Source organism: Triticum urartu, chromosome 7A, assembly GCF_056163025.1.
Source record: "Triticum urartu cultivar PI428250 chromosome 7A, HENAU_Tu73, whole genome shotgun sequence".
Taxonomy (NCBI): Eukaryota; Viridiplantae; Streptophyta; class Magnoliopsida; order Poales; family Poaceae; genus Triticum; species Triticum urartu.
The window spans coordinates 46,009,688-46,063,257 of record NC_141879.1 but is presented as its reverse complement, the minus strand read 5'-3'; the positions used below and the strand labels follow the sequence as shown (position 1 = coordinate 46,063,257).

The following is a 53,570-nucleotide window of genomic DNA, read 5'->3' as shown; positions in this document are numbered from 1 at the left end:
AATACCCGGTAACTTAGTAGTGTAGCATTTTAAAAGTTCGTTCACCTTTTTGCTTATCTTATTTTGCTTTTTAACACATTTTTTATTTTTTTTCTTACAGCACTGATTGTGGTTTCTTCGCGTTCAAGATCTTGGAGTTCTGGGATGGTAAAAATATCTCGACAATAACTAAGGAGCAGATCTCGGCGCTGAGGAAGATATTGACAAGCATGTGGCTGGACCATCCTCTTAACAAATGCACGCAATGGCGCTATCACTTGTTCAATAAGGAGTAATTGATGTGAGAAATTTGCACCAATATAAGTTTTATGTTTAAGAACGATGATAGTTTTATACATTTTTTTCTGGGCTGATTACTATCTTTTTTATACATTTTTTGCTGATAATTATGATAGTAAATGCTGATAACATACTATAACAGGTGCTGATAACTTTCTTTTTCATTGCGTCATAACATTTTGCTCACAAACAAAGAACGATAACTAATCTCATTCTCATTTGTGAAAATCCCCATTACATTCTGGACGATAACTTACATGTTTCAGTGCTGATAACTTTTCATTACATGGTGTCTTGACACCGTTTTACACAATAAAATGGGTAAAATTGATAAGTAAAATCTCTAACTTGCAGTTCAATGCCCATCTAACTTGCATTTCTCAGTGCGGGATGGGTGAGGTACATTTGCGTTTATCATGATCTGTCAACCCGCAAACTCTACACTTCCTCTCTTTTTTTGGCTTTGCAATGTCAAATGGGTGCTGGAATCTTTTCTCTCGGACGCCGGGTCTAGTATCACTCTTGTGTTTGATGATTGGGATCCCTTGGCATGTGAGCTCTGGAACTGGAAAATATTGCCAGACACATGCGTGACAGGAATGCTTCCTTGATGCGCTACTGGGACACCTTCAGTGGCACTAGTCCCTGGTGGTGAACAAAACATTTGTGCTTCTTTTCCCTCATCTTTTTCCTTTCTTGCTTTCTTTAGATGCCTCTTTTTTAGTGCATCCATGTCGTCTCTGAAAGCATTAACATGTTTCCTTGCCAATGCCATCCCTTCATCAGTAGTGCAAGCGTCTTTTGCTTGTTCCTTGAAATCATTCAGAATAGATGTATATCTCATGATATTTTTTCCTTCCTCTGTCATACCCTTCTTAACTGTTGGCTATTGGTAATCAGGCTGAACAAGATCCTCTTCTGGATCCCATGTCCACCTATCCAGGATATACCTCCTTGGTATCTCGTAGACTCCAATCTGTTCCATTACTCGTAGTATGTCTGCGCATAATAGCCCATCGCGATCAAACTTGCAGCAAGTGCATGAGTATACCCCTTCATCCTTGTTCGCCTGCACATGGTAGTCCCTATCCCCATACTTTGGTAGTATGCCTCGGAGCGACCACATCCTGAAGGTTCCATCTTGCAAAGTGTCGCATCCGTAAGCAGTCTTTAGCTTCATCTCTACCTGGAACTTGGAGAACAGATTTTGTGTGTATATCCCTCGCATCTGTAACTCGATTGGGTTCAACGAATACATGTCTGCCTCTTTGTAAATTGTGTCCACTTTCTCTTTCACCACAGCCACCATTACTTTCTCCTGGATTGCAGTGTATTGAGTTGCGAATTCAATCAATGAGTTGTTGGGGTTCACGTACTTCTTGAGCACAACATTGAATCCCTTGCTCCTTGCAGTTGTCTGCAAGAATGGAAAGAAATGCTTCATATAGTACACTGGGGCCCAACATTTCCTATTTTCCCACAGCCATTGAAAATGTTCGTTTTCGATCTGGCCATATTCATCCATCATTGCCCACCATTTGTTTTCAAACTCTTCCTCTATGATACACAAAACATGAGACAATTACAACATCATACACAATCATTGGTAATTAAAGTACAAGTATGCTGGTAACTTTTCTTAGTTGTTAGATGGTAACTTTATTGAACAGTTTTTCCAGATCTGGTAACTTTTCTAAACCACAGGTTGGTATCAACATATGTAACTGCCCCCTAGTAATATAGCCAACAAGATCATGGTAACTTGTGTAGACCCACACATGGTAACTTGTGCATCACATATATTCATATGGCTTCTCAAGTTTGCTGCATGGTAATTAAAATGCGTCAATAGATTAGGTACGTATCAGTCAAGCTGTTGTCGACACAGTCTTTGAACGCTCTGTTTAGTGGTTTGTCATCAGCCATAAGTTTTCCAAGTTTCTCCTGCGCCTTCTTCATTATATGCCAGCGGCAATTTCTGTGTATTATGTTCAAGAAGACCTCGTCGATCGCACTCCTCATTGCAAAGTCCTGGTCTGTGATGATGTTTTTAGCGGCAACACCACCCATTGCATGGAGGAATGTGTTAAACAGCCACACAAAGTTTTCCTTTTATTCCTTTCGAACGAAGCCACATCCAAACTGGATGGATTGACCATGGTTATTAATTCCAATGAATGGTGCACATGGCATCTTGTACATGTATGTCGTGTATGTCATGTCAAACGACAAACAGTCATTATACTTTGCATATGCCCTGCGTGATGCGCCATCTATCCAAAACAAGTTCTCAACCCTGTCCTCATCATCAAGTTTGATTCTCCAGTAGAAATATGAATCTTTGGCCCTCATCTCTTGGAAGTATGTAATTGTGCTCCCAACGTCCTTGTGGCGGTGCTCTAAGCAGAACTTAGCTCGTTGATTAGCAATGTCTTGTGTCGTGTAGGGTACGTCTTTAGCGCTTCTGTAGAACCATGACATCAGCTGCATTTGCCTCGCAGTCTCAACGTTGCATCCGTGCAGAACCCTCAAGAAGTCCTGCTCCTCCTTCAGAATGTATCGATGTGATGATAAGAATTTTGTTAGGGAAGACTTTTTGATCAGGGGGTGATTGTGGGTGTCCTCGAAACGGTCAACAGTCCACCATGCATCATCGTGGGATAGGTACATGTGCGCTTCACATTCAGTCCTAACAACTTTCTTTTTTCCTCTTCTTGACAATGCTGGCTGGGTTTTCCACATCTTGCAGCTCATCCCTTTCCTTGCGTCGTTTGCCATATTTTGTACAAACTAGTAGCACCCTGCTTATAGTTCCATCAACCCTCTCTTTCTTGAATTACTGCCTAATTGCAAAGCCAGTCCTGCGCGCGTAGGTGCTGTAGTGGTCACGTGCGCTCTCCAGGGTGTCAAATTTTGTCCCTTGCAAAGGTGGCTTAGGTGTGGAATATGCCTCCATGTTGCTGCCTTCCATATCAGCATCGATCCCAGCAGATTCTGGAGTTGCTGGTTCGCTTATTGTCTGGTCTCCAAGGCTCCCAGCTCCTGTGCTTGCATTTGTTCCAGCACTATGTGCACTTGTTCCACCACTGGGCAAGCTGTTGTTTGCGCTGATTGCCCGAGCACCTGCAATTTGGCCTGGTAGATTTAGTGGAATATTACATGATAAATAACAGTTTTCCATCATGGTAGTTTTCTGAAGATTCAGTGAATGTATCTTTCTTTTCTGCCTAAACAACCCTGGTAATTTGCATACTCTGAACCTGATATTATGAGTGCACCAATGCTGGTAATTTACAAACCCACTTCAACAATAAAGCATTCTTTTCTGCCTAAAAAAACCCTGGTAATTTGCATCCTATGGACATGGTAATATGTGTGCACCAATGTTGGTAAGTTTCAAACCCACTTCAATAGTAAAGTATTCTTTATGCCTAAAAAACCCTGATAATTTGCATTTTTGGACCTGGTAATATGTGTGCACCAATGCTGGTAAATTTCAAACCCACTTCAATAGTAAAGTATAAGACTGGGTTTTTCATTCCATGATGATATGTAAACAGTAATGTTGGTAATTTTACCTGTCCCCATAATGTTTGGGTATGCTGAATTGCTGCTTGTTGTGCGCGCTGCATCGCCTTCTTCATGCATTCTACCCCCTCCTCCATCCTCTGCATTATCTCCTCTACTAGCATCCATTTATCTACTCCTGCTTGATTTGTTTTTACGTTTGCACGTTAGTACACATTTACACGTATTCGCTCTTTTTTTGAAACTCATTGTTTTGTTTTACTCTTTACACAGGTGTTTGAAGGCAAGAATCGCAGGGGTGATTGGGAAGAACACTAAACAGGACAATTTACAGTACAACATGAGCATCTCCATTAAAAGGCAACACTTTTCTTTATCCAATGTTAGTACTTAGCTAAAGTGGATGATAACTTTTTCTATGTACAGATTGATAACTTGTTTACTTCATGCAGTATAACATTCTTGTAGACTGAAAAATGAACCTTTTTTGCAATGCATCTTCCATTGTATGAGAGAATGGATTTTGTGGTCAATAAAGGGTCCTCTCTCCTTTATTTGTCTTTATTTTTCCATGGTAGAACACAAAATCTGTGTTCAGTGTAGCAGGGGAATGTGGTATTTTTTGGGGTACTCTATTTTGTTGCATAAAGTTGGTAACAAAAACTACGGGGGGCTGGTAATTTTGTAATTAGTTGATTGGTAAGTCACTGCAGTAGGCAAAATTATGAGAGAAGTCTGCTTATTCTGTTTTTTAGAGGTGAAAGGATGGTAATTTTTGCACAGATTGGGAGGGGGTGGGGTGGCAGTGGGGTAAGTCTTTGTATTAAGCAGAATTTTTTGGAGATTTTGGATGAGTCTTTGATTCTTACCAGGGTGAGGTGATGTTGCCTGGTGATTTCTTCGCCGTATCCCTGGTAATTTCCACCGCTTCCCTGATGGTCTGCTCTTGTTTGATCCAGATCTGGAGGAGGGGTAGGTCTTTGGTGTTGATTTTGAGCAGCTGTGTAGGGGGGAGGGGCGGGTGGGTGGTGGGGAGGGGCGTGTGGGCGGTGGGGAGGGTGAGAGAGGGTATACTTGCGTGGGAGGTAAGGGGGTGGGGGAAAGTAACGATCTGGAAAGTGCGTCGTGAGGGGATGTCATTTTCTGTTGGGCCTTGTACAGCAATCGGCCTGATTAGCTAGCTGGGTGGTCGGCCTGGTTAGCTAGCGGGGTGGTCGACCTGGTTAGCTGGCGGGTGATCGACAGATAAGATAAATTTTCTATCGGGCACACTGTTATCAAATATCGCTGTCCAACAAAAATAAAATGAAAAAGCATTTGGTGCATTCCCCGTCCTTTGACTGCTCGCAGCTGATCGTGAGAGATCACCTTATTTATTGTCCGAAAGAAGAAAAAAAGGAAATGCACGTAGTACTTATATATTGTCCACTACTCGCTCTGTAACTTATAATAAAAAAAAGGTAGTAGTAAAATATAAACACACTGTTGTACCTCAATAATGCTAAACATACAAAGAGTTACACGCAATTACATGCTGACTAGAATTTTTTCCATCTACTAACCAATCACAAACTTGCCCCCCCCCTCCCCTGATTTTCAGGGAAGGGTGGGCCGCCTCCCCACCTATTGACCAATCAAATTCACACTTTTTGTAAAACCTTGTAACTCGTTTGTACGTGTAGCATTACTCGTTGTACTTGCATCTCACGGTTAACAAAATTAAAATGAAGAAGCATTTAGGTGCATTTCCTACGTCCCTAGGAACATCTCCAACAAGAACTCTAAAAACGGCTGCAAACGTTCGACGGAGTTGTTCGGATGCTGCAAGCCATACAACGGTGACCCGTATTTGTTCGTGGACGTGTTCGCGTGACCGTTTTCCTGCAAACCGGAAGCAAGCTACGCGGGCTTTGCTGGGGAGTATGAACCTCCGCCATGTTGGATTCCGACACCCCTGGCCCAAACCGAGACAGAGCCCGCGCATATGGAGCGGTCTGCACTGTTTTTGCACCAAAACCCTCCTTCCCTCACCCTCTCCGCTCCGATCACCGCCGCACTCTTCACTTCCGCCGCTGCCGTTTGATGATCCAACCAACCCAACAAAAGAGCCACCCAAAAAAAGTTATAAGGGTGTTCTGAGGAAAGAAGTGGGAGGAGGAGATGGGTGGCGGCCAAGATGGTGAAGAGGTTCGAGTGCATTTTTGGCGAGGAAGGAGGAGGCATGTGTCAAGCGTTCCGACGTGAAGGAGCAACAGAAGGCAAGGTTTAACATCTTGATGTCTGTCACCGAGAAAAAGATCAATTTAGAAAAGAAGAAGACCAAACTCAAAGAGAGGAGGGTTGAGCTCGCAGCTGTTTCGAAGGATACCAAAATATTGACAGTGAAGATGGACGAGTTGGATGACATGCCTCGATGATCGTGGGCCCATCCGTGTCAAGATGTTGAAACGCTTGGTGACCGAGAAGAAGGCTAATGGTGAGGAGGAGCCGGCTATAGAGTGAGTGAGAAGGCTCGGGCAACCGGTCTGGCAAGGGAAAATGCCTTTTTTTGCACGGGCCGCCGGACTGAAACTTTTGTGATCGAGCACATGTAAAAACTGTGAACATCTGTCTTATTTTCGTTATGATCTATGCATTTGAAATGAAATCGATCAGACCTAGATGATTGTTTAGGGGATGCAGTTAAATGACCGGCTCCCGCATCTGTGTTCATGGACAGGTCCAAACAACTTCATAGACAAATATTATGTCTGTTTTAGAGAACGGCGTTGGAGATGCCCTTGGGTGCTGAATCCACCAAGTCTCGACGGCACAGGGTACAAAAAGCAGTGTAATTGCAAATATCACAGTAACCTAGCGATGCAGCGCCATCTCCCTACCTGCCATGCCTAGTTTGCCTTTGAGAACTATCGACAGCAGTTGAGCCAGAAAGTTTAAGACGCTGGACACATGTAGAGAATGTAGTAGTATTTCAAACAATGGAAACAAAGAACATTGGCAAATGGCATGCATGCACACATGCGGGGTGGCGATTAAGCAGATAGGAGTACTGCATGATAGCTAGGTCCATGTGGTATGTGGACTCATGATGGATCACTGGCCCGATAGATAGATAGCGAGGAGGAAGATAGAAGAGGTCGCCGCACCGCCAGGGCCGGCCGGAGCTGTTGCGTCGTGTGCGCGGCGCGTGCAGCGGCCATGGGCACTTGGGTAGGGCACACACGGACAGATAGATTGACACGGAGTGCACCACCGAAAGCCTTGATTTGCTACGGAGAGTCACACACCCTTGTCGTCCCAACTCCCATGCCGACTGGATTGACCCTTTCTTCTCATCTTCTCATCCGTGATCATGGCGCCTGAGTGTGAGCCCCCCGCTTCCTCCTGCGTGCCAATTTCATTGAACAACCTGTCGAACATTAGAGTAAAATTCCATGTTCCAACTCAACCCTGATGTGGCTGATTCAATCTCTGGAAGCTCACCAATGATGACCTTTACTCAGCGGTGGCAGCTTACAAGTTTTGTTCCATGGTTTAGTTGACACGAACATGCAACAGTGGGTGTGGAAGATTTGGGCTCTCCAAATGCAATTTTTTTGCTTGGCTTGTTATCAACAGTAGGATTTGGATGACTGACAGGCTCCAGCGCCGAGGATGGCCTAAGTGGCAACTGCAATACTTGCCTTTTATGCATGCAAGTTCAAGAGTCAGCGGCCCATCTCCTTTTCCAATGTCACTACACCATTAGGGTCTGGGGAATGATCAAATCTTGGCTCGGCCTACTTGATGTGCACCCACCAGCCTGGGTAGCTCTGGACTCGTTGAAGGATTGGTGGAACCTAATTGCTTCCAACATGTCGCAATCCCGGCGAGCGATGATGTCTCTCAGTATGCTTATCTCGTGGAAAATTTGGAAGGAAAGGAATGCTCGAGTCTTCCGCTACACCGTGGTGCCTGTAGGGGTTCTTGTTGCTAGAATTAAAGAGGAGTCAAAGTTGTGGTGTCTTGCGAGAGCAATTTTTTTGAGTAATGTGATGCCGCGAGAGTAATGTGCTGTAATTTGGCCTATGGTCAAAACTCTAAACCTCCTTATTCAATGAAAGTGGCAACTCTTTTGCCCAGTTTAAAAAAAGAATAAAATATATCAAAAGAAAAACATAATTTTAGCCAACAAATTATCGATCAATTAGAAATGGAATTTGATTGTAAAGGAAAATATGAAATATATCAAGAAAAATGTAAGTTTTCATTAGAATTTTATTGTGCAGTTAGAAATATAACCAGGTATTTTGAAGAAAGAAATCAGGAAAAGTATCAAAATAAGAACATAACTTTAGCTATGAAATTACCAAGTAATTAGTAGTGGAACCAACATTTTGAATGAAAATATCAAAAGAAAACATAAGCTTTTAACTAACAGATTTTTTTTGTGGTGTTATCTAACAGATTATTGAGCAATTAGAAATGGAGCGAGACACTCTGAAGCAGTTTTCCTTTTCGAATTCAAAGATCGATGGTGTCCACGCAGGACTAAATAACGGCAGTACTCCCTTCGTTCATAATGGTTGGTATTCTAGATATTGATAGTTTTATCTATAAAATTGGTCGAAATTTGCTAAGTTTGACTTTGGAACGGAGGGAATATTAACAACCAGGTGTATATTGAACTGGAAAAAAATGGAGTAGAAAAGCAGGTAGTACAGAATCTGCATTGTTTCACCACATTGTACATGTGATAAGCAATTCAAACTATTTAAAAAAGAATGTGCGTTGTTTCATCCACCCACAAGGCCACAACCTTGGACGACGAGAAAGGATATGCCTCGCAAACCAAAAGCGGTGGCCGGCTGCTATCTTTGAGGCGCACCATTACTGCTATCTCTGGGTGCTAATTAAGCACGGTACGGTACTATTAGCACCATTATTGAGGGCAATGAAGGGGTGCTAACTATAGTGACCTTTACGCTGCTAACGGAGGAGCAGGCGACGAATCAATGGCCGGGCCGTGCCTCTTCGTCGTAGCTAGACTGGGCGCAATGTTCGGCCGCTCATTTGCCGGAACAGAATTGTGGGTGGGCGATGGCGATGGCTCCAATGGATACTACATGCAATGCAACACATGGCTCGCCGCCCACCGACGTCCAACCAACCTGTCCGTCCGTGAGCAAAGATGGATCGATCTATCGACGTACCTCGGGCAGCATTCTTTTTTTTTTTGAAACGGAGGCAAAAGCTTTGCCTCATGAATTAATTAAGTAGAGAATAGAGTTTTTACTTTACAACACACACCCTTTACGCGACATGGCAATTACTCTCGCAAAATAAAAGACCCTAACTTCTTTGCCCCGGCAGTGACCCAAAGGCTTGCCTCGGCCACAATGGAGTTGAGCAGAATTGGCGGAGGAGCGCTCTTGTGCCGAAATACTCTTGCGTTTCTCTCGTTCCAGATTACCCATGACACAAGCATGGTAATCGACGCCTTGGCCTTCCTGTCTGTAGTGCCGACGTCGCATGTACTCACCCACCAGCTCTCAACTGAGTCCATCAAGTGCCATGAGGTCGTGTCCATGTCGTCAATGCTGAATCTGTGAATGACCAACCTCCAGAGCCTCAGAGAGTAGCGGCACTTGAAGAGGAGATGTGGCCCACATTCCTGCACGCCCTTGCACAATGGACAAGGACCGCAATTTGGCCACCCTCGCTTGGCCAACCGGTCGGCAGTCCAAATTCTGTCCTGAAGCGCAAGCCAAGCAAAAAACTTCACTTTCGGTGGCGCCCAGGCCTTCCAAACCATATGGTCCATGGGGGAAAGAACCAGGCCCAAAAATTGTGCCTTGTAAGCAGAGGCCGCCGTGTACTGGCCAGAGGCCGAGTGCTTCCACGAGATGTCATCATTGGTAAGCTCATCAAGCTGGACCTCATCCAGGAGCATCCAGAGGGAGAACAACTGTCTAATATGCTCGGCGGACACAACTGCGGATGGAGGTTTGATCCTAAGGATCCAAGCGTTGTTCCTGAGGGCCTCCCGCACCTTCCAATTCTTTCGTGACGAGGCCTCGAAGATGAGTGGAGCAATGTCCTTGGGTTTGCGGCCAAGAAGCCAAGGAGAATCCCAGAAAGGCATTCGCGCACCATTTCCCACAATGATGGTGGTAGAAGCATAGAAGAAGTTGAGGTCTTCGGCGTCGCATGGGTTCCCATGCCCCACCCAGAGCTTAGAAGGCTCCTTCCATTCAAACCATGGCCAACGCAAACGCAAGGCACGTGCGAACTTCTCCGTGTTGAGCACCCCAAGCCCACCGTAATCATGTGGCCGAGCTACCGTTTCCCAATTCACCTTGCACTTGGCCCCGGTCGTCTTGTCCGAGCCGGCCCAAAGGAACGCCCTCTCTAGCTTGTCGATGGTGCGTAGAATGCTTGGCGGAATGACAAGAGGTGTAATGAAGTAGACCACTTGGGACGCGAGAACCGACTTGACAAGAGCCGCACGCCCAATGGTGGTGATGTTCTGGCCCTCGTATGTTGTCATCTTGCTTGCCACTTTATCCACCAAGAATTGTAGGTCAACCAACTTCAGCTTCCAGACAGAGAGAGGGAGCCCCAAGTATCGTAGAGGGAAAGACGCCCTCACAGCCGGCAACCCTTGTGTGATGTGCTCTAGGTCAATGTGATTGCACCGAATGGGAACCACTGAACTCTTACGGAAGTTGGTGCAAAGGCCCGTGACCTCCCCAAAGCCTCTCAGGATAGCTGCGAGGTTGTCAATATCCCGTTTGATCGGGGCCATGAACACCGCCGCGTCGTCCGCGTAGAGAGATGTCTGTACCATAGCACCCCTCCCTCTGATCTTATGTAGCATCCCCTTCCTAGTGGCCACATCAAGGATTCGTTGCGGAGGGTCAATAGCGATGACAAAGAGGAGAGGGGAAATGGGGTCCCCTTGGCGTAGCCCACAGCCGTGCTTGATGGGGGTGCCGGCCACCCCATTCAGCAGAACCCTCGAGGAGGAGGAACACCACAAAGCCGCAATCCAATCTCTAAATTTACTTGGGAGCCCCCTCACCCGGCCGCAGCCTCACCCGGCACCCCTCGCCACGTGCTGCTCGTCGGCGATCCCAGGAGCTTCTGACACCGCCAGCCTCGCCCCCCCTGTCGCCAACAATAGTCCTCCCCCCTTCGCCGTGGTCCACAAGGAATGAAGCCCGGTCTGTCGCGCTTCTGCAGACAAAGCCAAGCCAGCCAATGCTCGAGCTCTGCTCCCCCACAATGCTGCTGCTGCCATTGGCTTCGCCTGCCAGGCCGCCAGGGTTCGAGGCCTCTCCCACTCCGCCGCTGGTGTCCAGCGGTCCTCTGCGGCGCACCCCATCTCCGGTGCAGAGGAGGAGGGCTGATGCTGCTACCTGTGCGGTGGGGCTTCAGTGCCTCGCACCGTTGTTCGAAGACCGTGAGGAGTCCATTCTTCCTGCTCCTGCGGCGACCCCTCCTCGGGCCCCTGCTGCTCGCCGCAAGACGATGGCCGGGGTTACCATCTCCAGGGTTGGGGGCACCCTGTCCATCCACAAGACACGGCCGGCCAGTCGTGCCAAAGCCAACGCCGCGCTGGCTTCTCGTGCGGCCGAGTTCCTCGTCTGCCGCTCTCTGGGCATCATCAAGGATGGTGAGGACGTCACCTCGGCAGCTCTTGATGCCTTTGCCGAGCGTTTCAAGGAGGAGCTTTCGCCGGAGGTGATCGCAGACATGCGCAGGCTCTTCAAGTTGGATGAAAGCAACGCCCAGGCTGTTGAAGATGCCCTCCTGGTGCATGGTGGAGGAGGAGCGCTGGACCTGGAGAGGCCCGGTGAGGAGGCAGCGCTACAGCAGACGGCCAACTGAGCTGCAGTTCAGGACCTGAGGGAGTACTGTGATCAATGATAGTACAACATGTTAAAACTCCAGGGAAAATTAGTGGTGGAGTTAAGTCTATGTTCAGGGGTATCCTCGTTGTGTGTTTTGGCACAGAACCATGTATCAGCTACGTGTGTCCAAGGGTTGTGTGTGTTCTGGCACTGGGAATTGTTGGCCCTTGTGCTTTTCTGTATTATGTGTGGGCTGCGGCTCCTCTATTAGCAAATGTGTTTGCTGCTGCTCGTTCAACCACTGTCTGCACTGGGGCGATTGATGTGCTTGCTCATCAGTGGCCTTGCTTCAGGGATTCCTTGGTTTCATCATGTTAGCACAACCGATAAATTTTCTGAGCTGGAATGTTCGGGGCCTCAACTGCCCGGACCGTCGGTCCACGGTCAATGCCACCATCGCCTCCTCCTCTTGTCATGTGGTCTGCCTTCAAGAAACGAAACTCGACAATATCAACCAATTCACGGCCGCCTTCTTAGGGGGTCATCGGTTGCGTAGCTTTGCGCAACGACCGGCGAACGGTACCAGAGGGGGGATCCTGCTGCTCTGGGATGATCTCCTAGTTGAGATATCCAACATCACTACCACAACTTTCTGCATCTCCGCCATGGTCCGTGTTCGCGAATCGGGGGCAATATTTAAAGTAACATCCGTCTATGGTCCTACTGACCCCGCCCTCAAAGACGCTTTCTTTGCCGAGCTCCTTGGACAGAAACCGCCGGTGGGGGTGTCTTGGCTAGCCTGTGGGGACTTCAACCAAATTTATCGGGCGAGGGATAAAAACAAGAGGAATGTGAACCGCAGTAGGATCAACCGTTTCCGGGCAGCGCTCGATAGCTGCGAGCTCAAAGAGATCCATCTTCAGAATAGGAGGTTCACCTGGAGCAACGAGAGGCAAAACCCAACGCTGAGCAAGCTTGACTCCTTCTTCTGCAACGCCGAGTGGGACACAACCTTCAACATGCATGTGCTCCACGCCCTCTCCTCGTCCCTCTCCGATCACTGTCCGCTTTTGCTCGCCGATGATAAGGGGCCTAGGCGGCCTAAGACTTTCAAGTTCGAAAACTTCTGGGTCTCCATGCCCGGTTTCAGCGAGGTAGTCCAAAAGGCATGGGATGAGCATGTTGATCACACTGAGCCCTACATCATCCTCTTCCACAAGCTCAAGAAAACGGCTCTTCGTCTGTCGCAATGGAGCAGAGGTCTCTTCTCTCGAGCCAAGGTCCATCTCCAGGCTGCCCTTCTGGTGATTCTTCACCTTGACATTGCACAGGAAGGCAGGCAATTAAACACCGAGGAGCTTGACCTTCGGGCTAGGCTTAAGCGGAGGGTAATAAGCTTGGCCGTGCTTGACAAGGCACGCAAGAAGCAGTGTGCTCGCATCTCAAACATCAAAGAGGGTGATGCTAACACCAAATTCTTTCATAGACGGGTCAATGCGCGAAGGAGGAAAAATCATATCCACAGAATCATGAATGATCATGGATGGGTGACCGAGCACGAAGCAAAGGAGAAGATATTCCATGAGCACTTCACGCATGCAACGAGAAGAGGGGATAGGAGTACCAAGGACTTCAACTGGGAGGAGCTTAACTTGGAGAAACATAAGTTTCAAGGGCTTGACTACCCCTTTACCGAGAAGGAGGTAATTGAGGCGATCAACGACATGCCTAGTGACAAGGCTCCCGGGCCGGATGGTTTCACGGGTGCTTTCTTCAAGAAGTGTTGGGACACCATTAGGCATGATTTCATGAGGGCGATCGACCGTTTCGACTCCCTCCACTCAACAAATCTGCATTGGCTCAATTCCGCAAACATTGTGCTCCTACCGAAGAAGGAAGGGGCGGAGAGGGTCGTCGACTATAGACCCATTAGCCTCATCCACGCTTTTGCCAAGATAATTGCAAAAGTGCTCTCCATCAGGCTTGCCCCGCACATGTCCACTCTCATCTCCAACGTCCAGAGAGCTTTCATCAAAACGCGGAGTATCCATGATAACTTCATGTATGTCCGTAACCTTGCTCAGCGTCTTCATAAGTGCAAGACTCCTTCCCTTCTGTTCAAGCTTGATATGCGGGCAGCATTCGGTGCATGCGATGAAAGATAGATGGATCGGGTGCTAAGCTTGATGGAAGAGCGTACAAGGAGCTTTGCGCTCCATCCCACTTTCGACGTTATTGTATAAACTCAGTCCAAACACTACAACGACTGTAGAAATCGAGCACGTGACGCCACTCTGTCCAAAGCCCAAAGCGCTGGCTAAAACATTTCTAATAGGAAAGGTAGTACTATTCGGGTTGCTCGGGTCTCTCCAACAAGACAATGCCAGAAATGTGTGGCATTCTTTTCCTTCAGAACATGCAAGACTTGCGTGCTGTTGTATTAAGAATAAGCAGCCAAGGTGTTTTTATTCTTCCAGAAATGTGCGACACTGATGATAGCATAAAGACTTAGGGGCGGCTAATTACTCGATCACTTTCTGTTCACCTTGGACCGTGGTATAGTACGTACCTTGGACCGTAGTACCTAGTACGTACGTACGTTGGAAGTGGGGGTTTGCCTGGCGATGTCATCGTCGGTCATGGGTGCACTAGTTAATGGCACCCGAATAGGTTGGTTAACTAGGGTTTGGTGGCCTGGGTCCGGCCGGCCCGACTCTGACCTTATTAACACAGGGAGGGCCTCGTCCGGAAGTACACTGTGCTCCAAGTAGCTGCCCTACACAGCACGACGTGTCAATCACTTGTACCCTTACACTACACAGCTCAACGTGTCAATCACTTGTACTGATAAATTGCACGAGGAGGCACGTACAGGACCTCACTCCACTCCCCCACTGCATTGCATTGCATGAACCACACGAGCCCACGACCATGAGTACGTAGGCCTGCAGAGCTTCCTTCGTCACCAAAATGAATGAACATCACTTGTCCTTCAAAAAATTGGGTGGGCATTGAGTTGTCGATGTAGACGTCACTGCTTGAAAAGCGGTGGATCTTGCATCTTCAGTTCCTGCAGGAAGCACATTAATTTTCTGTACTCCAAATGGTGCTGCTTTTCAAGTTTGTTTCTACTCCGATCATTGATGTGTTTCATCGACAAAAAGAAGACCATGATTTTTTTTTCTTTCAAGAAAACTCCCATTTGTTTATCTTCAATCGTGCCAGTACAACGAACATAAAAAATAATAAAAATTACATCTAGATTCGTAGACCACCTAGCGACGACTACAAGCACTAAAGCAAGCCGAAGGCGCGCCGCCGTCATCGCCCCTCAATCGTTGGAGTTGGGCACAACTTATTGTAGTAGACAGTCGGAAAGTCCTCGTGCTAAGACCCCATAAGACCAGCGCACCACAACAGCAACTGCCGTCGATGAAGAATAACATAGATATGAAGGATCCAACCCAGAGATACACGAACGTAGACGAATAACGACAAGATCCAAGCAAATCGATCAAACATAGATCCACCGAAGACACACCTCCACACACCCACCAACGATGCTAGACGCACCGCCAGAACGAGAGCTAGACAAGGAGACCTTTATTCCATTTTCAGGGAGCCGTCGCCATCTCGCCTTCCTGAACAAGACACAAACCTTAACAAAACGGAAAGAAACAATTAAAATCGGAGCCATGTCGCCGGCCCTTGTCAGGGTCCACCGCGCGGGTCGAGTAATATAACAAAGTTTAGTTTGTGGTTACTGAACTATCAAATCTACTACTCTGTCACTGAACTCTCTGGTCCAAGCGACGAATAAGATGGTCGGAGAGAGTAAGTTTGTTTCCGTTCGAGAAAGTGGAATCCAGTTAGTTACTCCGAAGGAGAGTGCTACACAAGTACTACTGGTAATATGATACGCAAAAGAAAAGAAAAACAAGTACTGGTAATATTTTAGAGAGATGAAAGTACCTTTTAATGCTACTGCCGCGATGCCACAAACAGCCCAAAATGTTACCCTCACATCGCAACAGCAATAGTTGGTACAATCGGATGGTTAGTTCAGGACGTACTCCAGTTAATAGACGATGGTTGTTATGGGGGTTAATCCTGACAGGTTAACGGCAGTCCGTGCTTGTCTTCATCTATGAGACGACGACTATTGGTTTCTGGTCTAAATACAGGAGCCCACCGGAACCTAACTGTGTGGTCACTGAAACTAGATATTTATAGGGCGACAGCGACCTACTGTCTCCTAGTTTATACTCCACATAACATATGCTCAGGACCTAGACCCCTTTAGTTAGCAACACAAATATTTTTCTTTTAGAAAATACTCTTTAGTTAGAACCACGCATAATAATTACTCCCTCCGATCAATAACAAGTGTCGTGGTTTTAGTTCAGAGTAGTATTTTTCTCATAAGGGGCAATGACAAATGCAGAGAAGGTGGCCATTTCTTCACCCAACTCTCTGTTCATCCTGTCATGTTTCTTTCTAAAGAAGCTGGCAGGGAAAAGGAAAGTTTGACAACAGAGCATTGTACTATATGCTCAAGTCCTACCAAATGCAGATTCTGCTCTCACCAGTACTTATTATACACTAGGATGATCTTTTTTTTTGGAAAAGGATAGGATGATCTGTAGTGGACCACTAAACAAGAAGTTTTGAATGGAAAGGGCACACTTTGATTCTAAAATTATACAAAGGTAACCAACCGGCGGTTTATGTTAGTACGGCGTTCACCGTCATGTCTCGTTAATTGCGGTTTGAAAAAGAGCCACATCACCTTCATTGCTTAGAATAGGGGCTGCTTACCGCACCGGATATGCACGCGCCTCACTCAAGGGTGGATATCTTGTAAACATCTAAGCGCGATTTCGCAGTCACGAGAATGGGCAGCAGAGGACATTGGGTGCATTAAGACGCCATTTCGCAGTCATAAGAATGGGCAAACAACATTAGGTACAGCAAACACAATGTTCAATGGAATGTATATCTCGGTACAGGCCTTTCCGAATCATCTGATGGATCACTCAATGGGCAATGTCACATTCACAAGTAAGCACAAAAACACACCCTCTAGTGATTTGAACAATCTAATAGCCAATCGTCTCTTGGCTTAGCTAACATCTGTGAGTTGTCACTGGACAGATAAGAGAAGATTTCTTTACCTTCCATCAGGAGAATAGCTTGCTAAAACAATGGAGATCTGGTAAGGTCCTTGCACTTTGACAAGGTAAAGCAGAACTAGGGTTTACATACTTTTGCCATCAATCCATTTTTATTTCTGGGGGGGGGGGGGGGGGGGGGGGGGGGGGGCGGGGGCCCTTCTTCTTTGTTGCTAAGTTAAGGTCTTGACTGGACACATTCCTATAATTGACCACAAAGAAACATAGTTCCAACAAGGTGCGGTCTTTTTTCCTGTGCTGTACTTTTTACTTGTTGAAGATTCGTTGGTGATATATTTTCTCTTCTGCCCTCACAGTTGCAGATAAAAAGAACTTCTCTTAGCTGGCATTCCTCTCAAAGTTAATGTACAGCCAATCCACACGTTTTGTCTATTTAAGCATTTGTCGTGGTAAGCAGTTGGTGTGATGTGCAAGTTTATCAACTTCAGCAAGTGCATTATGTACAGGGTACACAATAAACAGGAGCAACAACAGCAAAGGGGCGAAAACGGACCGTACACATGCCTCGCTTGGGAATGGCTAGCAATTGAACAATGGGCCCTGGTTATTTGCAGCACTAAGCTAGATTAATTGGGGGCCTGTTGAGAGCAGTGCGAGGCTACGACGAGACAGAGACATAATGAGCTCAACTAGCTTGCAGTACCAACTCTGCATTATTTTCAGGCAACATACGATGTAGTTACGGTGTAACAAGACCATTTGCTCCCAAACCTGGACCACCAGTCCTTAATGACCACATAGTCCATTGATAAATCAAATGATTTCATCGTGAAATAATATTCATATTCATTAAACCAGCCATGGATAAATATCTAGAAATGATACACATATTTGGGGCTCAAATTCAGTTCATGTCAATAGTTTTTATACTCCACCTTCCAACTATTACTATCCTAATTATTGCTTGGTATGTCCTTGCCACTTTGCAAAAGTTCAAATGGTAACAATTAAAATGAAGCTGGTTTTGAAGGAAGAAGAACGATGGCATGGACTTTCTTCATTTCCATATAATTTAACTAATCAGCATAAAAGAAAGATCCACAGAGCTGAGACTAGCAGTTTACAACAAAAGTCATTAGACAGAAAAAGAAAAAGCTAGACCTCATAGATGACACAGGCCCAACAAAATAACCTATATACAATACATGCTAGGGATCGTCTGTCCTTTAATCCTCCTCCTCCGGCTTCACAAAGAATTCGATAAAAGCAATCCGGCTTGGCTGTTGAGCCCCTCCAGCAAAATTATGGTAGGATTGCGTACCTAGCCTTGCAACTGAAACCAGGTGCTGGATTTTGAGCATCCCTCCCCTCCCAATCGTTACTTTACTCCCACGATTCTCCTTCAAGACACTACTTGGAACATTCGAGGTAGTGGCACGAAGAAACTTGTACTTATACCTTGCAGAGAACTGTATGGTCAGCACAAAGAAGCATGCTGTAGATTTTAGGCGCAAGAGTTTTACCTGTAGGACAGTTCTTGGTCACACTGGAATGCAATTAGAAGATCCGTATTTGCATAGTAGGAGAATTCAATCTGCCAAATGGATTAAGTGGCATTTAGATATGGACACCAATGGAAGCTATCTGAATTGCAGACAGAAATTCATGACACACCTCCAAGTCACCATGCCCTTCGCCTTTAAATATTACTGAAGGGGGGTCTGGATGAAACTGAATCTGAATGCTGGAGCCTGGCCACTCAAGGTCATCAATTGATTCTTTCAGGATGGCAGACTGTCATTTGAAGAGGTGAATCATTAGTTTTGAGGTACTAAAAGTATGAACTCATAGCAGGGAATACTGCCACAAAAGATGGAGAAAGTATTGCAGGTACCTTAACAGTAAAAGTGACTGGAGTATTCCCTGCATGCTCAAAATGGTAATCCCAAGCGACAGTATCAGGAATTCTGGTTCTGATTTCTGCATGTATACATGCATCTGGAGACCCCACTGACCTGCGCTTGTGTTACCAGAATATAAAGCATGAGCAAAATGATAAAATCTACACACAGGATAAAACGATTGGCTTGCTTTCATTGAAGTTCAGAAGAGGGATAGATATAGCTCTGCTTGTAGCAGTTACAGAACCAGACACCTACTGAATCGTGCATTGTGGGCTAGTATAGGCTAGGACAAGTCACGGAGTAACTGAACGTGACAAGCTAACGTAACAGTACAGCACTGAATGAATGTATACACTGACACAAAAGTCCCACGAGAACTGCCTGGTAGTCAACCTTTTTATTTGTTTCACATTACTTACATCCATATCCAGAATTAACTTACTTTGAGCTGAACATGAAGCTTGAATGTTTATTTGTTGTCCTCATCAAGGTTAGATAATAAAGAAGAGGGTAGAGTCAATCCAAAGTATGGACAAATAGCTACTCCCTCCGTCCCATAATGTAAGACGTTTTTGTAAACTATGTTAGCTTTCAAAAACGTCTTACATTGTGGGACGGAGTAGTATTTAGTATTATCCAGCACAGTAAGTCATTAGATCAACTTTCCAAAGATCATAAATCATAAATGCAATTTATCCACCACGACTATGCAAATGTCTAGTGAGTTACATGATCAATTGACAGTACTATATAGTAAGTACGAACAAAGAGATCCGTGTAGACAGAGAAGATACATACCTGAGGAGAAGCTGCATGTCGGGGCCAGGGTACCGGATCTCGACGGGGGAGGCGAACCCGGGGACGGTAAACATGTTGAGGCAGTCGACAAGGAGCCCCAGGCTGAGGCCGAACCGTGGACGACCCTCTGCACCATAGTCGTACTCGGCAAACAGCTGCAACGGCCAATCCCCACTGAAAATTCAGCGGCCGGGATCGGGGAGGAAAAAACGCAAACACCTGGCGGGCACGAACCTCGCTCTTGAGGTAGACCTTGGCCTGGAGGCAGCCGCTCTCCTCCACGTTGACCACGATGCCGTGCTGCGACAGCTCCACCACCGCGCCCTGCACGACGAGGCAAGGCGGCTCTTAGACGCGGCCAGCGTGCGGAGGAGAGGAGAGGGGGGCGGCTGCTGACCTGATGCTTGTTCCAGCGGACGCAGGAGAGGGCGTCGACCATGCCATGGACGCAGTCCACCACGCAGACCAGGTCCGGCGCCTCGTCGCCCTGCCCGGACGTCGTCGACGAGCTCATCCCCGCAGCTCCGCTCCTCGCCGCCGCCGCCGCCGGATTCTGTTCTCCCGCCCTCTTTTTTCCCTTTTTTCTTTTTGCTGCCCCTTCAGCTGGCCCATTCCTAGCGGTTCAGGCCTTGGGTGCTAAAAGGGCTCTTCAATGGGCCTATCCATAAATATTTACCCTTAAACCGTCGTGGCCCGACCCAGTTACCACATAGTATCGCCAAGGTGACGCCATCCAGATGTCACGTGTTTTTCTAATTTTGTCTATACTATCAAAAATACCAATACATATATTATGAAAATAATAATTTAATATTTTTATGAAAATGTTCATTCCGTATTTAAAAAATGCAAATGCAGTGTACAAAAGTATTTGATATACTTTTAATAAATGTTCAAATATTTCAAAAATATGTAAGTGACATTTTCTGAAAAGGGTTATACAATGTAAGAAAAATATTCTTGTAATTCATAGAATATATATGCTAAATTTATAAAATGCTAACACATCTGAAAAAACATTTCTGTGACATTTTTTCAAAAAATATTATCCAATATAAAAACATGTTTGCATAGTCCAAAAGAATATATCGTATCATACAAAAATTATTCAAAGTTCATTTCAAACAATATACTAGACATATACTCCCTCCGTCCCATAATGTAAGATATTTTTTGACACTACACTAGAGTAAAAAAACGTCTTATATTATGGGACGGAGGGAGTACAAAACAATGTACAATATGCATGAAAACATATATTTCAAAATAATACTAATCATGTATTTGAAAATATTAAATGAGTGCAACAAAATGTTCCTCTTGTATATGGAAATTGTATAATGTGTATAAAAATGCAGACATGTGTTGCAGAGAAATGAAGAAAGAACAAAGAAAACCAAAGACAAGTTGAACAGCTAAAAATAAAATAAAGACAAGAAAACGTGTGGAACAAACAAAGCAGAAAAAGACAGGCTTTTTTTTAGAAATCTCGCCACTTTATTGGTTCAAGATAATATTAGCCGGTCCACAACCCCAGCCGCAAGAGGCTCGCTGTAAGGGTTTAGTCCGGTGGATTCTATCTAACGCTCGTGAGCGTCCAAACGACGGGGCTTCGCTGAAGGCGCTCCGAGTAGAGTTGGCCCGTGTAGGCGTCGCTGGTTTTTCTGTTTCTATTTGTTTCTGTTTTCAAATATTTGTTCTGAAATTAAAACACAGATCTGAATTCCAAACAAATTCTTTTTCAGCATATATCACAAAAATGTTCACGTAAATTCAAATATTGTTCAATGCATATCAAAACATTTTCAATTTGAACTTTGAAATTGATGAAGATATATAAAAAATCTATAAAGATCTGGAATTAAATAATCACCTTTTCAATAATTGTTCAGGTTTTAAAGTTTTGTTTGAATTTCGAAATTTATTCATGTTTCCAAACATTATTAAAATATTTTAAGGAAAATCGTTCAGTTTTGTTCCAAGAATTGTTGGAAATTTTGGAGAAAAAAACAGATCTATCGCTGTACATTTTACTTTAACATTGGCGCTGTAATTAGGTCCTACTCAGTAGCTTTTTTATTTTTGAACTAGGGTGTAGTCGGTAGCTAGCTCATGTGGTTGGCATCCCTGCTACTCAGCATGAGGTCAGGTCAAGAACTCCATCGCGTGCGTTTTGTTTTTCATGTTATTTTTTTCGCTTGTTCCTTGGTCAGAGAAATGGAAGCTCGCGAGCACCCAATAGGAGCTCTCGTTTAATGCAACCTCGCCTCAAGCAATGCACAGAATGGGACCGTAGGCCTTGAGTTTTTCGGTTTTTTTTCCTTTCAGTTTGTCTCTTTTTTTACTTTCTTCTTTTACTTTTGCATAGTCTTCAATATTCTAAATCCGTATATTACGGAAAACGCTTTACATAAAAATTAAAAATTTTAGTAAAGTATTTGAAAAATGACAAATGTGTATAGGAAAATTGTTTCTCATGTATACAAAAAATATATACAATATTTACGTAAATGTAGTTCATGTAGTTAAAAATGTTAATCAATCATTTAAAAAAGTAATGAAGTACTGGAAAAATATTAATCAAGCATTTGGAAAATATAGAATGTGTGATGAAGAAATGCTTCTCATATATATGAAAAATGTGTAATGAAGAAATACAAAGCATATACAAGGTGTCTAAAGAAATGTTGATCATGTATTTAATAAATGTTAAAGAAGTATAAGAAAATGTTTCTGATCTATACGAAAAATGTACAGAGTATGTTGAATAAAAGTAGACATCAAAAAATATACTCCCTCTGTCCCATAATATAAGACATCTTATGAGACTATTTATAATAGTGCCAAAAAAAGTTTTTACATTATGGGATAGAGGGAGTATATTTTGAAATCTAGTTCTATGTTTAAAAAATGTTAAACATGTATATTAAAATGTAACTAATGTATAAAAAATATACATTGTGTGCTAAAACATTTATGCCACTAGAAAATATTTGTCCTGCATTGTGTGCTAAAGCATGTATTTAAGAAAACTATAATTCACGTACTTAAACAATGTTCAACTTCTACCCTAACAATGTTTCACGTGTACACCAATGTACATTATATATTAAAAAAGGTGACAAGTCGTAGAAAAACCCTGATGTAAACCGACAAAGATACAAAAGCGATGGAAACCAAATTGTGCAAACCAAAGAAAAAAAATGGAAAAGAGTGCAAACAATGAAAACCAAGTAAGATACCAAAAAATGGAGAAACTCGTTAAAAACCAGAGTGAAAAAATAAACTAAGAAACGATACAAAGCAGTTGAAAATAAAGAAAAATGACGAAGAACTGTGGAAAAGAGCTGGAAATGGGCAGGTCTAAGGAAATCGATAAAGAAACAAAAAAACAGAAAAAGAAAAAGAAAAAGATCAAAGAAACATGCAGTGAATGTAAATGGGCCGGCCTATTACTGTACGGCCACGAAAAATGTTCAGGAAAGACGAGAGCTAATCTCATATAAGAGAGATATAGCTCTCACGCGGTGTAAGCGAGATATAAATCTGGCTCAATTTTGCGCCCAGGGCTATTCCTCGGACGCCCAAACGACACGAGAACTATATCTCGCCCATAGCGAGATCAGCATCCGTTGCAGCTTGGTTTTCCCACACATAGGCCCGCCTCACTTAGCTTGTTTTTTCCTTTCGACATGTTTCATTCGAAAACTATTGTAGCTTGCGGGAGGTTTCGATCATTGTATGTGTTTTGGTCCGGTTTTCTTCAGCTTTTTTCGTTGTCTATTTATTTTTTTGTTTTCCTTTCGGGGTTGTTTAGTTTCCTGATTTGTTTTCTCTTCTTTTCTTTGCTTTTTCTGGTTTATTTCTTTCTTTTTCGGTGTTCATGTTTTTTTCCATCTCGCATCTTTGTTTTATTTTGGTATTGTTTGTTTCTTTCTAGGTTTCACTTGGTTTTTTATTTTTCTTTCTTGTAATCTTTTATTCTTTTTCCGTCGGTTTTGTATCTTTCTTTCTTTATTTCCATCGTCTTTCATTGCTTCTTTATACACTTTTGACATTCTTCATTACATGATCAACATTTTTTATGTATATTGTATTTGTTTGTACATATTATTTGTATACATGAGAATTATTTTTCCTATTCACATTTAAAATTTTCAAAATGCTTGAATTTTTTTTTGAAATACCTGATTAACATGTTTAGATGCTTAAAAATTCTTGATCAAACATTTTCAGGAAAACTGTGTATTTACTTGTATACATTTTTCATTTACATGAAAAACATTTTCTCTATACAGATTTCAAAATTTTCACATGCTTAATTTAAATAGTTAGAATATTTGGAATAATAAACAAATGAAAAAATATAAAACAAAAAACGTTGAATAAAAAAGAAAAAACGAGGCTGTGAGACGGTTCGTTCTCGCGTTCGACCAGGCCAGGCTGCCCTAGTCCTCGCTACAAGCGAGACATAGGGACCTCCCCTGCGGGCATTAGATCTGGCCCATCTACAGGGCGGGGAGCCCATGTTTTTCTTTTCGTTTCTTCCTGTTTGCTTTTCCTTTTTATTCATTTTCTTCTTTAAAACATTTTCAAGAGTTCATGAATTTGAAAACAGTTCTCGATTAAAAATGTTTTAAATTCAAAAAAATGTTCACAAAGAGGATGGGGCGCGCGAGGGGGTATCTAGTTGCCTACACATGGAATAGGATCCCCGTAATTTCTGAAATCACTAATTGAGGAATACTCCTGTAAGATCAACCCCACCTCCTCATGTTGTGACAAGTGGCACGCTGTACGTGCGCCACTTGTCACCACTTGGGAGTTTTTCCTTTTTTCGTAGATGCGTTTATTCAAAAAGTATTGTCTCTTAAACCATGCGTCCAAATCTCGAACCATTTTCACCGTTGGATTACTCGCGTCGAGATCTTTGAAACTAGATCCCATGTTAATAGGTTTCGATGAACATTTTTTAAACAAAAAAAACTGGACGAAAAATCGGACAAAAAAACCGAACCGGAAGCACGGTTTTAATTTCTTTCTGAAAGACGCACGGCCGTGCCTCTCGCAGAAACAAAACCGTGCCTCTCGCGGAAGAAAAAAATATTTTTTTGTTTTTCTAAGAGGCATGGCCGTGCATCTCTCGAAAGCACAACAGTGCCTCTTGCTGAAGTAAAACGAAAAAAATAGAAAACATATTTTTTTTGTTTCCGAGAGGCACGGCCATGCCTCTCGCGAAAAAAAACAGAAAACATTTTTTTTTTCGTTTTCGAGAGGGACGGCCGTGCCTCTCGTGAAAGCAAAAACGTGCCACTCGCTGAAGCAAAACCATGCCTTTCACGGAAAAAACATGTTTTTTCGCAAAAACATTTTGTCCAAAAGCTAAGACAAAACGATGGGAAACCAAAAAACCAAAAAAACTGCTTTAAAAGCCGAAAACACATGCGGAAAAATATATAAAAAAATCCGGAGAAAGCGCCCAGAGCGCGACACGTGGCGGCAGCTAGGAGCGCGCCAAGTGGCGCTGTCAGCCCACCCACATGTGATCGTTGCGAGGCTCCTAAAGGAGCGCTCGTCAACTAGTTGCTCCCCGCAATTTCTCGTCTCTTGGGAGAGCTATAGAAGCCTCGCCTCTAGAGCGGGCCTTGTTTATATTTAGTGGGCCGGAATGCTAAAACAGTTTTAGAAAGGTTCTATAGCCAGGTTTGGACCGGTTTTCTTCTTTCTTTTTTTTATTCTCTGTGTTTGCTTTGAACAGTTTTCTCTCTCAGTTTTTACATGTTTTTATTATTCTGGTTTCTGCATTTCTGTTATGCTTTTTCTTTAGGTTTTTTTAACACATGTCTATCTTTTCAATAAATATTGTACATTTTTCGTATACATCAGAAAATTTTGTATACATGTTTAATTCTTTTATGTACATACTAACAATTTTCAAATATTTTTTTAATTATGTGTTAATTGTTTTTGAAATGCACGTTAAACTATTTTTTCAACTATGTGAACGTTTGTTAATTACTCCCTCCATTTTCAAAATATAGTGCGCCTGCGCTTTCCGAGGTCGAATTTTGACCATAAATTTAACGAACGAGACCGACTGCGACAGGAGGAAAAATTACATGATTAAAAACTTCTTTCAAATACGAATTCACTGATATAACTTTTGCTCCCGCCGCAATCGGTCTTGATAGTTAAATTTACGGTCAAAGTTGAAGCACGAGGATAGAGAAAACACTACATTGTGGAATGAAGGGAGTATTATATAGTTGTGAGATATTTATAGAATATCAGTTGTATAATAAAACATAAAGCATTTTTTCATGAATAATTACATGTAGTGGACCTCTCTCCTTTCATCACTACTAGGAAAACCCTAATCAGTAGCGCTGGTTTTTAAGCTACCAGTAGCGCGGGCACCAGCGCTACTGCTACGGCGCTACAGCTATTTTGTAGCAGTAGCGCTTGTTTAAACCAGCGCTACTGCTATCTGTATGTAGCAGTAGCGCGCCTCTGTCCATCGCTACTGCTAATACTAGTAGCGTGGGCTTCAAAAAAACGCTACTGGTAAGCAGCGCTGCTACTACTCCAATACCCCACGCTACTGCTAGTATTTTCTTTTTTTATATTGTTGTATTCGTATTTTTACAGTTTTTATACAGTTACAACATACACATACACTGGAACTATATGAAAAGGAATGTCTCATCATCATCATCAAAGTGGTACAACATAGTCTCATCATATCAACATAGTCTCAACACAAATGATGTCGATCTCATCATCTCGAAATAGTGATACAAGTTAATGATCACATGTCTCTTACATTGTCACCGTAGACACATGTTTCATCATCTACCTAAACTAAGACATAAACGATAAGAGCGATCATGATGATCAAAAGCGGTATGATGTAGTAGTTTTTGCGGCGGCGCTGGTTCTGAATCCCCTGTTGTGCTATGAATCTCAAATAATTAGCTTCGGCTTCCGCTCTGCTATCAAACCCTTTCTGGCTTCCGCCGGAGAAGCCAGAGACTTGGGCCTGACACTCTGGCCACTCATCATACACACCCGGAACATGCCCTACATACACGACATACCACTTCCTCGCCATCGTTGATCTATATACCTGTCAGAGATGCACATATATATACCATGAAGCGAATTCAACAAAACAGTTATGAAATAGAAGCAACATATATAGTAAAAATAGTTAACAAATTTCATCGTACTGAAAGTAATTAACTAGAGCGCGGCACCATACATCTAATAGTTTCGTCGTACTGAGAGATTCGAAGTTTCGTCGTACATAAAGTAACAAGTAACTAAACAGACACATTGTTTTTAAGCAGTGCACTCTTCCCATCTATCCATATCCGGAAGGGTGTCACCAAGCTTAGTGAAAGGCCTCATGTCCTGACGCTGTAGGGCAATGCGGGTTCGGACGTCAGCTCGCGATATTGGGCCGCCGTAGAACATCCCATTCTCTTCGAGGACATCTTTGACGATGATGGACACAATTTCCTGTTGGGTCCGGTAGAAATCATTTCAAAGTCGATTATCTGGCACGGCTCCAAAGGCTTCGACCCATCTCTGGATATGGGTATGGGATGAAGATTTCATGCAAAGTGATTGCACATCTCTTCTGTACTCCATCATTAGATGGATGGCGTAGAATCCATCATTCTCACTTCTTGTTGGTTGCTGGATGCAACAGAAGTCAGTCTTGTAGCTGAAACAAAGCCCGGCCTTATTTGTTTTTTTTGCATTGGACGTAGCCACCCCGCATGCTGAAGCCAGTATAGCTCTGTCCAGAACATACTTAATGTGTGTGTAATCTTTCTTCTGTATGTTCTTCGACGGGTCCAAATATAGAGCGCGGGAGTAACGCGGGTAAAGAACAATGAGAACGGCACGACACCCTCCGCTGCGCAAAATACACGATCAAGTTTAGCCTCCATGCGTGCAAAGTAACTATTGAAATGCACGAAAGGATGTATGTGTGCTATCCGCGGATGTCTTACCTGGGATGATAAGGTAGGAGAATCGTTTCTTTGTCCTTATTGCTGACCAAGAATTCTTCGATGTACTGACTTGCATATTGACGGTTGGCGTCGTTGATTGACAAGAAGCCCTCATGCATGTAGTATGGGCCCGTGACCGCAAGACCGGTGACTTGCTCTCTCTGACGATGTAGTTCATGTGCAGCGCATACAGGCGGACGAAGGTAAAATCGAGTGTCCTCATTTGAAACATCTGGAAGATGTAATCAAACCTCAGGAAGAAGAGGTCCGCGGGGCATGTGTGGACATACATCTTGCAACTGCTCGGCACATGAACCGTATAAAGTGGGTATCCTGAATCATCCGAGGCGAGGAGGCTTCTCTCTGTCGAAAGCACATGGTCATGAAGTCTCCTGAGATCCCCTTCTATGGCAGCTAGTGCATTCGCCGGTACCATTGGTTGTCCCACGACATGGATTAATGGCGCGTGTTTCATCGGTACACGGTCAACCTTGGTCGAAGGCGGCTGGCTGCTAGAACCAACATTGCCAGCTTCATTGGATTTTCTCGCCGCCGGTCTCTTCCTCTGCTTCTTCTTGGGCTCAGGTGGTGGTAGGTCTGTTAGACCCTCCTTGAGCACCACCCCTAGTGTTGTCGGGCTCAGCTTATTAGTTCTTTTTTCTTTTTTTTCATTTCATTTTGCAAAACTTCCTTTCTTTTTCTTTTTCTTTTTCTTCTTATTTTTCTTTTTCTTTCATTTGCACTTTTCTTTTTCTTATCTTTCTTTTGCACTTTCCTTCCTTTAATTTGGTCTGTCGTTAGAGCAATACCACTGTTACCCTCCGAATAATAATTAGTATAATATATATTACATGATTTGACCGCTAACATCGGTATACAAAAAAGACACACACAAACTTTGGGGATTAGTTTGTCAGCTTGGGCGACGATGACGCTTTAGACTGATATTCTTCCCTCTTTTGTTCATTGTCGAATAATTGAGCCCATGGTCGTGAATTTTCCTTCTCCAAGGATTACGATCTTTCGTAGGTAATGTAGTCTTCATTCTTCTTTTGACATATGTTTCGTCGTCATCAGCATCATCTTCCCTCATCGGATCACCATACTGGTCATAGTCTTCCTCGTTGGCGACTCCATCCATTCCGGCGATGCTCCTTTTGCTTCTCCTCACGACAACACGACTGGGATTGATCGGATCAGTTATAAAGAAACATTGTGTCACGTGTTTAGCGTGTACCCATGGCTCATTTTTGGCGATGGCGTTGACGGTGCCGCTATCATTGTAGTCGGGAATACACATGGTAGTGAAATGTTGGTTTTCTCTGTGTACATTTTTAGCCCATCTGACACGGAACATCGTCGCGCTATGCAATCCAGAGTAGTTAAGCTCCCATATCTCTTCGACCCTTCCATAATATCTTTCAATTACATTCCCGGTCATGGCTTCCATCGTCACCCCTGAGTTTTGGTCATCACTGTTTATATTTTTCTTCTCCGTGTAGAACATGTATCCGTTGATATCATATGCTTGATAAGTCGCGAGGTTGGTCGAGGGGCCATGTGCTAAGGTGTATATGAGTGTTCCATTCGGGCAACCCTCTTCCGGGGGATTAGCCAGAACTCGCTCTTTGATCCAACGCACGAAAATGGAGTTGTGCTCTCTAATAACTTCAGCGTCCGTCCTGTGCACCCCACGGTCACGGTATTTCTTTGCGATGGTCTCTTTGTGCAGTGTCACGAAATCTTCTAGCACATCTAGGTGTTGTAGCACTACTAAGTTTTCCCTGTCAATGTCGTTTTGTCGGCCCGAGCGTAACACATTCAAATCCCTATGACCGTTGGTGTGACCTTCGCCTTCGAGCCTTCCACAGTGCTTGTTGACGGGCAAGCCAACAACACGGTCTTTGGTCAGATAACTCTCACAGAAAGAGATGCACTCTTTGGTCAGATATCCCTGGGCTATGCTTCCATCTGGACGGGACATGTTACGAATGAATCCTTTGATGACCCCATTCATCCTCTCGAACGGCATCATGCTATGCAGGAATGTCAGCCCTAGGTCGATGATGTCGTCCACGATATGGACACATAGATGCACCATGACATCAAAGAACACGGGCGCGAAGTACATCTCTAGCTCATTCAATATGACAACGATCTCTTCTTGTAGCCTATGGAGTTGCTTCACACTGATCGACTTTCGAGAGATAGCATCAAAAAAGTGGCATAGGTCAGTAAGTGTCTCACGCACATGTGTGTCCATAATCCGTCTAAGTGCAACCGGGAGTAACTGCGTCATCATCACATGACAGTCCTGAGACTTCATCCCACTGAACCTTTTTTTCTTAGTGTCCAGATATCTGCTTATCTTCCCACAGTATCCGGAACTAACTTTGATTCCAGCAAGGCACTTGAACAATTGATCGACCTCCTTCGGATCTAAGGTGAAGCAAGAGGGGGGGCAATATTGTTCTTCCTTCTTGTTTAATTTTTTTGCCCCTATCTTCCGTCTCCGTCTCCGTCTCGGTCTCCTTTGATGACCTTTTACCGGGCATTTGGAGATCTTTCCTGATTTTCAAAAATTCCAAGTCTTTTCTTGCCTTCGGCCCATCCTTGGTCCTCTCCGGCATGTTCATCAATGTTCCAACCAAACTCTCAAGGATATTTTTTGTGATATGCATTTGATCAAGGCTATGAGGCGTGTCGAGTATGGGCCAGTATTCCAAGTCCCAGAAAACAGATCTCGTCTTCCATACCTTCAGCAGGGGCTCCGACGCCTTTTTCTTCGTCTTTCCCGGCGAGGGGCACTCTTTCCAGTTCTTCAATAACTCATATATTTCTGCACCGCTACGCTTACGTGGAGGACCTCGATGCTCAGCCTTACCATTGAATAGATCTCCACGCTTTCTCCATGAGTCATCCTTCTCGAGCCATCTTCGATGCCCCATGTACAAGATTTTCAAAGACCCGCCATCTTTCGATAGCTGCAGAGAAGTTGTATCATCCATGCACCTCGTGCATCCGCAATATCTGTGGCACACCTGGCCGGAGAGATAGCCGTGACCGAGATAGTCCTGCACCGTCGTGATCAGCGCGGCTCTCATGTAGAAATACTCTCCTTTGCTTGCATCCCATGTCTTGGCCGACGTTGTCCATAAGGTCTGTAACTCCTCTTTCAGTAACCCGAGATACAGATTTATATCATTTCCCGGTTGTCTCGGCCCTTGAATAAGCATAGACATGTGTATGTATTTTTCCTTCATGCACAACCAGGGGGGAGGTTGTATATCCATACAAACACAGGCCATGTGCTATGATTGGTGTTCTGGTTGCCAAATGGATTCATCCCATCACTACCAGCGCCAAGCACGATGTTCCTTAGATCATTTGCGAAAAAATCAAATTCAGCATTTAATGCTCTCCACTGGCTAGCATCTACGAGGTGTCTCAGCTTCGGCTCATCTCCGTCATCTGGCTTCACCCTCTCCGCGTGCCAGCGCATAAGCTTTTCTTCCTTAGGATCTACGAAATACCACTATAGACGCGGAGTGATCGGAAAGTACCATACAACTTTCTGTGGAGCTTTCTTTTCGGCCTTTTTATATCGTGAAGCATTGCACTTTGGACAGATGGTTTTTTCAGCGTGCTCGTTCCGATATATGATGCAATCATTGATGCATGCATGATATCTAATCTGTGGCAGATCAAGAGGGCACACGATTTTCTTTGCCTCATTGACACTAGTAGGACACAGGCTTCCCGCGGGAAGAACCTTCTTTAGGTACTTCAGAAGCTCATCCAGGCTTGTATCTGTCCATTTGTTTTTTGCCTTCATCTTTAGAAGTTCTAGTGTGAAACTCAAGCGGGTCACCTCGGGATTATTGCAACCATCATACAAAGGAGTCATCGAGTCACCTCCAGTTGCGCCAGTTTGGCCTCCTCTCTAGAAGCAGCTCTGTCGCTAGTCGTCTTCTTGCGAAGCAGGTCTCGAACATGCGGGTCCCGCATGGCTGAACTTAGTAGCGACGAAGAAGGTGGCGTGTCCGCGTCTTCTCCGCCTTGAACTGCCTCTTCGCCATCATTTCCGAGGCCGTCTTCCTCTTCGGGCACATAATCGGTCATATCTTCGTCTGGTGGCCCCATGTCGTTATTTCCTGCCCCGTCGACGTCCTCATCATCATCATCATCACTTATCCACCGAGTATGGCCATGCATGAAACCATGCATGAGCAGGTGCGCCTTGAATTTACCACCCACAAAGGGGTCGAGCCTGACTCTTCCTTTGCATTTTCGACACGAACATAAAACATCCTTCAGTCTTTTTTCATACATGTCATCCACAGCGGATTGCCAGTATCTTTCCACCTTCCTTCCATTGACCTTCATGATCACCTGCGCGCGAAGCAAATATTTTAAACACGTATATATGCATGCATGGATCAAATTCATACAAAAATTCGGCATGACCTTCCCTAAATATAGGACATATTGAGTTTGCATGCCCGAAATTCGCCGAAATGGAATTGAATAGACATTTCGGCAAAACATAGGCAACTCATGTCACTCACATGCCACACACAATTCGTTATATTCATATCGCACATAGTTTCGGTCCTAATCGCAAACACACATATTTCCATTCTTGCACAACTCTTTTTTTGCTCACCAATTTGTCGAGAGGAATATCGAGAACCTTCTTATAATTAGCTAGTAGCTCTAGATAGAGCTATGAGAGGGAGGAGGGAGGGCATTAATGGAGGGGTGGTGGAGGGGCAAAGAAGAGAAGGGGAGAAGGGGCAAAAGAAAGGAAGAGGAAGGAGGGAGGGCATTAATGGAGGGGGTGGTGGAGGGGCAAAGAAGAGAAGGGGAGAAGGGGCAAAAACAAGTAAGAGAAAGGAGGGAGGACATTAATGGAGGGGGAGAGGAGGGGCAAAGAAGAGGGGGAAGCATTGAAAGACAAGCAAGTGCAAGAGGGAGGGGGAGAAAGAAAGGGGGAGGAAGAAGAGGGAGGGGGGGAAGGTGGCAGATATTTTGGCTGGCGACCATAGCAGTAGCGCTGGGCACCAAAGCGCGCTACTGCTATATGTGCCAGCCAAAATATCTATTGGTACATAAAACTAGCTATAGCGCTTGCCCAAAAAACACGCTACTGCTAAAAGATTGCACATAGAAGACGTAGCAGTAGCGCGGCGCTACTGCTATTTTCTTAACAGTAGCGCTTGTTAGGGTACCAACGCTGCTACTATTTTTTGGCCGGGGGGTGTGGTGTAGCGAACTTATCAGTAGCGTGCCTTCTAGAAACCAACGCTGCTGCTAAGTTCTACCAGTAGCGCGTTTTGTAACACACGCTACTGCTAATTATCAGTAGCGTGGGCTCCAAAAAGCACGCTACTGGTAAACTTCTATGTATAAGCCTTTTCCTAGTAGTGCATGGTTACTATTAAGGTGTTTTTTTCGTGCATGACTATATGATGAGGTGGCATGCTTCCATATTAGATAAATAACTTAGTGGGAATCAACTTTAGCTATATAGTAAGGGTGCACCTGTAGGCACGTCTCAGTAAAAATATCTATATTTTCATAAAATTAACATATGTGAATTTTAGTGGAATGTGCACCAGTACAAAATTGAGTCAGTATGTTACAAAAATTTAAGTTGTGCTTAACATGAGTCAAAAAAATATAATTGCACTCTAATTCTAAAAACTTCCCATTTCAAAAAATAACATGGTATACTTCTCAGTTCTCACACAGAAAAAATATATAAAAGAATCTTCAACCTTTCGCATTACATCTTAGAGTAGTATTTGTTTCATTCAAATACCGCTCTAACAAACTACACTTTGGTCTAATTAATTGCTTGAGAAACATAAATACAAGATCAATACATGAATTATGTATCCATATTCCTAGCACGACAACACATTGATATTGCTCTCGACATGGTCTGTATTAGCGTCACAACTTTGTGTGCTTACTTCAAGTCATGCTCGGGTGTGCATGCTTCAAGCAAGCTCTGGTTCAAGCTAACCATATTGTCCTCTCTTGCTTCTATCAATTGCGGTCCTCCCTACATGCTTAGCAAGCCCTGAAGCCCTCTTCTCCACCCAAACAGTCTGCCTAAAAGAGCTCATTGATTAGTGTCATAATAAAAAATGATGCAAATTGATGAAAGCTATCAAGGCAATAAAGCTTCTAGACAAAGGGTCAATACTAGGAATATGTTACAAAGAAGAAGAAAGCTGTTAAAGTTGTGTCGAATATTATTGTACAAGTTAGGTTATAATTGGACTTGGTTTTGGACTGTGTGTAGACAGGGTAGGAGTTGTGTCCTAATATGACACCTGTATCCTAGGCCTCTCATATATAGCGGGGATAGACACACGATGTAACCTATGCCAACATAATAGCACGGACACACGGGGGGAGCCGGCGGCGTGTGCCGGCGCCCGGGCGGCCGGGGTGCGGTATTGTAGCGGTGTCATGGGGAGGAGCGCCCATAGTCATGCCCCGGGGATGTAGCCATATCGGTGAACCTCGTTAACAAATCTTGGTGTCGTGCTTGATCCTCGATAGAAAGACGGAGCGCCTCGGATTTATTCTAACAAGTGGTATCATGAGCAAGATTCGATTTGAGGTTGCGGTTGTTGATCTAGAGGTGGTGCAGAATTCGTCAAGATGGATCGTCGTCGGTGGATGCTTGGCAGAGGAAATTCTACACTGGATGAGAAGCAATCGGAAACAGGCGGAGAGGGTGTTTGGATACTCTCTAGTCATGTGACTAGTAGTAGTCAGACTAAAAGTTTTTAGTTAGGCCCTGTTTGGAAGGTGACTACTACTAGTCAGCATTAAATGTCTCAGTATTAAATTCTTCTCTCTCCCTTCCATTTATCTCTCTTCTCTCCCTTATGCAACAGCAACTACCGCTATACTCCCGTGCAAGGAAGGAAAGCAGCAAAGTCCTGTTCCTTTTCTCCCTCACGCCATGCAATAGCAGCTCTCAATACCTTTTTTTTCTCTCCTCACGCAAGCAACACAAGCACCAGACTATCCCTCACGAAATTGTCCCATAAGGAAATCAAAACTGTCCACACATAAGAAAACTAAAATTGTCCCATAACGTTACATGTTGGAAACGAAATAAATAACATCAGAAATTTCTCAATGCCTGTTGAACAAACCATCAGCAATCGTATCTCTCACTCGATTCATATCCACTGAATCTAGCTCCATTTCTTCACCCCTAGTGTTACGACGCCTCCTCCTCCTTGTTTCCTCAAGGAGAGGTTGATAACTCTCATCATTGTCACACCTATCGAATTCCTTGTCCGCCAAATGACTTTCACGAATAAAATTGTGCAAGGCCATGCATGCCACAATAATTTTTGTTTGCTTGCGTAGAGGATAACTTGGTACTTTGAAAAGAATCCTCCACTTATTTTTCAAGACTCCAAAACAACGCTCAATGACATTGCGTAGTCTAGAATGAGTATAATTGAAGTGCTCCTTTTTACCTCTCGGCATGGTGCCTTGATGGAACTCTTGAAAATGATACTTTTGGCCCCTATACGGTGCAAGATAACCCTGTTTGTTGGGGTAGCCCGAGTCAACAAGATAAAATTTCCCTGTTCATGGCAATGCATTTTAGCAAATGTCAATGTAAGGCATAAAACTATTGTACTGAGTATCAAGTTTCGTACCTGAAGGTGGATGTGGAAACTTGTGATCAAACCGGCTAAGAGCATCCTTGAATGGCCTCATATCATGGACCGATCCAGGCCACCCCGCAAGCACAAAAGTGAATCTCATGTCGAAGTCACACACAGCCATAACATTCTGACTATAGTAACCATGTCTGCTTAAATACTGTGGAACCTTGTTTGGTGGCACCACAACCGGCACATGAGTCCCATCTATTGCTCCAATGCAATCATTGAACCATGGGTACCACTGAGCACCTCTTAACCTTTCATGGACAACTCTAAATTCAGGATCTCGTGGCTTAATGATGTCAATGGAAAGCTTAACCATACATTCCAAAACTTTGTTAAACTTTCTACTGACTGTCTCCATGGACCTGATAAACCGATTCTCAGCATGTCTAACAGATTGGGGAGATCCAACTATATATAAAAAGAGAGCTAAACTCTCAACTGATGACATTTTCTTGGTTGACTTCAGTCCATAAGACTCCATTAGCAGATTATGTAGTTTATCAAACACCGGTGGGTACATCCTAAACATTTTCTAGCAATCTGTTCTGTTTCCTAGAGTTCTCACTACCCATTCATATCCAGACTCTTTAGCTTTTAAAATTCTCCTTTCCCCTTTAACCATGAAACGATCCATGTAGTACATACCAAACATGTGGGCGACCATACCTAGTTTGTTGAGCCTCTGCCGCCTCAACTGAAGTAGTGCTAGCACTCTATTGGTCCTTGTATATTCTTCTTCCTCATCACTAGAGTCATCATCTTCATCAGTCCTGTCCTCATCACTAGACTCATCATCTTGGTCTATACTGTCCTCATCACTAGATTCATCCTCATTCTGCAAGAAAAGCACAAACAAATAGAAATCATGAAGTCTACAGACATAATGAACATATCATCAACACATGCAAATACACAGATCGGTAGATAATAATTTGTCCAGAAACATAATGATTAAGGCCACATTAGTCCACAAATCATGTCATCCACGACTCAAGACACAAGAGGACACACATGACTCAAGACACAAGAGGACACACATGACTCAAGACACAAGACTAGCTGACACAGATCATTCTGCCTTCATATCTCGCCATCTGCTGCATACATGTTCTTTGCCCTGCACCATCTCTTCAACCATATCAACCTAGCTTCAGGGGTCTTCATGTTCTGGAAGACAATTCTGTTGTGTTTCTCCTTGAATAAATCACAAGCAACAAAGTACTCAACTGACTCTTCTGATGCTCCACACTCAATGGCAAGGTTCTGACAGTTTTTTACTGACTGAGCACGTTCCTCACTTCTCCTAACCTTTTCATTGCCTTGGTTCACAAGAGCCTGCAAAATAGAGTCTGTTTTCTCACTTTCCTTCTCCAACTTAGTTTCAATGTCCTTCATATATTTTACAAATGGACCCCGAGTTTTGCCTTGAGTACGAGGCATGTTGTCTAAAGTTTTGCTTCTCTTTGAAGGACTACTAGCTGTACTCCTTAACTCTGAGTGGCTCCCTCTCTTTTGAGTGTTGGTACTCATAGGGCTGGACACAAAGCCTTCATTGCCATCCAGGTCATCATCATTATTTAACTCCAAACAATCTTCTGTCCCAGGAACATAAGCAGATGAACCATCCACAGCGACCTCATGAAATATCTCATGTAACAGGGGCATATACTCAGGGTTACCATTTCTAAATTTCTTGAGATTTGGTCTGTCCTGAAAAGAAATAATAGAAAGAAATCAGCATATATATCTTCTGTCATTGGAACATAAGCAAAAATGAACACTTGAAGGAGAGGGAGCAAGAATATAAGCAAAAATACCTTGATTTCTTTCTCCCACCAATCTGCAGTTGCCGTCACTTCGCCATCTAAGCCGCGGCCGCAGCCGGTTTGCTGCTGCAACCATACCCAATCATTGTACAAGCCCTTCAAGTTAGTTATTTTGTTCTTGAATTCCCTGCCTGGATGCCACAGCTTTGCCCTTTCCCAATATTTCTCCCTCATATTCTTGTACGCCTGAGGGCTCCAAACTCTACCAGCGTAATTGCCAGCATCTATTTCCTCACAAGCTATTTCACATAAAGTCAATGTATTTCTGTCTGTCCAGTTAGCCTTGCTTTTTGGCCTCTATTAAAAAAATGTATGAGAAAACAGAACAAGTACTATTTCAGATACTGTACTATTTTTGATAAATATGACAGAACAAGTAGCATGAACAAGTATTTTCTTTCATTTGTCCAAACTGAACACCTTGCTGTAGTTTCTACTTTCTACTTTCCACTTAACAAGCTGTAGTTTCTACTTTCTACTTTCCACTTAACATACATTCATTCAAGCAAACACAACAATTGGACAAATATTGTACCTGGATATGCTGGTTCAGCATGCTGTCGTCTTCCTCTGCCTGAACATCTTCTTCAGCTGGTTCATCTTCTTCCTCAACATCTTCTACCATGATCGGTGCTGCCTGCCGCTGCCTGCCGCTGCCTGAGCGACTTGAACCGGCACCACCTCGTCCCGACGTCGCGACGACCTGCTTGGCACGACGATCTGGGGCCCTCACTGGGGGGAGACCTTGGCGAGGTGGACGACCCTGCCGCTGCGCCACACTGTCCGATCTGGTCCGCTGGAGGGGCACACCATGGCCGGCCGCACACCCGGGATGAAAAAGGTGCGTGTACATGCCCATGTTGGGGTAGGAGGCGGCGACGGCGGAGTTGCCGTTGAGGTCGATGTTCTCCAACCCGATGGGAGCGCGGAGCCCCCCGGCCACCGAGCCGCGGCCGAGCCCCCCTGCCACCAAGCCGCGGCCGGCGGATCCCCGGAGACGAGGGGGCGTCATCCCCCACCCGTCCTCGTCGATGTGGTGCACCGCAGCACCGGAAGACGCCGTCTGCGAGAAGAAATCGAAGGGGAGTTCGCCGTCGCCGTCCATGGTACGGACGCGGGAGCGCGGCGCGGCGGAGGGCTGCGGGCGCGGCGGGAGTACGGACGCGGGAGCGGCGCGGCGGAGTGCTGCCGCGGCGGCGGAGTGCGGCGGCGGCGGTGGAAAGGGAAGCGGCGGAGTGGAAAGGGGAGCGGCTGCCCCCTGCCTGCGTGCGAAGGGGATGGGGCGGCAGATGCGTCACCCGCAACAGGATGGACCCGCCAATTAATTAGAGGAGAGACTTTAGTCACTTTTAGTTGGGGATGGGGTGACTAGAGACTAAACTAGTTTTAGTCATCCATTAGTCAGGGGTGTTTGGAGGTTTACTGACTAAAAGTGACTACTACTAGTCTCTAGTCTCTAGTCACTAGTGATCCAAACACCCTCGGAGTCTTGGCAAGATGTGTATTGCAGCCGACGCGTGTTTTGTGCGGGTTTTTCGGCGAAATCGATTCTGTCCGATCGAGACGCGTGCAAGCAGCGCAAGGCGAGGCGGCTGGTCAGATCGGACCAAGTGGCTGCAGCCGATTGATTCAGCAGATTGTATCCACGCGGCAGCCAAATTGTGCAGCATCGGGACTCGGTAGTCTTGCAAGATCGAAAGCAGCGGCGATGCAGAGACGCTGGCGAGTCAAGGCAGACGTGAGCGGTGGCAACCCAGGCAGGCGCAACGCAGGAGCGGCCCAGGCGAGCAGCTGGCAGTAGCGCGTGCGGCTCAAGCTGATGGGTTACGGCCCATGTACGCTGGTGGGCGGATTGCATGCATGTATGGAGGGGCTGCAACGGGGCCGTGAAGTGCAAGCGAGGGCCTCATGGGATGCTTGTGCCTGCATGCGTGGCTGATGCCGTTAGTGCAATGGCGTGAGAGATTTGTTAAGGAAAAAGAATCGGTTCTGGAAGGTATTGCAGTGTGATGGAACATGGGATCTGCTGGTTACTAGCATGTTAATCTCACGCGTGGAAAAAAACAGAACAAGAAAATTAGTCAAGAAGTCACTAGGTGCTACAGGTGTGGATGACATTGTTGCGCACGTACACAAGAGACTACACGGACTACTTTTGGGTTCTTTGCTTTGTACGCTATGGAGATGGCGACATGGCATTATTGATGTTGTTCCACTAGCAGTTAAATGGGAACCGAAGATAGCGACGTGCTTATAAGGTTTGGAGGAGTCTGGAGTGCGTCGTGACAGGAACATGCATACACAGGGCGTCAAGCAATGCACGGAGATGTGCGGGCGGACACGATGCAGGGTGGAGCATGGTTGCAGTCGGATAATTTCGGCTGGATCGGACTGGACTATCTGACGGACCGACATGGATGTTGGTTAAAGCAGAAGACGGCGGTGATTTCAGCGACGACGACATAGGAGCGTGATGCTGATGGTGGCCGACTTCTGGGGCGTGGAAACACGTGGTGCAGGCCTGAGGGCTTGTGCGTCTTGACAGACTATGGCGCATGATTGATTCAAGACGGTGCACATGAGAGCTTGGAGTCGACAGGGCGCGGGAGGGTGGCACGTACAACCACCATGGAGTCATGTTGAAGGTGGAGCTGGAGTCAGACGGATGACTTGCTGATGGAGGGGCTACGGCGTAAGAATTCAGATAGTCGAAGCCTATTTCAGCGGTATAGCGAGAGACACGTGGATCAGACTGGGCGCCAATGGTCTGATGGAGGCGTGATACTCGACATCGGTCGGTGATGATCGATGGTTCTCTGCAGTGGGAGTTGAGACAGTGGCGGCTAGCTACCCGGGAGACTCGACCAGGACAGCAGAGACTCGACGCGATGATAGCGGCGAGGCGTGCGATAAGCACGGGACACAACGACAGGCCAAGGCACTGGTGGTCAGACATGTGGTCAGACAAATTGTGCAGGGGGTGCTGAAGCAGTGTTGACGAGTACCAGATTCGAGTTGGTGACTGGGTCTATCGGTGCCGGTTGATTGACAAGAGTTGATCATAGTGAATCTGAGAAAGTGGCGGAGAGTCTGAAATTGTCAAAATCCGAGAGAGTACATGACCGTATATTCTGTGGTGTTCGGTACACATGGCAAAGTGCGGATGACAAGTACAGAAGGAGGCGGAGTGCTATAGTTGTGGGACATGCTAGAGACTATCCGGGAAAAGGATGAGACAACTGTGAATTTGACTCAGGGTGACACAGGGCGACGGTGAAATTCCTTCAAGTTTCAGACAGACGGTCAAGAAAGAGCGGTGATGTTGAGTTCAGGTAACTCTTATTTTTGGCGTTCAATACGTGAGTTGTTCATTTTCATGCAGACAGTGGTCGGTGTGTGATGGTGTTGAACGGATTCTTCGGAAGTTGGGAGCACAAAGTAGAGTATTGAGGAACTTAATTTTGCTCGAGTATTGACTGTGAAGAAGACAAGAAGGGACTACAGTTGTAGGTGGAGTCATATGGAGTCTGGGAGTAGCAGCGGTGCTCATGGTGTATCTCAAGTCCAATGTACATGGAGGTTTGACGTACGGACGAATTCAAGGTGGTGGAGAATATTCGCCAAGGTGGAGTTTGTTAAAGTTGTGTCGAATATTATTGTACAAGTTAGGTTATAATTGGACTTGGTTTTGGACTGTGTGTAGACAGGGTAGGAGTTGTGTCCTAATATGACACCTGTATCCTAGGCCTCTCATATATAGCGGGGGTAGACACACGATGTAACCTATGCCAACATAATAGCACGGGCACGCGGGGGGAGCCGGCGGCGTGTGCCGGCGCCCGGGCGGCCGGGGTGCGGTATTGTAGCGGTGTCATGGGGAGGAGCGCCCATAGTCATGCCCCGGGGATGTAGCCATATCGGTGAACCTCGTTAACAAATCTCGGTGTCGTGCTTATGTGATTGCTTGATCCTCGGTAGAAAGACGGAGCGCCTCGGATTTATTCTAACAAGCATCTTAAGAAATACAATTGTGCTTTACGTGGAGATAACACGGAGGAAACTATTACACATCTATTTTGGAACTACCCATTTGCTCTGCTCTGTCGGGGTCATATTATTCCTAATCACCAGAGAGGCATTTCATCATTCAGTGAGATCACTCTCTCCCTTATTCATCTCCCTAGAGATAATGCTCTTGAGATCATCATTGTTGGCTGTTGGGGTATTTGGTCATACAGAAATGAAAAGATCTTCAGATGGGCTGTTCCGCATCTTGTTTGCTGGAAATATCATCTTAAAGAGGGACTATGGGCAGCACAGATTAAGTCCAGGCCACAGAAAGCAGAGAGAATAAAACAGCTGGATTGATCAACACCTTTGATTTTTATCATGTTTCCCAGAACTGGGATTGATTGAATTATGTTGCTATTTTGTACTTGTCAATATTTAATGTTAATGAAATTACCGTAGAAAAATTATTTTACGGTCTCGGCTAAAAAATGATATCATAATTAGTGTTCCATTCCATTCCAAGTGATAGCCCAAAATTTTGGTTAAAGTCACATCTGATTTCAGGATTGGATGTACGCGCTGGGGGAGTCGGTGTCGTTCAGGTGATTCCTCTCCGAGTCGCTGGAGTGGGTGTCATGGCGCTAGCCCCTCATGTGAAGCCGGCTACCATGGGGCATGTCCAATCGTCACCAGCAGCTGAGCTCGATCTATCAGTACAAGGCAAGTTCTCTATGTCGGTCATAGTGGTTGGAGCTTGATCGGCCTCTGCCAACTATGGTGATATGTGCATTGGCGGTTCTTGACCAGCTTAGAGTTGTACTCCATGCTTGGTGGAGGCAGTCCTGAAGCAATTCTAGTATGTCACTGTTCCGAATGAACTTGATACATAAACTAGGACCAGAAATAGAAATCCATTATCTTTGAAGGCAATTCCAATAGATATTGAAGTTCATTACGTTATGAAAGCTCAAGATATCGATATCCGAAATAGATACTCAGGATGCACAAGAGAAGGTATTGTAATGCATTTTCTTATCGTTCTGTACATCACTATGGTATTACGCAATTTGTTATATATAAGAACCGTCCCTTGTTATATAAACATTTGTTGCTCAGTCAGGTACAAATTCTTCCCTGGCTAACCATTAAGGGGTTGCACATAGACTGAAGTAGCAAACGCCGTGTTATATTTTTATTTTTCACTTTAGTTATTTAGACGAATGTTTCTTTATTATTGTGCTTCACTACTGATACATAAGACATTGCTATTTGAAAGGTAATAAGCTTGCACAACAACAATCGGTGGGAACAACCCAATCATGTATTGGTGTCTCAAAACATTACTCCCTCCGGTCCTTTTTACTCTGCACATTAGGTTTGTCTGAAGTCAACCTCATCCAACTTTGACCAAGTTTATACAAAAAATTATTAACATTCACATAACAACACATTTATTAATAGATCCATCTCGAAATATATTTTTATATTATATTTATTAGATGTTATAGATGTTAATATTTTCTAATATAAATTTGGTCAAACTTAGCAAACTTTGACTTCAGTCAAAGCTAATGTGCGGAGTAAAAAGGACCGGAGGGAGTATCTGCATTTGACAATATATAGTATGGGAGCATGGAACCAGTTCCCTTCAGTGAAAAGATACACTGACTTTGTTGTCATTTCACTGAAAAGATGTCAGCACTGTCTAGATTCCTGAACAAGAGAATGATGCTATGGAGGGTGAGTAACAAACTTTTCATACTTGCCACGCTGAACTCAATACACGTCCACTGCTACTTTGTTGCTTATGTACCTACCAGTAGTGTTGTACTGCTATCCAAGTTCTTGCTATTTCAAATTTATATGCTACTACCGCGTGCAGCTTCAGATGCTTGTTATAGCTAATTGTCAGCTTAGTTAAGCCTAGTTTATTTGCATGTTCCAGCAGTGTTACCGGCTGATGTCTAGATCTATATTTGAATATTGAAAAATATTAATGTGACTCGACACCCGAAAGAGTCTCAGTGACAAAAACCCACGATACAGTCACCATCCGAGCAGCCGCACCAAGGCCGGGCAGCGACAAAAGGATCATCCCTAGATTGGCCCGAGTGGAAGTCGCCGGTAGGGATCACGCGGGCGGGGAGGGGCGGATAATGAGTTTGAATCTCACTGCCCGCATTTATTTTTAAATTTAAAAAAAATTAATGGGACTCGACACCCGAAAGAGTCTCAGCGTGACAAAAACCCACGATACAGTCAACCCTCCGAGCAGCCGCACCAAGGCCGAGCAGCGACAAAAGGATCATCCCTGGATCGGCCCAAGTGAGAGTCGCCGATAGGGATCCGGCGGGCAGGGACAGGAAGGCGTAATGAGTTTGAATCTCACTGCCCGCATCTATTTTTGAATATTAATGGGACTCAACAACCGAAAGAGTCCCAGTGACAAAAACCCACGATAGAGGCAACCCTTCGAGCAACCACACCAAGGCCGAGCAACGACAAAAGGTTCACCCCTGGATCGGCCCGAGTGGGAGTCGCCGGTAGGGATCCGACATGCGGGGACGGGAAGACGTAATGAGTTTGAATCTCACCGCCCGCATCAATTTTTGAATATTAAAAAAAATTAATTGGACTCGACACTCAAAAGAGTCTCAGTGACAAAAACCGATGATACAGTCAACCCTCCGAGCAGCCGCACCAAGGCCGAGCATTGACAAAAGGATCACCCATGGATCGGCCCGAGTGGGAGTCGCTGGTAGGGATCAGGCGGGCGGGGACTAGAAGACATAATGAGTTCGAATCTCACTGCCTGCATCTATTTTTGAATATTAGAAAAATATTAATGGGACTCGACACCCAAAAGAGTCTAAGTGACAAAACCCACGATACAGTCAACCCTTCGAGCAGCCACACCAAGGCCGAGCAGCGACAAAAAGGATCATCCCTGAATCGGCCGGAGTGGGAGTCGCCAGTACGGATCATGCGGGCAGGGACGGGAAGACGTAATGAGTTTGAATCTCACCTTCCACATCTCTACTCTTATAAAAGACCAAGTTGGTGGTGATGGTGTGCCTGTCATCGTGTAATATAGACCGTCCGATCTATATCTGACGGATAAGAAGCAAACTATGGCATTGCAAAAAGATGCCCGCACCTCTCTCCACACTTGCAGATAAGGATTTCCCTCGTTTATCCTTTTCTCTTACAAGATAAACTACTCATATATATGCATCTTGATGTTCCGTGCAATGCACGGGCATCTTGCTAGTCTATTTTTGAATATTAAAAGAATATTAATGGGACTCAACACCCGAAAGAGTCTCAATGACAAAAACCCACGATACAGACAACCCTCCGAGCAGCCGCACCAAGGCCGAGCAGCAACAAAAGGATCACCCCTGGATCGGCCCGAGTGGGAGTAGCCGGTAGGGATCATGCGGGCGGGGACGGGAAGAAGTCTGATGCCGCCTGTATCGGCGCGAGGAGGTAAACCTAGCGTGACGGTAATTTTATAATTCAGGAGCTTTATTGATTACTCAATAATACTACATTCGCGGGCAATACAATCAGGGAGGAAGCTTAGAACAAAGTTGAACAAAAGACACTTCCGACAACCTCACTCACTGGTGTTGAGCACATAGATGAGCAGCTATATTGGTTGGGTTGAGATCTTCTACAGTACTGTATGGTGTTGTAGTATGGATGACATGTGGGGTCAGGTCCCACATGACAGTGACTGTACAGCACCCGTACAGTACTGCAGTGGTTTGCTAGCGTGACGGGAATCGAGGCCCGCTCGAAAGCAATAAACGTTCACGTGATGGATGCCAGAAATTTCAAAAGATAAGCTCACCCGATTCCACAAGTCGACACAACGGTGAGAAACCAGGTAGGACATCATTGTCACGAAATGACACGACTCGCAGATGCATCTGAGATCTGACTCGATCGATGATTAGAGCGGAGCACTTCACTTGACGCGGCGGCACAGCGTGACGCCGTCGGCGATGGGGACGATGCAGGCCTCGACGCGGTCGTCTGCGGCGACGGCGGCGTTGAACTCAAGGAAGCTGTCCCGCACCCGGCGGTCGTACTCGGAGCTGCCCGGCTTGTCGCGGGGCATGGCCACGGAGCCGCCCCAGAGCGTGTTGTCGTAGGCGATGGCGCCGCCGACGCGCACCAGGCGCAGCAGCCGCTCGTGGTACCCCGCGTACTGCAGCTTGTCCGCGTCCGCGTATGCGAAGTCGAACGTGCCGGCCCTGGCGCCGCCGTCCTCGGACAGGATCTTGTCGAGCTCGGCGACCCCGTCGCCCTCGCGGAAGTCCACCTTGTGCGCGACGCCGGCCTTCTCGATCACCGGCCGCCCCAGCTCGTAGTACTCCCGGCTCGCATCGATCGCCACCACCTGTGTGTCCGTTCCGGCTAATATCTATCAGGATGGCTGGGTGAAGTGCCATATGTATGAAATGAAACATAGAGGCGACGGGGACGGACCTTGCCGCCGGCGGGGAGGGCGAGAGCGGTGGTGAGCAGTGAGTATCCGGTGAACACGCCGACCTCGATTGTGTTGCTGGCGCCGATCATCTTGAGCAGGACGGAGAAGAACTGCATCTGGTCCGGCGACGACCCCATGAAGGACCTGGAGAGGCCAGCAACAACACAACGTAAACAGATCGAGCTCAGACGGCCGGTGCACGACCCCATGAAAGACCTGGATATATGCTGCTGGCAAGGCAACGAGCGACGTCGTACTTGGCGTGCTGCTGCGTGATGAGGCGGAGCTCGCGCAGGCGCTCGTGCTCCCGCGGGTACACCGTCGTCTCCAGCACGTACTGCATATGTGGTGTGGGGTGCAAAATTAGTAATTTACTACTCCTACTTGGGAGACATCCATCATGCATGTGACCGGCCGGCATAGTCGGTAGTAGTAGCAGATCGATCTGGTGGTATGCGTGCGTACCTCCAGGATCGAGTCGTCCGCCAGGAGGGTGTTGCTGTCCGGACGGTAGGTCGCCATGGATCTCACTCTCTCTTTCTCAAGCTCTCCGGGAGAGAGAATGCGTGTACGTACCAGTAGTCTAGCACAGCCCTTCTCTCTTCCATCTCTATTACGTATTATGCAGTGGGAGGATTGACAACGTGTGAGTGAGATGTGAGGAGGTCCCATCACCAGCTATCGAGAAATAGTCTTGCTAAGTCTAAGTCTAAGTCGACTAAAACTTGGTTACATCTCAGTCGGTGCTATATTCGTGAGATCATACATTGACATTCATGCAAAATTTCTTTTCAAATTTTTTCTTTTATTTTTATATGATATGTCATTTGACTGAGACTTAGTTAAATCTCAATCGATTGATACCTGATCACATCCATCGAGAAAACACCACAGACTGGTTGGCCGAGTTGATTGAGAGGATCCAGCTTCCACGAGTTTTTTTTTTGATTGATCAGGGAACGGAGCGCACACCCTCTCCAAGCAAGCATCTGCCACCGATTGACCTTGGGCCCACGGAAGAGAGATGGTGTTACCTCATCCACCGTCGCTACTTGCTGTTACCTCACGCAAAAAGGTTGTCGAAGCATGACCTGTGCTGGTCTCAGCGAATCATTTTGCCGGTTTCAGATTTCCGTCTCGCCAGTCCAAGCAAATAACCTCCTCCTATACCAGCAAAAAAGACTCCATAAATTCCCAGCAACAGAAAATCTCGCTGGTCGCAACAAAAATTCTCACCCGTCCCAACAAAAATGGTCGATGGTTCCAGCAAAAAAAGGCTTGCCATCGCTGGGTCGTAGCGAAAATTCTCGCCGGTCGCAATAAAAAATTTCATTGGTCCTAGGACAAATGATCGCCAGCAAAAAAAATTTTTACTCGCAATTGTTGGATCGTAGCAAAAATTCTTACCTGTCGCCGGTTACAACAAAAATTCTTGCCACCAAAAAAGTCGCCAGTTTTAGCAAAAAAGTAACTTGCCATTGGTGAGCCGCAGCACAAAATTCTCGCCGGCCGCAATAAAAATTCTCACCGATCCCAGCAAAAATGATAGCGGTTGCAGAAAAAGAAGGGCTTTGCCATAGCTAGGATGCAACAAAATTCTCCCCTGTCCAAGCAAAACAACTCATCGTTTGTAGCAAAAAAATAAGTTAGCCGCCGCTGGTCACCGCAAAAAAATACAACCGGTTGATCCCAGCAAAACAACTTGCATTTGTAGCTCAATATCAACCGGTTGGAGCTCCGCCGGGCTGTTCTTGGCAATTGCAACGTAAAAAAAGAAGATACGAGTGGACAGAGGTGGGAATAGAGATAAGTGTGGCGAGAAAAGTGGTCGAGCAGCTAAAAAAAAGCGGCTGAGTCCCACTAGCATGTGCGTCGTTGGTGCAACAGGAGCCAGTCGATCAATGCGGATCGTATGTTGCCCACGCGACCGGCGCGCGGTTAGGCCGGTCAGCCGTTATGCAACGTTTCCCTTTATATTTTCCAAAAATCAACATATGTGAATTTAAGTGGAATGCACACAAGTACAAAATTGAGTCCTATGTTATAAAAATATAACACTGCGCTTAACATGAGTAAAAAAAAATATGATTGCACTCAAATTCCAAAAACTGTCATTTTGAAATTACATGCTATACTTCTCAGTTCTCACACAGAAAAATTATATAAAAAAATCTTCAACCTTTCACATTACGTCGTAGTATTTGTTTCATTCAAGTACCACTCTAATAAACTAGACTTTACTCTAAGATTAATTGCTTAAGAAACATAAATACAAGATCAATACCTGCTCATGCTCCCGCGGGTACGCACCGACGTCTCGAGCACGTACTGCGTGTCATGAAAAAATCAATTATTACGATGCCACATGCTTGGGAGAGGTTGAGTCTGGCCACAGTGGAAGTAACTTCAAGAGTAATATCGGGTCCGACTCAATAAATTTGTCTATGTGGCAATGAGGTAATGAGCAGAGAGGTAAATTGAGTAACTTAGCTACTTTTTTTTGCAGGAAGGAGTAACTTAGCTACTTAACTTATTATATGAGTAACATCACACATATCAAGACAAAATAAGTCTATAACCTAATAAATGAAGCTTTGCATGAAACTACACATATGTTAGTACCCATTATGGAAGCGGTAACATAGTCTAGGATAACACGTATGTTACTAGTGTAAGTTACTCTTCAGTGTGACAAGTCTTAAGCTAATTGAGTGATAGATTTAGCTGCTGGTCCGATCTGGTGGTATACGTGTGTACCTCCAGGATCGAGTCGTTTCGCCAGGAGGGTGTTGTTGTCCACATGGTAGGTCGCCATGGATCTCTCTCAAGCTCAAGCTCTCTGTGAGTGTGTCTAGACTCCCCTCCTCTCTCTCTCTCACACACACACTCTCTCTCAAACAAGTTTTTCATGAATGAATCATATTATCCCACACATACTGCCCTTTGTGTTTCATCTAACAATGTATGTGCGTGAATGGTCTGCCCTTTAACCTGTAGAACATCATGACAACGCGCGTAGACTACACAACGTGTAGAGCAATAATGAGTGAATGAATCAGTAAATCAACATGTAGAGCAAGAAGATGTAAAACTTATAATCTCCATGGTTGCCGCACGCAATGGTCATGTTGTCTCCAGCCGATCAACCGCACCACAATACTTCGTGACAGAGTTCTGCATGGTGTATCATCGATACGCTCAGGACTTGACACTGTGTTCATGGATGATGTGCATGACATGTGCTTTCACGCACGAAACTAACCATGCATGCACTGCCAAAGGACCCTCCTCCTTTGTTCCTACCTACGAAGTCTGTAGATACGACCAACCACACATCGCACAACAAGTGACCGAGTACATCACCATCATTATTACTCTAAAAAAATGACATGAAAGTTTGAAAATAAGCTCAATGGCATTTGACCGAACACCTGTCGGACGTGGTGTCCGTCATGAACGTGGTCGGCAGGGGGGGGGGGATAGTACCTAGCGGCGGACGGATCCACGGTGGACGGTGTCGCTATACAAGGCGAGCGAGCGTGTGGGTGGGGGCTGCGATTGTCCGGCAATGTCTGGTCGACGACGTCAAATGAGGATAGTGCGGATGCAAAGTAAGGGGGAGCGGGGTGGAGTGGAAGACAATGGGACCTAGAGGGAGGATTTGAGTGGGCCGGGGATGTCGAAGTTGTAGGATCGAAAGTATGTCTAGAGGAGGGGGGTGTGATTAGACTACTTAACCAAATAAAACTTATCATTTTCCCAATTTTAGTTCTTGGCAGATTTTAGCAACTTTGGACAAGTCAAGCAATCTTAACACAATTCAAGCAAGCATACAAAGAGTATATGAGCAGCGGAAAGTAAAGCATGCAACTTGCAAAAATGTAAAGGGAGGGGTTTGGAAAATTCAAACGCAATAGGAGACACGGATGTTTTTGTCGTGGTTCCGATAGGTGGTGCTATCGTACATCCACGTTGATGGAGACTTCAACCCACGAAGGGTAACGGCTGCGCGAGTCCACGGAGGGCTCCACCCACGAAGGGTCCACGAAGAAGCAACCTTGTCTATCCCACCATGGCCGTCGCCCACGAAGGACTTGCCTCACTAGTAGTAGATCTTCACGAAGTAGGCGATCTCCTTGTCCTTACAAACTCCTTGGTTCAACTCCACAATCTTGTCGGAGACTCCCAAGTGACACCTAGCCAATCTAGGAGACACCACTCTCCAAGAAGTAACAAATGATGTGTTGATGATGAACTCCTTGCTCTTGTGCTTCAAATGATAGTCTCCCCAACACTCAACTCTCTCTCACAGGATATGGATTTGGTGGAAAGGCTATTTGAGTGGAAAACAACTTGTGGAAGGCTAGAAATCAAGATTCATATGGTAAGAATGGAATATCTTGACCTCAACACAAGTGTAGGTGGTTCTCTCTCAGAAAAAGTAAGTTGGAAGTGTAGGTTTGTTCTGATGGCTCTCTCCACGAATGAAGAGGTGGTGGAGGGGTATATATAGCCTCCACACAAAATCTAACCGTTACACACAACTTGTCAATCTCGGTGGGACCGAATTGATAAACTCGGTCGGACCGATTCAGCAAAGCTAGTGACCGTTAGGAGTTTCGGTGGGACCGACATGCAACTCGGTAGGACCGATATGGTTAGGGTTAGGGCATAACGTAATCTCGGTGAGACCGATTACACAAACTCGGTGAGACCGATTTTGATAATAAACTAACCAGAGAGTTGGTCACGTAAACTCGGTTGGACCAATTCGCTCATTTCGGTGAGACCGAAATGTTACGAAAGGGAAACAGAGAGTTTACATTGCAATCTCGGTGGGACCGATCGCTCATCTCGGTGGAACCGAAACGTTACGAAGGGAAACAGAGAGATTACAGTCTCATCTCGGTGAGACCGAGATCCCTATCGGTGAGACCGATTTGCCTAGGATTTGTGGCAGTGGCTATGACATTTGAACTCGGTGGCGCCGGATAGAAAGAATCGGTGGGGCCGAGTTTGACTTTTGGTTTAGGTCATATATGGATGTGAGAAAGTAGTTGAGGGCTTTGGAGCATATCACTAAGCATTTTGGGCAAGAGCCTCATTAAGCAACACCTCATCCCTCCTTAATAGTATTGGCTTTTCCTATAGACTCAATGTGATCTTGGATCACTAAAATAGAAAATGTAGAGTCTTGAGCTTTGAGCTTGAGCCAATCCTTTTGTCCTTAGCATTTTGAGGGGTCCACTTTTCTCATCCATGCCATGCTAATCATTGAGCTTTCCTGAGATATTAATCTTGAAATAGCATTAGCTCAATGAGCTATATGTTGTTAGGAATTACCAAAACCACCTAGGGATAGTTGCACTTTCAATCTCCCCCCTTTTTGGTAATTGATGACAACATATAGATCAAAGTTTTGACAAATGATAATAAGAGTGAAAAACATTGTCGCTTTGAGAAGTATGTGAAAAGCAAGAGCTTCCCCTAAATTTGTGCATAGTTTAAGATTTGCTTTGGACTGCAAATGCACAATGAGTTAGGAACATGGGTTACTCTTCCACGTCACATACATCTTGGTGGAGTGCTCAAAATGATAATAATTAAATACATGCACTCATCACCAAGCAAAGTGAATGATCATATGGGGATATAAAAGGATAATGTCATGCAACAAGCATTAAGGTAGCATATGATCGAACACATGATCATCCAAGTATCACACACAAGCATAAAGTATCTCAAACAAGAAAATAAACAAAGTTCAACCACCAAACAATAAGAGAGAATAAAAAGCAACACTCTCTCTCGAAGCCTATGATCTATACATTTTCTCCCCCTTTGGCAACAAGTTACCAAAAAGTTCATAAAAAATGCATAGTGCTAGATCGACTCTCAGGCTTGGTCTTCTGGTGGTGTAGATAAAACTCCAAGGACGAAGGCATCAGTTGATGTAGATGGAGCTGGTGGAGTGGGTGCTGGAGCTGGTGACACTGAAGCTGTAGATGGTGCAGATGAAGTTGCTTTGGTGTGTGTAACAGGCACTGCAGCAGATCTCTGTCCTTTGGGCACTCTAGCAAAAGCGTCAGTGGTAGACTTGCCCTTCTTCTCCTGCACTTCATCCTGAAGTTTCTCAACAACTGACTGGATCTCAGTGACCTTCACATCTAAATCATAGAACTTCTGCTCCATGATCCTCTCCAAGCTCTCTTGGTTTTGAGTCAGGGTGGCCAATCCCTTCTCAATCCTCAGAGTGGAGGCAATCAAGTAGCCAAGCTGATCTTGCTTGCTCTTCAGAAGATACTGAGATGCCTCATCAATGGTTGGCATCTTTGCAGCCTTTTCAGTCCTTGCCTTGCCCCTCTTTGCTTGTGCTTGCACAGAAGATGGTTCATTTTCATCCATCACCACAGTGTTGTCCTCAAAGTCTGGGTAGATGGGCATGTGTTCCTTGTCCAAGAGATATGTGCCAGTACCCATCTTGGAGTTGATTAGCTCCTGGATCTGTGGGGCATACCCACAACTTCTCTTCTGATATGCAGCTGTTCTCTTTATGGTTTCCACAATTAGGCTCATGACTTTGAACTTTTGAGGCACATCAAATATGTGAACCAGGTTAATTGCATGGCCTCTGATCATCTTGTGATCACCTGACTTTGGCAAGAGAGTGTGCCTGAGGATCCAGTTGATTGTTGGCAAGCCTGACAGAAGGTAATGTACTGATCCAAACTTGTGTGTCTCAAGAGCAGCATCTGGGATCTCTTTGTACATATGTGCCATGGTGTTGTGATCCTTCTTCTTCTTGGCATAGACATCCAAGTCATCTTCATTCTCCTGAGGAGCATTAATCAATTTTGCCCATTCTTCAACCGTTGACTGGTACCTAGTACCTTCAGACATCCAGACAATCCTTCCATCTGGGTAGAAATGAGCTGTGGAGTAGAACTGCATAATAAGCTCATCATTCCACTTTGTGAGCTTCTGAGCCACAAACTCATCGACTCCACATGCCTTGAAGCTGTCATATACACCAGGGAAGTGATCTTCATTTTTCTCAATGAATTTCCAATCAACCCATCTCATATCACACACTATGGGCTTCTTGTCAAGTAAAATAGTCTCATAGAAGTCCTGCTGTTCCTTTGTATGGAACCTGTAGTCCACAACAGTCCTTCTCCTGGTGGCATACGGATCAAACTCTCTCCATAGCCTTAATCCTGAATCCTTCCTGATTTTCATGTTCTCTGCAACTGGGTGAGCATCACTGTGATCTGGAATTTTGGGCTTCAACTTCCTCAAAACAACAGAATCATCTTCTTCTTCAGTAGTTTGAAGCACTGGGGCCTTGTTCTTCTCCTCAGCAGGGATGTTCCTGGTGCTCCTCTTGGGTTTTGGCTTTGGAGCTGGAGCAGCAGTCTTAGGAGTAGTTTTGGGCTTAGTTGGAGCAGCCCCTGCCCTTATAGCATCTCCCATAAGCTTTTGAGCTTTGGGTGCTGGTGCTGCATCCTCTTCCTCTTTCTCTTCTTCAGAATCTCTCATTATTGAAGATCTGCCAAGCACTCTGGCAGTGGTCTTCTTGACCCTTTCCTTCCTTTTCTTCTCTGCCACAACCTGTTCTTTGGGTGCAGATCCCAAAGTCTCTTGAGTGGATGTTCTGGCTTTTGACATGGGAACTCTCTTGGCAGAAACCTTTTGCTTCATTCCTGGCTTAGTGGCAGCATCTGTGCCATATTCCTTTTTAGAACTTTTCTCTTTGAGGTGGCCTCTTCCTCAACAGCCACATAGTCCTCATCCTCAGAATCTGAGGTTCTCTTCTTTATGGTCCTGGTGGCTGCCTTAGGCAAGTTGCTGGGTGTACTCCTGCTTCCCTCATCAAAGCTGCTAGAGGGACTAGTGCCCTCACTCATGTTAACTTGCTCCTCAGACTTGTTCTGACTGTCACTCTGATCTGATATGATGCAAACACTGACAGCAGACCCTGTGAATAGATTATAGATGAGGTAGATTGGATGAGCATCACAAA

The 53,570-nt window shown here is 45.0% G+C and overlaps 4 protein-coding genes and 1 pseudogene across 4 annotated transcripts; 1 reads left to right on the top strand and 4 right to left on the bottom strand.

Annotated features, from left to right (window-relative positions):
- Nucleotides 1-1,165: 1,165 nt before the first annotated feature.
- LOC147957541 (protein FAR-RED IMPAIRED RESPONSE 1-like) lies at nt 1,166-3,057 on the bottom strand. Its single transcript, XM_087531753.1, has 2 exons — nt 2,575-3,057; nt 1,166-1,696 (listed from the first exon to the last, which is right to left on the bottom strand). Exons 1-2 carry the CDS (start codon nt 3,055-3,057, stop codon nt 1,166-1,168), a joined length of 1,014 nt encoding a protein of 337 aa, XP_087387879.1.
- Nucleotides 3,058-10,736: 7,679 nt separating this feature from the next.
- LOC125518257 (uncharacterized) lies at nt 10,737-11,679 on the top strand. Its single transcript, XM_048683159.2, has 2 exons — nt 10,737-10,741; nt 10,881-11,679. The coding sequence occupies exons 1-2, from the start codon at nt 10,737-10,739 to the stop codon at nt 11,677-11,679; spliced, it is 804 nt and encodes a 267-aa protein (XP_048539116.1).
- Nucleotides 11,680-17,816: 6,137 nt separating this feature from the next.
- Nucleotides 17,817-20,011, bottom strand: LOC125520897 (uncharacterized). Its single transcript, XM_048685939.2, has 7 exons — nt 19,874-20,011; nt 19,711-19,800; nt 19,477-19,631; nt 18,669-18,789; nt 18,449-18,568; nt 18,298-18,368; nt 17,817-18,232 (listed from the first exon to the last, which is right to left on the bottom strand). The coding sequence occupies exons 1-7, from the start codon at nt 19,988-19,990 to the stop codon at nt 18,001-18,003; spliced, it is 906 nt and encodes a 301-aa protein (XP_048541896.2). The 5' UTR covers nt 19,991-20,011; the 3' UTR covers nt 17,817-18,000.
- A 16,281-nt stretch (nt 20,012-36,292) lies between these two features.
- Nucleotides 36,293-38,143, bottom strand: LOC125520555 (uncharacterized; annotated as a pseudogene).
- Nucleotides 38,144-44,841: 6,698 nt separating this feature from the next.
- LOC125520511 (tricin synthase 1) lies at nt 44,842-46,219 on the bottom strand. The gene is made up of 4 exons (XM_048685464.2): nt 46,013-46,219; nt 45,805-45,884; nt 45,547-45,691; nt 44,842-45,457 (listed from the first exon to the last, which is right to left on the bottom strand). Exons 1-4 carry the CDS (start codon nt 46,217-46,219, stop codon nt 45,023-45,025), a joined length of 867 nt encoding a protein of 288 aa, XP_048541421.2. The 3' UTR covers nt 44,842-45,022.
- Nucleotides 46,220-53,570: the final 7,351 nt, after the last annotated feature.

Excerpts from the sequence above, each read along its gene's own strand:
- LOC147957541 (XM_087531753.1), bottom strand. The coding sequence starts at position 3,057 with ATGGCAAACGACGCAAGGAAAGGGATGAGCTGCAAGATGTGGAAAACC. Across the intron at positions 1,697-2,574 it reads AACTTGATGATGAGGACAGG|ACAACTGCAAGGAGCAAGGG; the intron begins GTTGAGAACTTG and ends CCATTCTTGCAG.
- LOC125520897 (XM_048685939.2), bottom strand. The coding sequence starts at position 19,990 with ATGAGCTCGTCGACGACGTCCGGGCAGGGCGACGAGGCGCCGGACCTG. Across the intron at positions 18,569-18,668 it reads CAGTCACTTTTACTGTTAAG|TCTGCCATCCTGAAAGAATC; the intron begins GTACCTGCAATA and ends TTCAAATGACAG. Across the intron at positions 18,369-18,448 it reads AAGGGCATGGTGACTTGGAG|ATTGAATTCTCCTACTATGC; the intron begins GTGTGTCATGAA and ends TCCATTTGGCAG.
- LOC125520511 (XM_048685464.2), bottom strand. The coding sequence starts at position 46,219 with ATGGGACCTCCTCACATCTCACTCACACGTTGTCAATCCTCCCACTGC. Across the intron at positions 45,885-46,012 it reads CGGACGACTCGATCCTGGAG|TACGTGCTGGAGACGACGGT; the intron begins GTACGCACGCAT and ends CCACATATGCAG. Across the intron at positions 45,458-45,546 it reads CCCTCCCCGCCGGCGGCAAG|GTGGTGGCGATCGATGCGAG; the intron begins GTCCGTCCCCGT and ends ACGGACACACAG.